The 71,943-nt window shown below is 48.6% G+C and overlaps 1 protein-coding gene across 1 annotated transcript; it reads left to right on the forward strand.

Moving 5' to 3' along the window:
- Positions 1–2,168: 2,168 nt before the first annotated feature.
- LOC119967929 (protein LEG1 homolog) lies at positions 2,169–56,951 on the forward strand. The gene is made up of 6 exons (XM_038801025.1): positions 2,169–2,496; positions 11,605–11,691; positions 40,490–40,674; positions 45,352–45,488; positions 47,534–47,772; positions 56,714–56,951. The coding sequence occupies exons 1-6, from the start codon at positions 2,169–2,171 to the stop codon at positions 56,884–56,886; spliced, it is 1,149 nt and encodes a 382-aa protein (XP_038656953.1). The 3' UTR covers positions 56,887–56,951.
- Positions 56,952–71,943: the final 14,992 nt, after the last annotated feature.

The following is a 71,943-nucleotide window of genomic DNA, read 5'->3' on the forward strand; positions in this document are numbered from 1 at the left end:
ACTCCCCGCACTCTGGGGTTTCCCTTTGTTAGGAGGCCATCCAAAATGAGGTCGGGCCCCTGCCCTCTAGAGTCTCCCTTTGTCCAGGGTACACTCAACACGGCCGCCAACTGTGTGTACGCCACGTGGGTGCACCCCTGCACTCCAGCATCTCTCTTTACCAGAGACCCTCCCGAGTGGCTGCTTGCGGCGCTATCTTGGTTCCTCGCCGTGTTCCAAGCTTGCCGAGGCCGATGTCCTTTTCACTGCCAACCCTTTCCTCTTTCTGTCCCCTTTCTGTTTTACGCGTCTCCCCCGTCCCCTTTCCCACCCCCTCCCTGCCCCCTTCTCTCTGTCTCCTTCCCCGTATTCTCCCCCCCCATATCTGCCTTGTCTCCCCCCCTCTTTGGCCAGATGCGCCCTCTCCCCTGAGAGGCGAGCCACAGCCTCCCTTACTGACTGTCTTCCCGTGCTAGCCCTCCTCGCTAGTACATTGGCTCCCCACCCTGGGCTGATCTAGCCCTGTCCCCGTTCTGCCTGCCTGTCTCCATCCCTTACCTCACCCCCTTACCTGCTTCCCTGATTCTCGCTCCCTTCTCTCTGTTTCCCAGCTTCAAACCGAAACAAGGCAGCATGCCGCAAACACATAGTCCACATTACATTCCTTCTTCTTAGTTCGTCCTCCACTTTCATTCATTTTTTCCCCTTAGATTGTTAATTTTTACGAACTCGTCGACCTTCGCGGGGGCAGTGTTCCTTCCTCTAGTATGTTACCCAGAGTCTGGCTGGGAACAGCATGCCAAATCTCACCCCGTTTTGGTAGAACGCCGATTTCGCTTTCTTGGCCCTCTTTTTCCCAGGTCTGCCCTAATGTCCTGATTGACTCTTATTCTGTGCCCTTCCCACAAGTAGAACCTAATGGCGTGGTGGAACGGCAACAATCTCTCCCTCGATGTCAGCAAAACTAAGGAGCTGGTAATTGACTTCAGGAAGTGAAGTATAATTTACACACCTGTCTGCAGCAATAGTGCTGAGGTGGAGATAGTTGACTGCTTCAAATACCTAGGTGTGCATCTCATGAACAATCTGTCCTGGTCCACGCACGTTGACAAGAAAGCAGAAAGTGCTTATACTTCCTCAGGAAATGAAGGCAATTCTGCATGTCCACATTGACTCTGACCAACTTTTGAAGATATGTCATAGAAACCATCTTATTTAGCTGCATCACAGCCTGGTCTGGCAACTGCTTGGCCCAAGACCATAAGAAGCTACAGAGAGTCGTGAACACAGCCCAGGCCATCACATGAACCCACCACCCATCCATTGACTCTGTCTTCACTGCCCACTGCCTTGGGAAAGCGGGCAGCATAATGAAAGACCCCTCGCTGCTGCATTATTCTCTCTTCCAATCTGTTCCATCGGGCAGAAGATACAAAAGTCTGAGAACAGGTTCAAAAACAGATTCATCCCCACTGTTGCCAGACTCCTAGAAGATCCACTTGTGGACTGAACTGATCTCTTCACATAGCTTCTCTGCTGAGTGGTACTACACTCCATGTGCTTCACCTGATGCCTGTGTCTATGTATTTACATTGTGTATTTATGTATGTCCTATGTTTTTCATGTCTGGAATTATCTGGACTGTGCGCAGAACAATACTTTTCACTGTACCTCGGTACACGTGACAATGAATCAAATCCAAATCCAGTTGACAAATATTAAGCCATTGTTAGTGTCACAGTGGCCCTCAGGTATGTGCATTACTTTTATTAGGTACAATTGAATGAGAAGGATCCATAATATGCCATATATGTCAAGGTTCCTAACCATGTCAAATAACTTTTCACATAAATTAATGTATCTTGTAGTGCATTGTATTCTTTATTAAAGTGTTATCAGAGCATGTCTGCTCTTTCATGTATTAGTAAAGCACATGGCTTTTTTTATCTCAGCACTCAGTATGTAATGTCTCATTAGGATCTCATAGCTGATGTTGTGTGCATTTTTCAATTGTATTGATTTGTTGTTAATTAAGTTGACATGTGAGTAAGGTTGAAGCCTATTAATGTCACTGGGAAAAGAAACACTTGTGAAATAATTTCATAATTCATGATCATTCATACAATCATACAGAGGAGACCTTGGAGCTTATATAAATAGGATGGAACATTTATGTGAATTCATTCAAAATGGCAAGGTTTCTTCTAGCTCGTAAAGCATCTGCCATTGTTCTCCTCGCAGCATTGCTGACATGTTTTTCTCATGTAAACGGACAGGAGAAAGCGGGAGAAAGTGTTACTTACCCACCATTATGGGATAATGTTCCAGACTCATTGGATGGGTTTGTTACCATCCGTAACAAAACCGTTATTAATCCTTGGAATTACCTAGATCGAATGGGGATGTATAAAATGCTGCTAAGTGTCACAGCTAAGTATATGAATAATTATGGACCCAGCAATACAGGGAATGTGTTATGGGGGCTACCTCTGCAACATGGATGGCAGTTTAAAACAGGTATGAGATTAATTGAATGTGTTCATGATCCACCTTTGGGCAAATCTCATGTCAATTTGAATAACTTTAATAGACTGTACAGTAACAAAATGTTATTTAAAAATACAATTATATAAATATCTTAAAGTTTAAATGATCAATTCATGCATAGCTTGCACAGTGTCCATGAATATAGTTTGCAATATTGGAGGACTAATTAGTTGGGTGCTTGTGTTCAACCATAGGGTGCATCACAGCTGAGTCCATTCTTGTCTTATCCAATGATTATATACACATATTTTGTCAGCAGGAAACAGTAGGTAGTAATAGTGCAATTTCTGGATGATTTTTTTTTTTCATTATCCCAATTGTTGCATCACTTCTGCTGTCTCAGTTAAGGGCAACTAACTTAGCATCCACTCACTGATACCTTTGTAGTCTGTATGGTCTAATAACATGTGAGGGAGAGCACTGATGTAGTATGCAAACAGGTGTTGGTGCATAATAATGAACCAAGATGGGTTGATTTTAAAAAGTTATTAATCAGCATTATGTTTTCTAATTAAACTACTGCACTCTGAATCATTCCTTTACAGTTTATTTGATTACTTTGAACAATATACAAATTTGCTAAACTTGTTCGGTGAGCTCCCTGTCGTGGACATTATAACAAAGACAAATTCTTCGAGGTTCGATTTAAGGAAATTTATTTACACAAATATATTTGCAGAGAGAGAGTATTCTGGCTTTTTAGCCAGTCCATAACACTCTGAGATTCGATTGAAGAAAGCATATCTTTATAGTGTGAAATAACAGCTTGAAGTAAACAGCCATGTTTATATTAAATAGACCTTGAAAAGTACGAAAGGTGAAATACGTAGTACGTATGTTCTTGCCCTTGGCTAAAAACAACTCAAGTACGCATTTTGTTATCTTTCAGAGGACAATGTATTATCATAATAAAGACGAGACCAAAATACTAAGCAGTATTTTGTTTATGTTACCTGACCTACTTATTTTCATTCAAAAGCAGTGTTAAACTATAGTCAAGCATTCCCACCATGCTTCTAAGTTGGCAACTCATTAATTTCCTTTCCACAATTCCCTTCTTGTTGATCTTTTGATCAACACCTTTTAGTAAATTATTGTGTCCTCCATAGGGAAGGATGGTTTATAGTGTAAGGGGAATGGACGTATGGCAGTTCCTGCGTGTTTTGAGCCTGGTAGCAAGGAGGCAAGGCGGCTAGGCTGTTCCCGTGTTCGTACAATAAAAATATCTTGCACAACATTAAAACAGTAACCATACGACAATCAAGATTACAATGGCGATTATAATCGAAAACACAATCCTCTGTCCTAACGATCCTACGAACCAAAGCCAAAGTCCCATCCCTCATTTTCATGGAATCTTGTTAGCTCTCTACGAATGTGATTCCACACCAGATTATCAATTTTCTTTGAGTTATCACTTATCAGGGATGTACGTGCAACAGTCACTTCCAATCAGGGCACAAGTGCCTCCCTTTTCAGCTAACAAGAAATCAAGAGCCATTCTATTCTGCAGGGCAACCACTCTCATAACAACCATCTCAGTTTCTATCTGGTTAACAGCTTCTGCAGTATCATCAGCTACCTACTCAAGGATGTCTCGTAGTTCGCGTAGTTCATGTCCATTAGTGGCTATTCCTAATGGTGGTATCATTATTCCCAGCATTTGTGCCGGTGTCATAATACTTTGTGTCACCCTGTGATGGGGGTGGTCTTGCAATTGTTGAAGGTCATGCACGTAAGGGACTATATATCCCAAAAAGCAGGAGCCTTCCCAATTTAATAATAATAATAGCTTATTGTCACAAGTAGACTTCAATGAAGTTACTGTGAAAAGCCCCTAGTCGCCACATTCCGGCGCCTGTTCGGGGAGGCCAGTACAGGAATTGAACCCGCGCTGCTGTCTTTTTCTGCATTATAAGCCAGCTGTTTAGCCCACTACACTAAACCAGTCCCTGGTATCAATTTTCTGGTAACCTTATGGCCACAGATAAAGTACGTGCAGTTATAGGCGGTCAGGTTTCCTTTACTATCAGTCATCATTAGTCTAGTCTTAATGTATATTAAGGTGTTAGTATGCAGTTTATCCTCTACATGATGTTGGATTAATATGATAATACATAAGAACAGTTGCACCGTCATTCTCTTCAGGTCAGCGTTTCACTAGTATTATCAAAGTTCCGAATGATACATCGGATTTACACCGAGTTGTGTGGATCCCATCTGGCTTTTCTTTTACTTTAACGGCTGTTCAGGTTGTTAGCGGCACTTGGTCAGATCCTTTCCATCTAGGAGCAAAGGAATCTTTGTTTAGTGCTTTCACATTTACTTTCTCTCCAGGTTTAAAGGGTCTTTGGATGCATCCCTCTTTTGGATGCATCTGAGCCTGTCGCACCTTTTCATGCTTTTTCTTTTCGCGGTTTCACACATGTCCTCGGCATGTTTTAGTGATGCCTCATCTGCCCATATTAAGGCTACTGCCGCTGGAGTCATTGGGGGTTTAGTTTCAGTTATCATGGGATGCTCCATTAATATCTCATAAGGAGTTAAACCCGTGTTACGATTTCTCTGATTTCTCAGGCATACATTACTATGGGTATGGCATCTGACCATAGCAGCCCATTTTGTTGACACACTTTTGTAACTGCAGTTTTAATTATTCCATCCGCCCTTTCCACTATTCCTAAGGATTGTGGCTGATATGGTATATGCAATTTCCAATCAAATCCCATGGCTTCTATTAGGGCTTTGGTCAATTTGATAGTGAAATTAGTTCCCATGTCACTGTTAATACCCATTGGCATCCCAAACCTAGGTATTATTTCCTTTAACAGAATATTTACCATTGTTCTAGCATCATCTCTTTTGGTTGGAAAAGCCTCTACCCACCGTGAAAACATGTCCACTATCACCGATTATTCCTTTGACAAATCATACATGTGCGGTCTACTTTTTCAATTGTTACCGTAATACCTCGAGCATACCATTGTTGACATATGGCATGTGTCATTCCTCCTTTGCCCACATGAGCTTGCCCATGGGCAAGGCGGCATGGCGGCAAAAATAAACCTCTGGGGTATACTGCACAGATATCTGAGTGGATCCAGATTTAATCATTGTCTTGATAGCAACCCGCTTTTAGCCAAGAGTGATGCTCCTGTAAGGAGGCTTGCTCCTGTGCCTGTTTTAACTTTGGTTCTGTTATGGTGGACAGAAGTGCAACTGCAGCAGCTTGTACTTGTGGCTGCTGTTTGAGAGCCCCTTCCTTTGCTATTTTATCAGCAAATCTATTGCCACATGAGACTTCAACGTCTGCGGTAGTATGCACTTCACACTTTAAAACGGCTATCTTGCTGGGCAGCTGAACAGCATCTAGTAAATTTAAAACCAATTTAGCATGTTTAATAGGTTGGTCGGAGGACGTTATGAATTCCCTGTTTTTCCACAATTGGCCAAAATCATGTACTACTCCAAAGAGGATCGGGAATCAGTATCAATATTGACTGTTTTATTTCTATCTAGAATACATGCTTTAGTAAGGGCAAACTATTCGGCCGCTTGAGCAGATGTTCCCGAAGGCAGAGCAAAAGCTTCCACTACCTTGAATGGAGTTACTATTGCATAGCCGGCCAGGAGGGTCGTATCATTTGGTCGGTTTGCTGACCCATCGGTGAAAAAGATAATGTCTGGATTTTCTAGTGGATGACTCAATAAATCAGGTTGAGAGGTTGTGGTGGCTTCAACCAATTGTAAACAGTCATGATCATACATATGTTCTGCTTCCGAGGGCGCGGGCAAGAGTCTAGCAGGGTTGAAGCCGGCGCTCGCTTGTAGGTAAAGTTGGTTTTAGAAAGGATTACTTCGTACCCAGTGCATCGAGCCGCAGTAAAATGCTGCGTTGCGGATGAATTAAGCAGCAGCAGCAAAACAGAGTGAGGAACGAATCCTGTACAAGGGTGGTCGAGCACAAGGCAAACTGACTTTTTACTACTGCTCTTAAGCAACTTGGCATACCCTTTACCACTGCATATAGGGCGACCGAGTAATAGGCAAGGGGTCGTTTCCCTCCTCCATGCTCCTGCACCAGGACCCCTTTTGCAAATCCCCCTGCTTCATTCACATAAAGAGTAAAGGGCTTGGTGAAATTAGGAAGTCCCAAGGCAAGGGTGCTAATCATGGCTTGTTTCAAGTTGTGGAATGCTTGCTCCCTCTTTGGGGTCCAGGCAACAACCGAAGGGGCGTCCTGTAGGGTAGCCTTGCGCAGTACTGCGTCCATCTCTCTATAGTCCGGTATCCACTTCCTGCAATTGCCCACCATGCCGAGGAAGGTAAGGGTTTCCTTTTTTGTGCGTGGTGTTGGAACCCTTGCTACAGCCTGTACACTTTCAGACCCAAGCCTCCGCTGTCCTTGCTGCTGCTGAAATCCCAAATACTGACATGTCTCCTGACAGAATTGCAGTTTGTCCATTGAGACCCTATGCCCTTTCTCTGCCAGATGTGATAATAACAAAAGGGTATTCTGTTGGCAAACTAGCCCTCCCTCTGAGGCTATCAATAAATCATCATCATATTGAGGGAATGTCGAGCCTGCAGGCAACTGGCACTCGTCCAAGTCTCTTTTAATACTGTTGATTCCGATATGTAAAGCAAATAGATATTGACTTTCTGGGTGCAATGGTATGGAGAAAAAGGCTGAGAAAGTATCTGTTGTTGATGGTATAGAAGACAAAATGATATTTGTGTCCGGCACCAATAGAGCAATAGTGATAACAATTTTATTGATAGCTCTGAGATCTTGCACAAACCACCATTCGTTGGGTCCTCCTACCTTTGGAATGGGGAGTACAGGGGTGTTACAGGGGCTTTGTGCTCTCTTCAGCACCCCTTGCTATAATAGTGCATTGATCACTCCCTCTACCCCTTTTTCTGCTTCTGGTGCCAACCAGTATAGTTTTAAGCAGGGCAGGGAAACGTTCTTCTGTAACTGCAGCCTATGCACTGGGGTAGAATGTACTTTTCCAACATGATTTTTATGTTGGGCCCACAGATGCTGCAGTACCTGGGCCAGGACTGAAGGAAGTAAATGATGGCTCTCTCTGGGAGGTTGTTGTCTTTCAAATGTAGCAGACCATTGTTCCTCTTTCCAGGTCACTTTGCCCTCCTGTTTGCCATAAATTTCTATCAGGCAATTTTGTCTGTCCATTTCAATATAAATCCCATGTATTACTTTTTTCCTTTGGCCTCTTTGATCACTTCTCCTATTTGCTTGTTAAATGGGGTTCTGAACTTAAACCCATCCTAAAAAGATCCCTCTGACTATGGGTCAACTGTACTAACATTCCTAATCCCACAACACCGAAAAATAAAAAGGAGTGATATGCAATGAGGTCTGCTGTCCTAAGTGACTTTGCGTTTGTAAATTGTATGCCTGCTCATTCTCACGAGCATAACAAGCCGTGCAATGGGTCACTATATTCTCTCGTCTGCACTCTATCAGGTGTTTTAATTGTTGTGCCCAAGGGTCATTAACCTTTTGTAAGACTTCCTGCAGTTTTTTTACAATTTATTTATGTTTTGAACAGTGGTACTGTAAGGGTTAACATTCAGCTGCCAGCATACAACACAGATACAGAGCGATCGGACGCAGGCTCAGAAGTTATTAAATTTTGCAGCTGGTGAGCTCGTATTTGAGACAGTTCTATAAACATTCCATTATCAATGCGATGTATTACCGCTCCTAATTTGCAGAGTGTCTGTCTGCCTAATAGGGTCAGGTGTCGCTAGGTGGGGTACATCCTTCCTGGGGGATAAGTTCTTCGTGGCCCCTTGCATGATAGCCTCTTTCCCTCTATTTGCTAACCAGTGTTCGAGAGACTCATTTCCTTCTTTCAAATGATGACCATTATTGGGAACCCAGCCCCCATTTACACCGGGTGGGACTGCAATCCCATCCTTCAAAGCTGGCCAAGATGCACCATATAAGTATTTTAGAAGCAGCAAAACATCCCCTGAGATGGGGCTATAAATACCACACATTTAACTCAATTTCCAATGATTGATTTAATAGGCATTAGCTATTTTTAGAGATGTATATTTTCCTTTGTCAATTCAGAAAAGGTCAACTGTCTGCTGAAATGGTTAATGTTTTCTGCAGAACCTTAGGGGCGGAGAACTTGGAATGATGCCATTTACGTCTTTTCACGTAATCTAAAAACTTATTCATATTCAATTACTTTTATTCGTAAGGCATTTTCTTTATTTTAAACTGACTTTAATTTCCAATGTTTCAGTGCATTAGAGAAATCTCAACACAAATCACTTAAGTTATAAGCTCGGACTCACAATGACAGACGATAAAAAATTCAACCCACTTAGCACTTCATGCTTTGACTAAAATTAATTGGTTAAACAAAACACACAGGGCGCGATTCTCCCAAAACGGGAGAAATCGTGAGGCTGGCGTCAAACCCGGGCGGGTTTGACGCCAGCGCGCCCCTTCCCGACCGGGAACCGATTCTGGTCCCCGGTCGGGGCTAGCAGCCCGACGCCGTAAGCTCCGGCATCACGGGCTTAATGAATTTCGTTAAGCCCGCTTGCCGGAGTTAGCGCCGGCTGACGCGTCATATGACGTCAGCCACGCATGCGCGGATTGGAAGACTCCAACCCGCGCATGCGCGGATGACGTCATCGCGTATTTGCGCGAAACCCGCGCATGCGCGGGCCGGGATGCCCCTCAGCCGCCCCGCGAATGGATACTGCGGGGCGGCGGAAGGAGAAATAGTGCGCGGGCATCGGGCCCGCTGCCCGCGATCGGTGCCCACCGATCGCGGGCCCATGGCACCCTTGGCACGGCCGTGGTACTGCCGTGCCAATCGGTGCCATGAGTTGTTCCCGCCGTTTTTACGAAAGGCCAGACTAGGTCTGTTTGCCGTTCGTAAAAACAGCGTAAAGGGCTGGGACTTCGGCCCATCTATCAGCGGTGAATCGCTGCCGGCCGTAAAAAAACGGCGGCAGCGATTCGTGTCGGGAGTTGGGCGGGGGGGGAGAATAGCGGGAGGGCGGGAAATATGTCGGGAAGGCCCTCCCGCTATTCTCCGACCCGTCGTGGGGGGCGGAGAATTTCGCCCACAGATTCTCACAGCTCACAAATATCACAGTTAACCCTTAGCCTTATCTCACAGCGACAGACAAATCTGAATTCCCTTTAGATAGGAACCCATCTGTTATGCTTTTCCCTTAATCTTCTATTTACTCTTACTCCCCTGTTTTTTTGTTTTGAGAGGGGGTCAGCTTCATTAGATTCCTTTGCATATAGGTTTTCCTACCTCATTCCGTTGCTTTACGATTGTTTCTTTTCATTTTCTTACTCATTTTGACTCCCCTATCTGTCTTCTTTATGGGGTTCACCTTGTTTCTCACTCCGGATGTCTTTACCGAGTCTTCGGGACGACCTGTGAGGGGCGTCAAGTTTATTGCTCATCGTTCCTTCTGAAAACTACTTTCAAGCAGACACATATAACAACAAGGACCGCAGGAAATTATGAACAAATACTACAAGGAGCGCTCACTGGTGTTAGTCCTTTTGCGAATCTCGAAGCCTGTTGATTGTTCAATTTTTTTGTTAGTCTCTATAAGGCACCTTTGTTCTTCTCATGCAGCTTTCATTAATTTAAGATAACTCTCCTAGCGTGAGTCACTGGCCAGTAATTAAGGCTGCTGAGCCGCAGACCCCCCCCCCCTTTCAGCTGGGGTCACCCTATGGCTCTCTCCCTTTCAGCTGAGAGAGTCCTGTTTAGAGATTTGTTTTGGGATTCACTTCCCGTTAAATTAGGGAGACTGCATGACTACACCAATTTGTCAAAGAAATTATAAGTCAGCACTTCGAGTTTTCGCCAAAGGCCCTTTAATTAAACACAAAGTTGGGGGGGGGGGGGTTAGAGAGACCACAGTCATTCCAATTGTCCCCACTTTACAGAGGTAAAGGCAGGCAATTCATATGATACTATAAGCAATATCTGGGACAGAAAGCATTCTTTAGATTAGCAAGAGACAGAAAAATGAACAGGCTGGAGTTTGATTTTAATAACATGCCTTGGGTCCCTTGCCTAAGCAAATTAATAATTGTATGCTGTCAGCAAAACCATGTGCAGCTGTACACTTGTTTACATTGTATGACCTTCTGACTATTTCATACAGAACTCTTGACTGAAATAAGGAAATCATGCTTTGCCAAGTGCCTATTTCCATGAAATATAGGCAAGCAGCTGGTTAAAATGAATACAGAGTATTAAGGCAACTAAAGTCCCTTTTACACTTCCGCTCTGGGATCCAGGTAACAATTGAAGGGGTGTCCTGTAGGGTAGCCTTGTGCAGTACTTTGGTTTTGGATTATACAGATATGCTTTCTTCAATCGAATCTCAGAGTGTCGTGGACTGGCTAAAAAGCCAAAACACTCTCTCTCCGCAAATATATTAGTGTAAATAAATTTCCTTAAATCGAACCTAGAAGAATTTGTCTTTGTTACAATTTCCACAACACTCCCTTCACTGCAGCGCACAACACTTCTATAATCAGTCAGCTAAACCTAACCCTAACCCATGCACAGAATCACTGCAACAAAAGTACACTGCAGTAAAAATAAAAACTTGCAAAGGCAAACCATAGCACAGTTCCGAAGTGTCAATATACCAACGGGTGGTATCGAAAACTGTGCTTACAATTCAGCACATGATGAAATCCCAATGGGATAAGGCTAACAGCGAATTAGGGCAAAAAGCCTTACTCATGGTGAGGAGGGTGGGAATTTTGGCACTGAGAGCAACCTGAGAGATTCTCATATACCTTCTAACAAATGGTGACAAATCATGGGTGACAGACCGGGTTGCACAAGGAGTGAGAACAAGTTATTTGAAAACCAAACTACAAATTGTGAATTGTTCTTCTTATCATTTTTAATGAGATAGTAAAAACATTCACTTGATTGTTGATTATTTCAAGTGCCATATTGTTAGAAGACCTGCGATAGAATTGGACATAAATTGTATATCTGTGAGCATGAACTATTTGTCTTGTTATACTAGGTAGATTAGCAGATCCGTCGGATATGTCATCTTGTGGCCAACAAACTGGTGACTCGTTGTGTATCTCTACAACAAGTTGGTGGTCCTGTAAGTAGTAAACATTATTGACTGCTTTAGTAAATATCTACAAAATAATTATTTACTTGGCGGTTGGTGTTGCTATTTTCACACTCCTCAACCATATTTGAAAATATCAATTATAATTCTGATGACTGTAAAACAGGAATCAGTCAAAGCTAATTTGTAAACTATCTATGCAATTTGCTATTTTATCCAACATGTCTAGTATTTACTGTTGCAAGATAAGACTGTTCAGCTCCCCAATCCTATTGATTCAAATTTCATCAGTCTTTTTCCTACACTGAAATATTCTACCTCCAAACTCTTTGAGTGTGTTTTAACCACCCCATTGCACCGTGCTGGTTAAATAGTGGGAAAGGCCAAAATCAAGATCCCACTGGGCGCAAATCAGTTAACCGGCCAGCTCCTGATGGCACGTTCCAGATTGCACCTAACTATAGCGAGCATATTATTAACCCCAATTTGCCCAATTTCCATCTCACTATCGAGATTGAAGTTGAATGTAACAGCCTCCTAAGAATTAACCAGCTCCACAGGTTAAAAATGTGAAGCAGTAGCTGCTGAGTGGATCTGAAGAGGTGAGTAGCCATTTCCTTTTTTGGGCACGCAACTCAAGGGCGGGGAGCTGCTGCCACAGTGCTGGGGGTGGGGGTGGGGGGGGGAGGGATTAAGGATGGTCACCACTCCGGGGGGTTGGGCTTTGTTGGGGGAACTGAAGCATTCCAGGTCAGGGGTCACCCCATGCCTGGTGTGGGGAAGGGTAGGAAGGGACAGCGGTTGATGGACTTATTATCCGTAAGGTCTTCTAGCCATCTTTAAATATTGTGGATACCCAAAACAGGGACAAGCTGCAGCCTTCTGTCCTACATAACACTTCCAGGACAGAAACCTGTTATTGGTTATATGATGATGGTTATTTTAACTCCCTTTGACTGTGAGCAGTACCAAGTGTCACAGCAGAAGGCTATTGCTAATAAGGAATTGACCTTGTTAGTTGTGACAGCACTTCACAGCTGTAGGTTGTGTTTGCTGCTTGCTCCTGCTGGTGGCTGCAAATGCCTGGAGGCTTCTGCTGTTTCCTCCCTTTTCTGTAGCTGGAAAGAAGGACATTTTTTTCTAAGATACCTGTGTCCTGGAATACTAGGCTTAGGGGATGTTCGAGTCCATAAGGCAATCCGGTTTGAAGCAAGAAGATGCTGCGGGACCTGATGCCTGACATTGTTCCAAATGGGCCACCTGACAATGCCATTGAAGAAATGCGTTCGCTGATTGATGATATTTTTGTTGCTGGTGTGGTGAATGCTGCATATAACTGGTACGTCACCTTGGGTTAAACATGCTGGAAATCAAGGATGTTCAACTGCACCTTGAGCACCTGTGGAATATGTGGATGCCAGGATTTGGCTCTGGTGAGATTGGGCCATGTGGGAGGGTCGGCACAGCTAAGGCTTCTGGACCGTGAATGGCATTGACATATGGAACAAGTAATACATTGATGGACAGATCATTTCTACAAAAAGGTTCTGGACATGATAACACATTCTTAGGCTTATCCTCATTTGCTGTATGGAACATATGAAGGGTGATACTGTGTATTTCAGTGTTCTTCAAAGTTGGGGGCGCGACCTGCGGGTGGGTCGCGGGCGGGTGTTGGGAGGGTCGCGGAGCCGTCCTTAGCGGCATCCCGATCGCGCAAATCCCTGTGCAACAGATGGCTTTTAATAACGCCGGCTGCAAGCGGCCTTTAACATGGCCGTGAACATGTAAAACAAATTCGGCCGCATTGTGCATGCGCACCGATGATCAGGCGCACATGCGCAGTGCTGCCGCAATTTTTTTAAACGATCGCAGCTTTTTGTTTCAAGTTTCGGGGGGTTTTATTCATTTTATTCATTTATTTTATTCATTTAGTTTTTATTTTTTTCATTTAATTTATTCATTTTATTGCATGTTTTTTACACGTTTGGGGGGGTTTTATTTGATAAAACTTTACAGGAAAAAAATGCAGAACTTTGGACAGAAGGAGACTCCATACTTTCCGACACAGGAAGGCTTCACCTTCATCCAACAGGTTCCATTGGAGGAGCGGGCATGAGGGCCAACGGGACCCAAAACCATTTCCTTCATTATTATCAGCAACAAACAAGGTAAGAGAAAATGGTGGGTCGCTCAGGTTCACTGGCGTGGGCCGTGAAGGTCGGCCGGCATGGGTCGTGAAGGTCGGCTGGTGTGGGTCGCGAAGGTCGGCCACGTTGGGTCCCGAAGGTTGGCCGGTTGGTAAAAATGCGTCCCCGGAAAAAAAGTTTGAAGAACACTGGTGTATTTATTTTTTGTGTGAAAATGAGCTGATACTGCTTTGTATTGGTACCAATATAGAATGGTCATTTTTCCTTGTTGTTTAATGGTTAGTGTGATATACGGAATGGTACGTATTTTATTTTCAAATCTTTGTTAATGTTGACTGTTTAATAAACAAAATATTCTCAAGTGATGCTGTGGGTGTGTTTGCTGATTGTTCCTACTGGTGGCTGCAGATGCCTGAAGGCTGTGTGTTTGTTTCCGGCTGCCTCTACTGCTTCTGTGGCTGGGAGTAAGGGGAGGGAGGATATACGATGATCTGCTACCAGTGCTGGAGAAGGGGATGTGGTGCTCTTTCTTCTTCTGGTGTGCATTGAGTTGGTGTGGCTTTCCAGTTTGATTATTCCCACCTTTGAGGGTCCACAGATGGGAGCTGTAGGAAGGAAAGAGGCGGAGTGATACGAATGCTGCTGTGGTTGCCTGGAGGCTGTGTCCTTGTTCGTTGTCACCTGTTTTACTTCTGTTGACCGGAGCGAGGGAAGGAAGGATGTAAAATGACCTGCAACAAGCACTAGAGAAGGTGAAGGGGTTTTCTTTCTCTCTTCTGGCGTATCCTGTGTTTGTGTGACTTTCCGGTGTGATTACTCCCACCCTTGAGTCTACTGCTAGGAGCTGCAGGAGGGAGAGAGAGGCAGACTGTTCCATACAAGCTGCTTGATGATGGCATTGATGGAGCACTTTTGCGGATTGAACATAGAACATACAGTGCAGAAGGAGGCCATTTGGCCCATCGAGTCCGCACCGACCCAATTAAGCCCTCACTCCCACCCATCCCCGTAACCCAATAACCCCTCCCAACCTTTTGGTTCACTAAGGGCAACTTATCATGGCCAATCTACCTAACCTGCACCGAGGTTTGGAGAGGCATATATCGAAGCACTCCTGGATGAGGTAGAGCGGAGGAGGAGCATCATCTGCCCTAGAAGAGGGCACCGCCACCCTGCCAGCGTAGTGCGACGGGCCTGGCGTGAGGTGGACAGTGCCGTGAGTGCAGTGGGGCAGACCCTTCGGTCTGGGGAGCAATGCAGGAAGAAGCTCCATGACCTCACCAGGGCTGCCAGGGTAAGTGCCAAGAGGGTGCCCCCGGGTCACAACAATCCTTCCCCCCCCCCATGTACTTAATCACCCACCTCCCGCCCCGGCACGAGGGGGAGGGGGGCAGAGTGAGTGGAGGGTGGTTTACCAAGTAGTCACAGACCCACATGAGCGCTGTGACCCCCTAGAGAGATGCAATGGTTTAGTTACAACTTGACCCCCCAACCTTCTCCAATATGTGAACGCCCTGATCATACCTGCCGAATTGATGATCTATTTATGCCCCCCCAACAGGACAAGACCGCTCACAATACCCGGGAGCGCAACAGGACCGGAGGGGGTTCGCCCATTTTCCACCCCCTGACCACGTTTGAGCAGAGGGCACTGGACCTTGCTGGGGGATCTGCCACCCAGGAGGTCGCGCAATGCGAGGTTGCAGGTGCTGAACGAAGTGAGACAACCCTGCATGTCAACCCCCCCCCCCCCCACCCCCCCATCCTCTGTCCCTTTACACTCTGCCCACTGGACACCCCCCCCCCCCCATCCTCTGTCCCTTCACACTCTGCCCACTGGACACACCCCCCCCCACCCCCATCCTCTGTCCCTTCACACTCTGCCCACTGGACAGTGCCCCCCCCCCCCACCCCCATCCTCTGTCCCTTCACACTCTGCCCACTGGACACCCCCCCCCCCCCCCATCCTCTGTCCCTTCACACTCTGCCCACTGGACCGTCCAACCGAGTGTTTCTAAATAACCCCCTTTCATTCTCTTCCCAAGGACGTGCTGCCGAACAACCAGGGCCGCCTGCGTCCAGGCAAAGACGAGCACCTGCCACCACCACCGCACCCAGGGCCGCACGCCAGAGGGTGCCGGGAGCACAGTCAGGGGTGCCATCCTCCCAAACAGATTCTGTGGAGCAGGAGGCGCAGAGGACGGTGACAGAGGGAGAGGGAGAAATGGGTCGCGAACGCCCTGCGGCCACTCATCAGTGGGCCGATGACCCCGACGACATTTGTACGGATGAGGACCTCGAGCTTGCGGCACTGCTGTCTCCCACACCATCCACCATCCCAGAGACACTCACCTCGGTTGGGCAATTCAGTGATGAGACTCCCGGGTCACGGTCTGGTTCGCACAACACAGCTGAGCAGGTACAGCAGGTGGAGGTCGGAGCAGCCAAGGGCCTGGACTGTCGGAGGGAAGGCCAGGCCCAGCATCCAGCTGGCTCCCAAATGTTTCCTGGCATTTCCTGCCGGCGCGCTGCGGGCCTTGGCCGAGTCTCACCTAGCCATGGCCCAGTCGCAGCACGCCATGGCACAGTCCCAGCAGGAAATGGCACAGTCCCAGCAGGCCATGGCACAGTCCCAGCAGGAAATGGCACAGTCCCACTAGTCAGTTGCGGAGAGCATCAACCGCCTGACGCTCGTGCTGGATGTCGTCGCGCACTCACAGGTTGAGGTCGCACAGTTCCTGGCGGGAATGTCTCACTCCCTGGACTCCATCTCTGCGAACCTTCGGACCCTGGTCGATACCGTTGCAGGCCTCCAGGACTGGCAGCGCCAGGTGTCGGTGGTGCGACGGGGAACCTCCCCGCTCGCACCTCTGTCCAAAAGTGAGGCCCGGGGGCCACCGGGCTCCCCGAGGGAGGAGGAGGTTTCGGAGCCCGTCCCATTAACTCCACCACTGGACATCCCGGGATGCTCGGCCTCCCCCCGTCCCATCCCTGGTGCATTGGGTGGGCAGCGGGCAGAGCAGGGTGGCACCACGTCATCCGAAACGCCCGCAGAGCAGCCTGGCCCATCAAGGCCGGGTCGCCCCAGGAAACGAGTTCTGACGGGGAGACATGTTGAAGGGGGCGATTCGCAGCAGTCCTCCTCCACTCCTGCTGTATCATCTGGGGAATCACTTAGACGTAGTGGTAAGGCCCGTAAGGCAACGAAGAGGAACACAAAGTAAGTTGGCATGGGTGAAGGGCACAGATTAGTTGTAGGGGCTAGGGCATCTGTAAACTATGTTAACCATTAAACTCACTGTTGCACCTAACTTGTAAGACTGTGTTATTTTTGTCGTTGCCACAGGAATCGTGATGGTGACCGCGTGTCGCTGGGGTTGACGAGCGGTGAAACTTCGGTGCCGGGTGTGCAGTCCCTCCCCCCCCTCCCCCACCTCCTCCCACAGCTACCCCATGCGGGCACGTGATGGAGTGTCCCTGACACACTCAGCGGCCACCGAGGTGGATGGTTCAGCCATTGCCATGAGTCAGACTTTGTCTAACGATTCTGAGCTCACAGCTCATCGCAGAGCGGGCTGTTATCATTCCACATGGCACTGATCACACCCGCTGACACAGCCATCAATGTCATGCCATACCGTTGTGCCGCAGTGGTAAGGGTGATGTAGAACTGGAGCAGAGTACGCAGAGCGGGGGTGCGGGGGGGGGTGGGGCGGTAGTGGTGGCGGCAGTTGAGTGTTGACTCTCTGCACGACTAGCGATGCAGGTGGTAGTGTTGGTGTTCAGCGGGGCCGTCGCGCGCGATGCGTGAATCTGGCTGCCACCAAGGCGTCGCGTGCCCGCCGTCCTCGCCGGGTCCGTCGTGCAGCCACCTGGGCATCACCAGCAGCCGGGTCCTGTCTGCGTGCTGCGCCCGCCACTCCACCAACCTCCTCCTCCTCCTCCTCCTCTGTGCTGGCACCACTGTCACTGGCTTCTCCCTCCGCCTCCTCCAGCAGGTCATCTCCCCTCTGCATCGCGATGTTGTGCAGCGCACAGCAGACCACAACAATGCGAGCGACCCTGTCGGGCTGGTACTGCAGGACCCCTCCGGAGCGGTCCAGGCACCTGAATCTCATCTTCAGGAGGCCAAGGCAGCGCTCCACCACACCCCTGGTTGCTGCATCGGCCTCGTTGTATCGTGTTTCCGCATTGGTCTGAGGCCTCCGTATCGGCGTCATCAGCCAAGACCTCAGTGGATAACCCCTGTCGCCCAGCAACCAGCCCCTCAGCCGGGGGGTCCGTCCCTTAAACATTGCAGGGATATACGACTGCGCCAGAATGTAGGCGTCATGCACACTCCCTGGGAACCTTGCGCAGACATTCATGATCCTCATGTGGGGGTCGCATACCACCTGGATATTCATGAAGTATGACCCCCTCCTGTTTGTGAAGACCTCCCTGTCCTCTGCAGGCGGGCGCATGGGGATGTGAACACAATCGATGACCCCCTGCACCATCGGTATCCCGGCCACGCTGGCAAATCCACGAGCTCGTGAATGTTGACTTGCTCGGTCCTCGGGAAAGGTGATGTAGCGATCGGCGATGGCATAGAGGGCGTCGGTCACATCCCGGATACACCTGTGCACCGATGACTGGGAGATCCCGGAGAGGTCCCCGCTCAGAGACTGGAAGGAGCCGGTTGCATAGAAGTTAAAAGCGACCGTCACCTTGACGGCAACTGGGATCACGTGTCCTCCTCCCGTTCCACGTGGCGCGAGGTGCGCCACGAGGTGACAGATATGTGTCACCATCTCTCTACTCAACCGGAGTCTCCTCCTGCAGGTGGTGTCCGGCATTGTCTGGAAAGAGATCCGGGCACGGTATACCCTTGGCCTCGGTCATCGCCTCTGGCGCCCTGGCTGCACCCTCACTCTCTCCTCCTCCTCCTCCTCCTCCCCCCATGCTGCTCAACAACTGGCAACTCCTCGGCCATTCCCTCTGCTGCTGCAGCTGGCCCTGCATCCACTCTGGGTTGTGGGTGTGGATGCTGCTCCATCTCCAACTGCAGTACAGCGGCCCCAACCACTGCGCTGAACATAGCCGTTCTGACCGGGTACATTCTGCTAACCTATAGAAGGGTGGTGGGGGGCAGAGAAACAACATGTTAGATGGAGGTTATTGGACACCTCGGCAGCCACGTGCCACGGGATACCTGTGTGTCCCGGTGGCCTGGTCGCGCTGTTGATATGCGGCCAGCCTAACCCCTGGTCACTTTCTGCATCCAACGGGCAGTTAACTACGTCCTCCTCACCGGTGCGTCAGTGGGCTGTGGCCGTAAGCCACAGGGCAACCAGCGGCCATGTCCTCGTGACCGTCATGCCATGGCAGGGCGGCTGACATTTTGTAACCGGGGGTGGACGAGTCACTCCCTCCCTCCCTCTCTCCCTTTCCCTCCCTCCTCACCCTCCCTCTCCCCCCTCCCCCCTCCTCACCCTCCCTCTCCCCCTCCTCACCCTCCCTCTCCCCCCTCCTCACCCTCCCTCTTCCCCTCCCCTCCTTCCCTCCCTCTCCCCCTCCCCCTCCTCACCCACCCTCTCCCTCCTCCCCCCTCTCCCCCTCCTCTCCCTCCCTCTCTCCCTCTCCCTCCGTCTCTCCCTCCCTCTCCCTCCATCTCCCTCTCCCTCCCTCCCTCTCTCTCTCCCCCTCCCTCTCCCCCCTCCTCTCCCTCTCCCTCCACCCCTCTCCCTCCGTCTCTCCCTCTCCCTCCCTCTCCCTCTCCCTCCCTCCCTCTCTATCTCCCCTTCCCTCTCCCCCCTCCTCTCCCTCTCCCTCCACCCCTCTCCTCCTCCTCTCCCTCCCTCTCTCTCTCTCCCTCTCCCTCCCTCTCCCCCGCCCTCCCCCCCCCACACTGTTCGCTGCCTTCTCGGGGATGCCTTCCCCGGTCTGCCCAGACTCCGGCGGTCCGCTCACCTCCTCGCTCCTCTCGTCAGCCAGCATGACTGGCTGACGACTTTAAAAAGCAGGTGTGATGGCCGGCATCATAACCTGGCATCACGACGTCGGGACTTCGGCCCATCCGGGCTGGAGAATAATGGGGGGACGGATAGTCAGCTGTTTGGCCATATCGGGGCGTTTGATAAGGTTATCCACGGGAAAACCGATGTAAAAAATGTTATAGTTTGGGAGAATAGCGGGAGTGCGTCGGACCGGCGTCGCGTGAAAAACCGGCGCGGCCCGCTATTCTCCGAACTGGCATGAGGTCGGAGAATCGCGCCCAGGGGCCGTTGTCACTCATCACTGTGAGTGGTATCCCATGTCTGGCAAAAGTTTCCTTGCATGCCTTGATCTCCGCTGCCGACGTGAGGTCAGACAGTCTGACCACTTTGGGGTAATTGGTAAAGTAGTCGGCCAGGAGGACATAGTCACGCCCCTTGGCATGGAACAGGTCAACACCGACTTTGGACCATGACGAGGTCACTATCTCATATTGCTGCAGAGTTTCTTTCGGTTGAGCCGGCTGAAATTTTTGACACGTGGGGCAATTGATGACCGTGTTGGCAACGTCCTGGCTGATTCCCGGCCAGTAGACTGCCCCCCGTGCTCTGCGTCGCCATTTCTCGACCCCCAGGTGACCCTTGTGGATTTGGCCGAGCACCATAACTCGCATGCTCAGGGGATCACGATCCTATTGAGCTTCATGAGGATGCCGTCCACCACCGTCAGATCGTCCTTGACATTATAAAACTGGGGACACTGTCCCTTCTGCCAGCCATTTGTGAAGTGCTGCAGCACCCGCTGGAGCAGAGGATTCCTGTCCATTTCCTCACGAATTTGAATGACCCTCCCATCAGAGGCTGGAAAGTTGGAAGCACAGAACTGCACCTGCGCGTCGATTTGACAGACAATGTCAGTCTGCTCACATGGTGTGGTGATAGACCTGGAAAGTGCATCTGCAACAATGAGCTCTTTGCCCGGGGTGTAAACCAGGTCAAAATCATAGCGGCGTAGCTTGAGAAGGATGCGTTGTAACCGTGGCATTATGTCATTGAGGTCTTTTTGGATGATGTGAACCAATGGCCTGTGGTCCGTCTCAACTGTGAATTTAGGGAGGCCATACACAGTCGTGGAACTTGTCGATTCCCGTCAGGAGGCCCAGGCATTCCTTCTCAATCTGAGCGTACCGTTGCTTAGTGGGCGTCATGGCTCTAGAAGCATATGCAACTGGGGTCCAGGTGGAGGAGTCTGGCACGGCCTGCTGTATCGAACGGACACTTCTTGGGATCGCTGGATGCTGGGCAATGGAGCAGATCTGCAAAGGGCTGCGTAGTGGCCAAGCTTGCCACACTGGAGACAGCGTCGTGATTTTGCCGGACATTGCCGCTATAAATGGGGGGAGCCACAATTCGGACACGTCATGACGCCAACGTCAGCGCGTTCCGTGCAGCAACGCGCATGCGCAGTGCGGTCGAATGACGTACGCACCCGCGCAGGCCGGTTGTCGGTCTCGCCGTCCCCTCGGTCTCGGCGCGCATGCGCTGGAGCCCGGGAAAAGTGCGCGAAATGGCCACTCTCATCAAGACTCAGGCCCTGCATTTGTGTGATGGCCTGCACCCGTTCTGCCTTGTGGGGGTTTAGCTTTGCCGTTTCTGCCACCCTGATGTGGGAGTACCGATTGTTAGCATGTTCGTGGAGAACGCACGTTTCGATGGCGATGGTGAGGGTGAGCTGCTTAACTTTCAGGAGCTGCTGGCGAAGGGAATCGGAGTGGACCCCGAAAACGATCTGATCCCGGATCATGGAATCAGTTGTCGAGTCATAGTGACATGACTGCGCGAGGATGCGGAGATGGGTCAAAAAGGACTGAAAAGTATCATCCTTACCCTGAAGCCTCTGTTGGAAAACGTACCGTTCAAAGCTCTCATTCACCTCAATGTCGCAGTGGCTGTCGAACTTCAGCAGGACTGTTTTAAATTTCATCTTGTCTTTGCCTTCAGCGAATGTAAGGGAGTTGTAGATGTGGATGGCGTGGTCCCCGGCTGTGGAGAGGAATAGTGCGATCTTCCTGGCATCCGATGCGGCCTCGAGGTCAGTGGCTTTGAGATAGAGTTGGAACTTTTGTTTGAAGATCTTCCAGTTTGCACCGAGGTTGCCGGCGATGCGGAGCTGTGGAGGAGGGCGGACGTTTTCCATGTCACCGGATGGTTGTTTGCTGTTCAATGCTGATTCACTCAAGGTAGGTCCATCAATTTCAGCATCACTCACTGGTACCATGATGTGTTGGGCAGGCTGGGTCGATGTGGACTGCACTTGATACTGTGTAGCGAGAGACAGTCCTTCAACACTTGACAAGATGCAACACAATTCTATTTAACGTCTTAACTACTATACATGTTTAACTGTGGGTTGATACTATGCTGACTTGACTGGAGACCTAGTACTAGCCTAACCAGACTTACTAGCTACTGCATGGTGTTTGCACTGGCTAGCTCATGGACTCTGACTGTCTCAGAGGCTTGGTCCAGAGAGAGCGGGAAACCTGGTGCTCTCTGGCTTTATAGTGGTAGTGTCCTCTCTGGTGATTGGCTGCTCTGTTCTGTGTGCTTACTGGTCATCCTGTGTGTCAATCACTGCCTGTCTACACTCCATTATATACATAGATGTATATTGTGACAAGGTTGGCTGCCATTTCTGGCAGAATTTTCCCAAGATCAATGGCGAGATGGAAAGTTGGGGGTGGGGGAGATGGGGGTGTAGAATTCAGCAGGAGGCCCAAACATGGGTTTCCCCACAGGCATGAAATTGCAACAGGATCTTTCAGGTCAATTTCACGCTGAAAAGGGGTTTGATAGAGTGGAATCGAGGTATCTGTTCGGGATCCTTTGAAGGTTTGGTTTTGGACCTAGATTTATGTCTTGGGTCCAGCTTTTATGGCGAGTCCCCATGTAAGTGTTCATATGAATACCTTGAGCTCAAAATATTTCTAGCTGGAGAGAGGTACAAGGCAGGATTCTCCATTGTCCCCGCTTTTGTTTGCCTTGGCAATTGAGCCTCTCGCTCCAGCCTGGCCATAGCATTGAGGTCATCTATGATTTGGAGGGAAAAGAGAGGGGGGGAGCATAGGGTGTTTTTGTACGCGGATGATTTGCTGTTGGTTAAAACGGATCCTCTTTCCATTGTAGAGGAGATCATGAAGCTACTGAGGATGTTTTGGCTCCTTCTCGGGATATCAATTGAATTTGGGCAAAAGCAAATACTTTCTGAATCCCCGGGTAGGGAAGCCAATCTGTGGAGGTTGCCTTTTCACCTGGCCAGGTGCAGCTTCCATTACTTGGGAATGCGGGTGGCCCATGATTGGGCTTTGCTCCATAAACCAAATTTTGCTGGCCCTGTAAATGGGGTCAAGTCTGACTTGAAGAAGTTGGAAAACCTCCCTCTGCCCCTGGTAGGCAGGGTCCAATCGGGAAAGATGAATATCTTCCCAAGGTTTCTATTTTTGTTTCAGTGTCTCTCAGTTTTCCTTCCCAAATGTTTCTTTGTGAAAGTTAATAAAATGTTATCTTCTTCTATTTGGGCAGGCAAGGCCACACAGATACGTAGAGTGTTTCTGCAGAGGGAAAGGCAATCAGAGGGCCTAGCATTGCCCAATCTGTTCTTTTATTATTGGGCGGCGAACATTGAAAGCGTATGGGTTGGTTTAAGGATATGGAGTCCATATGGGGGTGGATGGAGAGGAGTATCCGTAGAGGTACTAGTTCGAGGGCCTTGGTTATGGGTATGTTTCCTTTTGCTCCGGCAAAGTGGACTTCATGACTGGTGGAAATAGTTTAGGCAATGTTCCAAGCTGGGTGCCATGTCATTGTTAGCCCCAATCTGCGGAAACCATTGCTTTGTTCCAACGGTGCTGGACTCGTAATAATAAACTTTATTAGTGTCACAAGTAGGCTTACATTAACATTGCAATGAAGTTACTGTGAAAAGCCCCCAGTCGCCACACTCCGGCGCCTGTTCGGGTACACAGAGGGAGAATTCTGAATGTCCAATTCACCGAACAGCAAATGTGGGAGGAAACCGGAACACCATTGTCATAATATACACAATAGTATATAATGGTGCAGACACACACACTGACTGACACACTGCAAGACCAATCAACACACACAACACAGCAAGCTCACTATAAAGCCAGAGGGCACTATTTTTCCCGCTCATTCGGGATGCAGCCTCTGAGACGGACAGAGCTCGCAGCTTGTAGCACAAACCTTCACCATGTGCTAACAGTTTAGACTGGTTAGGATAGGCGTAGGTCTTCAGTTAATCTAACATAGTGTCGACCCACAGTGCAAGTATGTTCAACAGTTCTTAGCTTAATAAAATTGTGTTGTACTATTACAAGTGTTGGTAGCCTGTCTATGTTACTGCTAAGGTAAACACAGTCTCCACAGATCCAGAGTGCCCAACACATCAACCCGGAGGAAACCCACACAGACACAGGGAGAATATGCAGACTCTGCACAGTGACCTAAGCAGGAATCAAACCTAGGACCCTGGTGCTGTGAAGCAACAGTGCTACACCTCATCATTTGGGCATGGGGTGAGGAGCATTTGGAGCAGTTCAGGGACATGTTTATAAAGGAATGTTCACTGGTTTTGAGGAGTGGTTGGGTAAATTCCAGATCCCAAGAACTAATCTGTTTATCAGGTGTCTAATTTTTTGCATAAGGAGATTCCTTCCTTTCTCTTTTCATCACGCCACAAACATGATAATACTGTAGGTTGGCCGAGAGTATTGGCAATCTCCCCACCTTATTTAAATTCAATTTAGTTACTTAGGTAAGCTTGTTAATGTGTTAATTGACTAGAATAAAACATGCTGGAAGCAATAAAGCCACATGGAAATCTAGATTTTTGCACTGAATCATTGTAAGGATGGATTAAAAGTCACCAGCTGCGTCTTTAGTTTGATCTCAGCAGTTCAGGCTGCTGCAAGTGCTGTTAGCATTTGCTACTGGAAGCTGTTTTCCAGGCAACTCCTTTGCTATTTTGAGCCATCTTTTCGCCTGAAAAAAGTGAATTTAGACCCTCAACTGAACCTCAGTCTTTGATTTTAAAAATATGGGATAATGGTCTCCATGGGAGACAAATCTCCCAGCAAAGAGAAGAGGAGGAGGTGGAGGAGATTGAGAGGGAGAGAGAGAAGGCATGATGCTGCACCAATGGAGGCACAGAGCAAGGACTTGCGTTGCTGATCAAGTATATAGGTAGAGAATGAGCTGCCTTCATATGTTAGAGACATGGTGCCAGAGGAGACTCAGTGGGCCGGATTCTCTGTTCCCCGACGCCGATTTCGTAATCGGCGATCAGGAAGAGAATCCCTTTTTACGATGTAATCAGGGCCTGTTTTCGCATGCTCCGCCCCCTCCAAAACGATGTCACCGTGGCGCACTCTGCAAGCCGTTGGGATGGCTCAGGACGGCCTACCCAGATGCTCTGCCCCCGATGGGCCAAGTTCCCGACTGTACGGTTGACTCATGGTCTCAGCGGTCGGGAACCCGGCGTGGCGGCTGCGGACTGTGTGCCGTGCCACCACAGTTGGGAGAGAGCCGTACTGCTGGTCGGCAGGGTTCCAGCGAGGACTGGGGGGACTGGTGACGGGTGACGGGTGACGGGTGACCAGGAGGTGGCGAGGAAGTTTCCAGGAGTCAATATCTGGCAGGTCGGGTCCGTGCACTGCTGGCGCTATGTTGTACGGTGCAACCGCTGCAGGTCGTCACTATGCGCATGGCGACCATAGACCCGGCAATTCTCCGGCCATTTATTTCGTGGCGGTCGTGCATTTTACATGGCGCGGCTGCTAGCCCCTCACTGGTCAGAATACTGGTGCTGGGGCGGCGCCGACTTTTTTGATTGAAAACACCATGAATCATCCGGGCACAGCCTGAAAATCGGAGAATCCAGCACAGGCTCTCCAGAGCCACAGTAAACTCTCTCAGTGAGATACTGGCAGGGGAGATAACTTCCAACTGCAATGATTTGATTTGGCACTGGATTATTTCGGGTTGCCTGCAGAGACCTCAGTGGCATTATTCGGCCTGCTGCAAACCACTGCATTAAGGTATTTACAGATGAAATGACCCGAAGGACAAGTCATTACGTTGCTTTTTCAATGGGTCACCGCAGCCAATATGAATGAGCCAGAGACTTTGTGGTGCTCGCAGATTTCCCCAGGGTTCAGGGAGCAACAGACTGCACTCATATCACCATTAAGGTGCGAGCTGGCCAGCCCTGTACATTAATTAACAGAAAGCGCTATTATCCCTTAAATGTCCAGTCGTTCCCCAAAGGTTACCCTTTGAAAATGTGGCTTATGCCGCCGAAATGGTTCCTTGAACAGACAAGGAGAGGAACGATAACGTCAGCCACAGAACCACCAGGGCCATCGTTGAGCAGACACTTGGGCTCCTAAAGAGGAGGTTCCAATGCCTGAATAGTGCAGGAGGAGCACTGTAGTACGTGTCCTCCAAAGTTTCACTGATGGTCATTGTGTGCTGTGCTCTCCATAACCTCGTTACTCAGAGAAATTATGACCTGAAGGAAGACGAGATGCATGATAGCGGGCATTCCTCTGGTGATGATGTCAAAGAAGAGGAGAGAGAACACCCCGAGGGAGAAGTGCAAGAGCCTGTATGGGAGCACATGGATGGCCTTGACAATAGGGAGGTCTTGATAACACAGAATTCCAGTGGGTCGAGTATTCTTGACCTCAGAGATGCATGTACCGTTCTTTGTCTGAACATCATTACAGACTGTGAGCTCACTGAGAGAGTCCTGTCTGCACACTCAGCAGCTTAACACTCTAGGCAGTGTTGCATCTTGAACAATGTTCACGAATGACAACTCATGAATCTTTTCACCATATATTTCCCAAAGTGTTTACAGATAACAGAACCTCTGCATGAGGGACAGTAAATTGTAGATGTGTTCATTTATTGGCAATTGACAAATTGATGATAATATCTGGATAATTCACCTATGTGGCCCACTTAGTGACAAAAGTAGAGTTTTCTTAATTATTTTCCGTGTACTCCAGTGCAGTGCTCCCTCCTCACTTGCTGCTGTGTTGGGGAGAGGCTGATGATCTGCTTGTCTCTTTGCCCTGGATGACTTCGGCAGCTTCCTTTGTGCAGCTGAGTCATTGAGGGCTACACCACATTGGAAGATTCTTGTTGGGTTGCAGGAGGAGCTTCTGTCACCATGGCAATCAAAGTGGATTGTGCAAATGACAGAGGGTAGAAGAGATGCTGCACCCATCAGAAATGCGCTGAGAGGTGCTCCCAGATGGCAAGAGCAGCTGCTTTACCTCTGCCATGAGATCAATTGGTCCTCCCTGCCTTCCCATGAGGTATCAGTAGGTGGGTCAATTGCCAACGGACCTAATCCCCCCATTGCCCTGGTTCTGGGCCCCTGACCCTGGAGCCAGGGTGATAGTGTGTAGGTTGGAGCTCACACCCATGATTGTGTCTGCAATATAGTAGGTTTGCCCCTCCAGGGCAGTTGGTAGTCTATCCACAGAGGAATTTGGCACTCTGAAGAATGGATGATCACAGTGCACAGGGCCTGGATGAACACTTCCATAGTTGGGGCGAGAGAACACAACTTCTGCTGATATATCCATGAAATCTCCCAGCACCTCACGCTGGACATCCAGCATCTGCCAACTCACAGACTCTAGAGGCTCATCATCTGACTCAGACTCTCAATCACTCCCACAAGTGCTAAGGCCTGCTGCATCACACTCTCCGGTAACTGTATGTGTGAATATGAAGTGCCCTTAACAAATTGCGCTTGCCCTCATGCAGTCACGTTAATCCTTCCCAGGGTGTCAATATCTGCAGTATTAATTGGTGCAGGGAGAGGATGTGATGCTCCATCCTCTGAAGGTTCCTCTTCCTCAGGGCTGGCGAGGTTAGCAGACAATGGTTCATCTACAGTGTACATAGAACATAGAACATAGAACAGTACAGCACAGAATAGGCCCTTCGGCCCGCGATGTTGTGCCGAGCAATGATCACCCTACTCAAATCCACGTATCCACCCTATACCCTTAACCCAACAACCCCCCCTTAACCTTACTTTTTTAGGACACTACGGGCAATTTAGCATGGCCAATCCACCTAACCTGCACATCTTTGGACTGTGGGAGGAAACCGGAGCACCCGGAGGAAACCCACGCACACACGGGGAGGACGTGCAGACTCCGCACAGACAGTGACCCAAGCCGGAATCGAACCTCGGATCCTGGAGCTGTGAAGCATTTATGCTAACCACCATGCTACCGTGCTGCCCCCAAATTTGCACCCACCAACAATAATGAAATGAAATGAAAATCGCTTATTGTCACGAGTAGGCTTCAATGAAGTTACTGTGAAAAGCCCCTAGTTGCCACATTCCGGCGCCTGTCCGGGGAGGCTGGTACAGGAATCGAACCGTGCTGCTGGCCTGCTTGGTGTGCTTTAAAAGCCAGCCCCTAATCTGAGTGAGCTAAACCAGCCCCTAATCCGAGTGAGCTAAACCAGCCCCTAATGTAGATGTAGATTCTCCACAGACATACAGAAGAAAGGATGATAATTCACAGCCTTCATGTGGTGCGCAAGGTCACAATCTTCAAAATCAGTAGCAACATGTGGATCAACCGGTATAACATCTTGCAAAAAGTTGTGATGATGATCAAAACCCTGAATTATGTACAGACATATTGAATTTTTAAATAAGACATGTGATTTTAAAAATGGATATACAAGCCAAAAATGGCAACGGATGTAAATTCTGAGAATGTAAATTCAATGACTGTCTTAGAAGTTCCAGTATGGATAATACTAAGCGATGAGAGACAATGGATTATCACACCTTTTTTATTGCCAGACAAGGATTTATCAAAGGCACTGTAATCTTCTGGGGAGATAATGGAAACTGATTACAATCTCAGGAGGAATTACACCGTGTAAATTATGTCCCAGGCATTTTGTTTGTTCTCTATGTCCGGAGTTACGCAAGAGACTGGGATAAAAAGCCTGGTCAGTGTGGATTCGTGCTGGGTGTGTCAGAGTGTGTGACACAGAAGCAAAGAAAGAGGGTAGCAGTCATCCCTGCGCAGGCTGCAGGTAACAATCTTGCCCTCTCTCTTATTGCGAACACTCTTATTGCCCTCTCTCTCGTGGTGAACACGATTGTGGTGGTCAAGTAGCCAAGTTCCTCAGGACACACCGGCATGTCAAGTTACCAAAGCCCCAGCTGAAAAGAAAGCAGGACAACCCCCCCCAGCTAAACTGCAGAATCCTGGAATCTCGAAACCAACTATTCAATTGCTGACATCAATGCTACTGGAATCATGAATTTCAAACAACAGCAACGTTTCAACATCTACACCTTACAGACAAGTCAAAGACTGATTTGTATCTTTTTTTAAACTTATTTTTGGATTCACTTCTAGTCCAGATGACTGTATGTTGTGTTTTATTACTTTTTATCATTCTTTAACTTAAATAAGGTCTGGTTAAATTGACGCCTTTTAAAACATAAACATATTGGGACTGGGAGAGGGTATCCTTAGGAGAAGAAATCCTTCTTAAATGAATTCTGTTGCAACCAACCGAGGGGGTGAATAAAGAAAGGGAGCAGGTTCACCCCTCCTCATCCGAGGGCATAACAATTTGAGGGTAATCCCGTCTGGATTGACCAAATTGGAGCTGGTGCATAGACAGTTCCCACAGAGTGAATGGAGAGTGATAAATTGAGGGATAACAAATTTGGTAACCTCACCCGGGAACTGGTGGTAAAACAACAATTAAATCACACTTGCAGAAAACCTATAGGGTTTCTACCAGAAAGCTTCTCGACGTTAGAATGCTAAAAAGCTGCTCAATTTTCAAATCTTAACATTATGTGGATGATCATATTTCATGCCATCAGTGTTCAATGGGAGAAATGCAGAACTCAAAGCTTCTGCAGTGTTTGACAAGCCTTATAATCTTGCAGAAAACCAAAACCTCCTTCTATCTTTGCCCCTTAGAAAATTGCTGGGTCACCTGACACTATCCACTGCCAGGCTCCCCTTTAAATGAGTGGCACTGAGCTCCTTCTGGGTTACAGTCAATGATTATAGTCACCGGGCATCCCGACCTACAAGTCAGATCGGGCACAGGAACAATCCACTGGTTCCTCTCTTTAAATTCATTCATGGGATGTGGGCATCGCTGGCTGGACCAGCATTTATTGTCCAGCCCTAATTGCCCTTCAGAAGGTGGTGGTGAGCTGCCTTCTTGAACCGCTGCAGTCCCTGTGGTGTAGGTACACCCACTGTGCTGAGAGGGAGAATCCAGCCCTTTGCCTCCACATGGACTGTGCAATGGTTGTTCATGCCAATATTGTTATGGATAGATCATTCTGCAGCAACCAGGTTTGTGAGGATGACTAGGATTTTCCAGGAGGGCTTTCCAACCTTCGAGGCACTACAGGATGATTTGAGTTGCCGGGTGGGAATGGGTTCCGGTACCTTCAGGTGTGGGACTTTGTCCGGAGGCAGGTTCCAAGCTTTCCGCGCCTCCCCCTGAGGGGACTACACGATAAGGTGATATCAAAAACAAGGGTTGGAGAGGGGAGGGTTTCAGAGATATACAGGAGTTGATGGAGTAGGAAGGGGCTCCTATCAGAAAGGTGAAGAGGAAGTGGGTAGAGGAGCTGGGAGGAGAGCTGGAAATTGAACTGTGGAAAGATGCCTTGAAGAAAGTCAACTCATCCTCGTCATGTGCCAGATTAGCTTGATCCAGTTCAAGGTGGTCCACAGGGCCCACATGACGGCAGCCCGGATGAGCAGGTTCTTTGAGGAGGTGGAGGACAGATGTGGGCGGTGTGGGGGGAGCCCGACCAACCATGTTCATATGTTTTGGGCATGTCGAAATTGAGGGGATTCTGGCAGGGATTCGCGAACGTTATGTCAGAAGTCCTGGAAGGAAGGGTAACTCCGAGTCCAGTACTGGCAATATTTGGGGCATTGGAAGATCCGGGGGCCAAGAGGGGGAGGGAGGCCAATGTCCAGGCCTTCTCCTCCCTGGTGGCCCGGAGACAGGTTTTGCTGGGACGGAGGGACTCAGAGCCCCCAAAAGCAGGAGTGTGGGTCAGTGATATGGCAGGGCTTCTCAGTTTGGAAAATATCAATGTTCGCCTTGAGAGGTTCAACTCAGGGATTCGGGGTGGGGGGGGGGGGGTAACAGGATGCATGGCAATATTAGATAAGGACAGGGAACTTAGTATACTGGTATAAGGAATAGGGCGGGGGTAGTAGAGAACGTTGTTTTCTGTTTTTTGTTCATTTAGGTGTTTTGCATGTGTCGGCCCGCACGGTTGTTTAACTGTGTTAGACTGTTAAACTGTGAAAATTACAAATGCATCAATAAATATTTTCTCCAAAAAAAAGAGGATAGTAGGATGTTCCCTCTGGTTGGTTTCACCGCTACCTGCCACAGACGCAGTCTGGCAGCTATATTATTTTCGACTCGGCCTGCCTGGTCTGTAGTATTGCAACCAAACCATTCTTGGTGCTGTGTATTAAATTTCACCACCTAGGATACATTCTGTACTCTTTCCATCCTTCATGCTTTCTCCAAGTGGTGTTCAACATGGAGAAGTACTGATTCATCAGCTGTGCATTTCTGTTTAAGACCCGACCTTGAATACCTCTTTGGCTCTTTATCATTTAGAATGTAAGTGACAATGCAGAACCACCACCAACCCCCCCAAAATCTTTGAAATATAAAATCAATAAAGTAATACATTATTTTGGCCATTCATGCATTGTAAAATCTGCAAGGGACTGTGTTTATAGCCTTAGCAATCAGACTAAAACAAATTCAAATTGGGATATTACGATAAAACATCTAGACAAATTGATGCTACTTTTAATGCACACTATAAGAATGTATGGGTTTATGTCCCACTCAGAGGCCTAATGGTAAAATACTGGCCGAAGTGCTACATTGGCTGCTATACTGGGGGAGTGCTGCACTGGCAGTCTTTTGAAAGTGATGTTAAACTGAGGCGCCATCTGATCTCTCAAATGGATGTAAAACATCCCCTAGTGCTATTTCAAAGAAGAGCAAGCGAGTTCTCACCAGTTATCTACCCCTCAGTCAAGAATACTAATAAAACGGGACTTCCGGTTGCGGCTATGCGGAGCTAAGCCGCACGTTCGGCAGCTCCCGCTTTAAAAGGACTTGTGGGCTCTTTTAAGGGCCCCAAACGGCACTGATTCGACGATTCCCGGTGGATAAAGGGGTCTGGAGCAAAACCCCCCGGGATTTATGGTTCGGACTCGAAGTGGGGCGAGGAGAAAAACGGCAGCAGCTCCCCTGGAAAAGCGGGGGAAGGTGGACACAATGGCGGCCGGTGGAGCCCCTGAGGAGTGGAGGCAGTGGGCTGAGGAGCAGCAGGCGGCCCTTCTGCACTATTTATGGAGCTGAAAGGGGAGTTGTTGGAATCCCTGAAGGTGACAACGAGTAAGCTGCTGGAGACCCAGACAACCCAGGGTGCAGCGATACTCGAGTTGCAGCAGCAGGCCTGTGAGTGTGAGGAGGAGGTTTCGGCCCTCGTGGGGAAGGTGGAGATACACGTGGCACTTCATAAAAAGTGGCAAGATCGGTTTGAGGAGATAGAGCTTCGGTCACGGAGGAAGAACCTGCCGATCCTGGGCCTCGAGAAGGGGCTGGAGGGGTCGGACCTGCCGGCCTATATGGCCGTGATGTTGAACTCGCTGGTGGGGGCAGGATCCTTCCATCTGCCCCTGGAGCTGGAGGGGGCCCATAGAGTGCTGGCCAGGCGGCCTAAGGCGAATGAACCCCCGCGGGCGGTGCTGGTGCGGTTCCATCAGTTCAGCGGCCGGGAGTGTGTTCTCCGATGGGCCAAGAAGCTGAGGAGCAGTAAGTGAGAGAATTCGATAGTGTGTATCTACCAGGACTGGAGTGCGGAGGTGGCCAAGCGGAGAGCCGGACGAAAGCGGTGCTCCATGGAAAGCAGGTGAAGTTCGGCAGGTTGCCGCCTGCGCGCCTATGGGTCACCTACAAGGACCGGCATCACTACTTTGAGTCCCCTGAGGAAGCGTGGGCCTTTGTGCAGGCTGAAAAGCTGGACTTGAACTAAAGATTGGGGGCTGTGGGAGTTTTTCTATTCTATTCATGTATCATTGTTTATGCTGTAGCGGGTTATTCGGTTTGTTTTTGTTTTTTCTCTCGCTTTCGGACGATGTGGGTTATGGTTTCGTGTTCTAAGGGGGTTACTGAGGTTTGCGGTTGATCTGTGTCTTTGTTTGTACGGAGTTGGTGGTTGGGTTGGGACTGCGGTTTGGGAGCTGCGTTGGTGGGGTGGGGCAGTGTGAAAGGGCGGGCTTTTCTCTGGTTTCCCGCGCTGCGGGACGAGGGGGTGGAGCTGGTGGCTAGGGGCGTGGCTATTAGACTGGGTTTCCCGCGCTGAAGCGGTGCCAAGGAGCTGATGCAGGGGAGGAGGGGGGACCTCATATCGGGAGGCGTCGGAGTTAGAGCGGGAGCTGCCGGGGTCAGCAGAAGTCAGCTGGCTCACGGGAGTACAGTGGAGGGAGAGTCGCGGCCTGGAGGGGTCCTAGCCTGGGGGGGGGGGGGGGGGGGGGGGGGGGGGATACCGGGTTGCTGCTGGATTGGCCAGGGAGGAGTTCGGGGGGGTCGGGGTGAGATTCTATCGCCGTGGGAAACGGGCCGAATGGGTGATGGCCAGGGGCGAGCAGTCGATGGGTTATGGCTAGTCGACGGGGGAGGGGGGCGGGGTGCCCCCTGATCCGGCTGATTACGTGGAACGTGAGGGGGTTGAATGGGCCGGTTAAGCGGGCCCGGGTGTTTTCGCATCTGAAGGGGCTGAAGGCGGACGTGGCCATGCTCCAGGAGACCTACCTGAAAGTGGCGGACCAGGTTCGTCTGAGGAAGGGGTGGGTGGGGCAGGTCTTCCACTCAGGGCTCGACTTGAAGAACCGAGGGGTGGCGATCCTGGTGGGGAAGAGGGTGGCGTTTGAGGCGTCTGAGGTTGTGGCTGATAGTGGCGGCAGATATGTGATGGTGAGCGGTAAGCTGCAGGGGGAGAGGGTGGTGTTGGTTAATGCGTACGCCCCAAATTGGGATGATGCTGGTTTCATGAGGCGTATGTTGGGCCGCATTCCTGGCCTGGAGGTGGGGGGCTTGATCATGGGGGGGGACTTCAATATGGTGCTGGATCCCCTACTGGATCGTTCTAGTTCAAGGACAGGCAGGAGGCCAGTGGCGGCCAAGGTATTGAGGGGGTTTATGGACCAGATGGGAGGAGTGGATCCCTGGAGGTTCGGGAGGCCGAGGGCTCGGGAGTACTCCTTTTTCTCCCATGTGCACAGGGTTTATTCCCGCATTGATTTCTTTGTTCTGAGCAGGGGAATTGTCCCGAGGGTGGAGGAGGCCGAATATTCAGCTATCGCGATTTCGGACCATGCTCCGCATTGGGTGGATCTGGAGATGGGGGAGGCGCGGGACCAGCGCCAGCTTTGGCATCTGGACGTGGGGTTGTTGGCCGATGAGGAGGTGTGTAGGAGGGTTCAGGGATGTATCGAGTGGTACCTCGAGGTCAAAGATACTAGGGAGGTCCAGGTGGGGATGGTGTGGGAGGCTCTGAAGGCAGTGATTAGGGGGGAGCTGATCTCCATCTGAGCCCATAGGGAGAGGGGGGAGAGGAGGGAGAGGGAGAGACTGGTGGAGGAGCAGTTGAGTGTAGATAGGAGGTACGCGGAGGCCCCGGAGGAGGGATTGCTGGGGGAACGGCGTAGCTTGCAGGCCAAGTTTGATTTATTGACCACCAGAAAGGCGGAGACACAGTGGAGGAAGGCGCAGGGAACGGTCTATGAGTATGGAGAGAAGGCGAGCAGGATGCTGGCGCACCAGCTGCGTAAGTGGGACGCGGCTAGAGAGATTGGTGGAGTGAAGGATAGAGATGGGAATGTGGTGCGGCAGGGGGCAGAGGTCAATGAGGTCTTTAGGGACTTCTATAGGGAACTGTACCGGTCGGAGCCGCAGGCGGTGGGAGGGGGAATGGAGAATTTTTTGGACAGGCTCCGATTTCCAAGGGTGCAGGAGGAGCAGGTGGAGGGACTGGGGGCGCCGATCGAGTTGGAGGAGCTGGTCAGTGGGATTGGCTACATTCAGTCGGGGAAGGCGCCGGGACCGGATGGGTTCCCGGTTGAATTTTGTAAGAAATATGCGGACCTGCTGGGCCCTCTGTTGGTCAGGACCTTTAACGAGGCATGGGAGGGGGGTGTTCTGCTCACGACGATGTCTCGGGCACTAATCTCCCTCATCCTGAAGCGCGATAAGGACCCCTTGCAGTGCGGTTCATACAGGCCGATTTCACTGCTGAATGTAGATGCCAAATTGTTGGTGAAGATCTTGGCCACTAGAATAGAGGACTGTGTGCCGGGGGTGATACATGAAGATCAGACGGGTTTTGTGAAGGGGAGGCAGCTGAACACTAACGTGCGAAGGCTGCTAAATGTGATAATGATGCCAGCAGCAGAAGGAGAGGCGGAGATTGTGGTGGCATTGGATGCGGAGAAGGCCTTTGACAGGGTTGAGTGGGGGTACTTGTGGGAGGTGTTGGAAAGGTTCGGGTTTGGGGTAGGGTTTATTAAATGGGTGAGGTTGCTGTACGAGGCCCCGATGGCGAGTGTAGCGACAAATGGGAGGCGGTCCGAGTACTTCAGGCTCCACCGTGGGACGAGGCAGGGGTGCCCCCTGTCCCCCTTGCTTTTTGCGCTGGCAATAGAGCCTCTTGCCATGGCCTCTCAGGGAGTCGAAGAGGTGGAGGGGTTTGGTGCGAGGGGGGGAGGTGCACCGAGTGTCGCTGTATGCGGACGATTTGCTGCTGTATGTAGAAGACCCGGTGGGGGGAATGCCGGAGGTGATGGAGATTCTTGCTGAGTTTGGGAGTTTCTCGGGCTATAAATTGAACCTGGGCAAGAGTGAGCTGTTTGTTGTACACCCGGGAGATCAGGAGGAGGGGATTGGTAGGCTCCCGCTAAAGAGGGCAGTGAGGAGTTTTAGGTACCTGGGGGTTCAGGTGGCTAGGAGCTGGGGGACTCTGCACAAGCTCAATTTTACTAGGTTGGTGGAGCAGATGGAGGAGGAATTTAAAAGGTGGGACATGCTGCCGTTGACGTTGGTGGGTAGAGTACAGTCCGTTAAAATGACGGTGCTCCCGAGGTTTTTGTTTTTGTTTCTGTGCCTCCCCATTTTCGTTCCGAGGGCCTTTTTTAGGAGGGCGAACAGCAGTATTCTGGGATTTGTTTGGGCGCACGGGACTCCGAGGGTAAGGAGGGTCTTTTTGGAGCGGGGCAGGGATAGAGGGGGGCTGGTGTTGCCCAACCTCTCTGGGTACTATTGGGCGGCTAATGTCTCGATGGTACGCAAGTGGGTAATGGAGGGGGAGGGGGCAGCATGGAAAAGGATGGAGATGGCGTCCTGCGGAGGCACGAGCCTGAAGGCACTGGTAATGGCTCAGTTGCCGCTTCCTCCAATGAGGTACACCACGAATCCGGTGGTGGCGGCCACCCTCAAAATTTGGGGGCAGTGGAGGCGACACAGGGGGGAAGTGGGGGGCTCGGTGGAGGCCCCGCTGCGGGGGAACCACCGGTTTGTCCCAGGGAACATGGATGGCGGGTTCCTGAGATGGCACAGGGCGGGCATTAGGAAGTTGGGAGACCTGTTTATTGACGGGATGTTCGCGAGCCTTGGTGAACTGGAGGAGACGTTTGAGCTCCCCCCGGGGAATATGTTCAGGTACCTTCAGGTCAAGGCGTTTGCTAGACGACAGGTGGAGGGTTTCCCTTTGTTGCCCCCGCGGGGGTTAAGGGATAGGGTGCTTTCGGGGGTGTGGGTTGGGGATGGGAAGGTGTCTGACATCTATCAGGTAATGCAGGAGGTGGGGGAGGCGTCAGTATAGGAGCTGAAGGCTCAGTGGGAGGTGGAGCTGGGGGAGCAGATTGAGGAGGGGACATGGGCGGACGCCCTGGAGAGGGTGAACTCCTCCTCTTCATGTGCGAGGCTTATTCTCATCCAGTTCAAGGTGCTGCACCGGGCCCACATGTCCGGATCTAGGATGAGTAGGTTCTTTGGGGGCGAAGACAGGTGCGTCAGGTTTACGGGGAGTCCAGTGAACCATGCCCATGTGTTCTGGGCATGCCCGGCACTGGAGGAGTTCTGGAAGGGGGTGGCGGGGAGGGTGTCGAGGGTGGTGGGATTTAGGGTCAAGCCAGGTTGGGGTGGAGCCGGGAGTGCAGGAGGCGAAAGAGGCCGATGTCTTGGCCTTTGCGTCCCTAGTAGCCCGGCGGAGGATCTTGCTGCAGTGGAAAGATGCGAGACCTCTGAGTGTGGAGACCTGGATTAATGACATAACGGGATTCATTAAGTTGGAAAGGGTCAAGTTCGCCCTGAGGGGGTTGATACAAGGGTTCTTAAGGAGGTGGCAGCCTTTCCTCGACTTTCTGGCTCAACGATAAGTTACTAGGTCAGCAGCAGCAGCAACCCGGGGGGGAGGGGGGCAAAGGGGGGGGTTTAGTGGGATAGTGCTTAAGTTAATTTGCTTATTGTTAATTTATTCTGTTGTTTATTGGGGTTGGGGGAGTGGGGGGTTTGTTATATGCGTTGTTACGGGTGCCGGGGGGTGTTTATTATTATTATTGTTATTATTGTATTGTTTTGTTGATATATATTTTTCAAAAAATTTCAATAAAAATTATTTTTTAAAAAAAAGAATACTAATAAAACAAATTGTCTGGTCATTATCACATTGCCATTTGTGGGTGGGCAAATCCTGTTTTTATTGTGAAGAACCAAATGAAAATAAGGGAAAATTCTGAAAGGAGGGATACTTGGTTATGAGATGATTAGTCTTCTGAGAAGTTAAGCTCTGGCTGAGTTTGCTATTGATTGGAATTGTTAAAAAAGGACTCATGAGAGTTTTAGTTGTAAGTGGTCTGTGCAGTCATAGAGAGCAAAGACACAGACACAGATCCCCTAGCAAAGAAGTGGGGAGAATTCTCTGAGAATAGGATAAGGACTATGAAACTGTGGGTATAAAGTCAATAAGGTGGAAAGACATGGCACAGCTAGCAAAGGAGACCAGAAGATCAGGTTCAGAGAATCAAGCAGTGAAGTTTGGAAGGAAATGCCTTTTGATGGCTTATGGAAATTGGGGTTGCGATTTTGGCAGCTGCATGCCATTTCTGATGTCATAAGCTGAACTGTGCGCCAGTTCTGCTTTCTCTCTTTTTGACATTTCCCATGCAATTATAATTAAAGTTATAAGTGGCAGCAGTGTACAGGGAAAACACGTGCAATTTAGTGGCAGCAGAACTTTTGATTGGTGAAAGCCCTGTCAGCTGATAATGCTGCATATAGTGGCAGACTAAAGAGCCCCCTGTTCAAACAGAGAGATTGTACATCACTGCTAGAAAACTCTCACTCTCAAAGATAATTTGAAGGCTGTAGCATAGAAATTGGGCATCAATTTAGGTGCTTGGAAGGCAGATATTATTGCAGAATTGGCTCACCCTTTGAAGCATAAGGAAGAAAAAATGTCATTGATTTTTTTTCTATTTATTGGATGTGGGCTAGCATTTCTTTCCCATCCCTGATTGCCATTGAACTGTGTGGCTTGTTAGGCCAATTCAGAGGGCATTTAAGAGTCAACCACATTGTTGTCGGTCTGGAGTTACATGTCGGTCAGACGAGGTAAGGTGGGAGAGTTGCTTCCCCAAAGGACATCAGGGAACAAGGAGCTGTGTTCTCCATTCTGGAGACTAAGTGCTGAGACCAGCGTAAAATGTGTCGACTTTCACAACAGGAAATTCGCCGCCGGCCCCTCACCGATTCCGGTACCGATGAGGGGGCTAGCACTGGCACCTACTGAAAAAACCGGTACCCAAGCTGAAAACAGTCGAAGAATGGCAGGGTCCCGGGCCATGCATGCGCAAGGCTGACAACCAGCACCGGTGGTGCCGTACACAATGGCGCCGGCTGTGCGCTAAACCTAACCTGCCGACCTCGACCCCGTTGCCCATCCCCTGGCCACTCCCCGGCCACCCCCCACTAGTTCCCCCAGCCCTGACAGACAGCCAACCCCGCCCTGGGGCACAGATCCTGATCGAGTGTGGCAGTGCTGGACACAGTCTGCAGCCAGCATGCCGGGTTCACGAATGCTAGGAAGACCCGTGTCCCAGGCCGTCGGGAACTTGGCCCTTTGGGGGCAGAGCTTTGGGAATCAGCAGGCCGATGAGGCACCAACGGCATTGTGACTGAACGTGGCACACGTCACGATGATGCCAGTTTGGAAGGGGGAAAATTGCAAATCGGTGCCAGCCCCGATTCTGGCGTTGGAATCGATTCTCCGCCCGATCGCCGATTACAATTTCGAAAATGAGACTTGTACAGTTGCACAGTCCCCTTCCAGAGAATACTGTCCGAGCAGGTAAAGCTTATGACAAGCCAATGGGGTCTCCTGTGTTTAGTGCTGGAGTAAATCATGTTGCAGGAAATTGTAAAATTTATAATGGTGAAACATCTCCATTTACGTCCAGTGAGGTCGGCAAGTCAGTTGCTATCCTTAGAGATACAGGAGCAGCACAGTCACTGATAGTGGTAAGTGACATGCTGTGGTGAATGTGATTCACACCAGATTGTAATCTGTATATACATGTGTCTGTGTTGTAAGTGCAGTTGCACTACCTGTCCTCCAGAGGGAGTAGCTCTGGGAATGCTCGAATTGTATGGGGCTTCTCCCTTGGCTCTGCCCAGGACTCCTCCCCCGGAAGCTGCTGTATAAAAGCTCAGTGCCACATGGTCAGCCGGCCAGTTGACCGAAAGTTCAATGGCTAATAGGCTGGCTCTGTTGTGAGTATATTAAAACCGCTATTCTAATCCTACAACCACGTGTCCGTAGAATTGTTGGTTCCAACACATGCATCCCTCTCCAAAAGGTTCACACAATAAAAAGGTATAGATTCAGGGCATCAATGGAAATTGTTTGCGTATTCCTTAAATGTGACTTAGTTACGGATTCTGTTACTACGGGTGTCAAATTCTTGCGAGGAAATGACTTGGCTGGGGTTAAGGTATTACCATATTCCCTGGGAAAGGCTGCTGAAATTTAAATTGTGCAGGTAAATCCCTGTGACTTGAAAGAATCAACAACTTTCTGTAAACCTGCTATTAAAATTGATGTCCTGACGAAAGATGTGTTAAAAGCGTCAGAAACTCAGCGTCAAAAATGAGTCCCTGCACTATTGTGCTCAACCCACAGCCGCTCTCGGACATATATATCTGACACACATACACAGGCACACCTGCAATTACATCATCTGACCCAAAGGTAACTACACTCCTCCAGGAAGACTCTCACTGTATTATGCTATCTTCTGGAACCTACGGAACGTACAATTTACAAAGGATTCCATTCCATTAATATCCAGTTATTCAGCAAACCACCATGTTCAACATGGGAGATTGGGAGGATTTAGATGCTGCCAATTGCCCTGACTGTTTATGAAGCTCTATTAATCAAAATGATCTCATAGCCTCCACATATTTTGGTATTCATTTTTGTATTAGGCATGAATTACTATCTGGCTACAATACCATTTCTGGGAGCAGTTGAAGCAGGCTTCTTTGATGAATGGCCTTTTGAAATAGAAATCTTGCCTCCTGAAGACCACAAGGATGATTTTTGTTACAACACTGCAGACTGCCATATACTCATCCCTGACACAATGGCTAAATGGACAACATTTTTTCAGGTATGCTGATTATTCGAGTTTTTGGAATTTTGCATATATTCAAATACTTACCGTGCACCTACAAAGCGTGCAGACCATAGAATTCCTACAATGTAAAAGGAGGCCATTCTGCCCATTGAGTCTGAAACCGACCCTCTGAAATAGCACCCAACCTAGGCCCACTCACCCTATCCCCGTAACATCTAAAAATTCTAATGGTGAAGTATCTCCATTTACGCCCAGTGAGGTCGGCAAGTCAGTTGTTATCCTTAGAGATACAGGAGCAGCACAGTCACTGATAGTGGTAGGTGACGTGCATCCCTCTCCAAAAGATTCACACAATAAAAAGGTATCGATTCAGGGCATCAATGGAAATTGTTTGCCTATTCCTTAAATGTGACTTAGTTACGGATTCTGTTACTATGGGTGTCAAATACTTGCTGGGAAATAACTCGGTCTACCTTGGCCAACGTCCCCAGCCTACCCCGTTACCATACCTAACCAGCACATCTTTGGGCTGTGGGAGGAAACCGGAGCTCTCGGAGGAAACCCAGGCAGACACGGGGAGAATGTGAAAATTCCACTCAGATAGTGACACAAAGCTGGAATTGAAACCCGAGTCCCTGGTGCTGTCAGGCAGCGTTGGTAACCATTGTACCACTGTGCCAACCCCAAGACAGGCAATAACTTGTTCAGTGCCACACTGAGTTAAAAGATCATGGTATACAAATCAAATCATACCGTTTCAGGTAGTAAATTGGTGCCAAAGTGAGAGATACAGTCATGTCTATCTCAAGCCAAATGAGTGTGTTTCATGAGGTGCCCTTGGATAATGTGTTCACGGATATCAGGATGCACACTGAAGTATTTCAAAACCTCAACATAAAACATATAGAATGGTAGTGATGGTAAAATAGAGCCATGTGCGCAAGTGAAAATAAATGTTGGGCTGGATTCTCTGATTTGCAGACTACGTGCTGACGCTGCCATGGGAACTGTGGCGTTTATGCCAGTAAAAACGGTGCAAAAGCTGCCTCGATCCTCCGTACGGTAGGGAATTGGCAGCCGGAGAATGTGCGCGGACCCGGCCTGTCATAAACTGCCCCCCTGTAAGGAGCCTCACCACCCCGGACCACCCACCACCAGTGTCTCCAGCCCACGCCAAAGCCCCCCCTGCCCGCGGAATCGCCGAATGTGATTTCAGAGTCAGCGACCGGAGAAGCCCGCCCATTGTGTTTTTGAATGACGCTGCTGAGAGGCAGCACATAGATGAGAAATAGGAGGGAAGCACTATAGATCCTCGATGGATTCCAGACACAGAAGGAACACCAAATCAAAATTTTCAAATCCCACTAAAAATCAGTAAGACCAGATTTTCATTTCAGGTATTTTACTGTTTTTTTCCTTTTGGGGATATAAGAATACATGATCACAGAGAAGTCATTGCAGGTGATTATCTGGCTACAACTGATAGGTAAGAATGGAACTAAGCAAGAGCAGTCCCAACCAGCTGGATGATGAGAAAAGGCATTGGAGGAGGATGGTGTGTTCATCCAAAGAAACATAAATAATAGGAGCAGGATAAGGCCATTCGGCCCTTCGAATCTGCTCCATCATTCAATAAGATCATGGCTGATTCTCTATCTCTCCCCCTACCCCTTGATACCTTTAGAGTCTAGAAATCTATTTTTTTCTTAAATATATTCAGTGATTTAGCCATTACAGCTTTCTGTGGTCGAGAATTCCACAGGTTCACTACCCTGTGACTGAAGGAAAGTGAAGGATAGTTTAGCTGCAGTCAAACAGTAAGGCATGTGTGACTTTTATAAGAGGTGCTTAAGTGCTCTGGCAGAGGGCGGCACGGTGGTGCAGTAGTTAGCAATGCTGCCCCATGGCACTGAGGATTTAAACAAAAATGTTCTGACATGAGTCAAAAGCTGTGGATTCAAACAGGGTGTTCAATTGAAAATGAACACAGAATTGGAAGGTGACAGCACACTCAGACTTTGGAAAGGAAAGGGAGGTTGAGATGGGGGAATACTTTGCGGGGTCAGAGGGCTCTTTCCTGTGGAGAGAGATGATATTTGCAGATCTGAAGGGAGGGGCAAAGACCTGCTTAAAAGGAACTGCTTACAATATCATCTAACGTAGGGACCACTGATATGGCCAGCAGTTTAGAGGAGGGTCTTGTAGATAAGAGGGACTCAGAGAGGGCATGAGGCAAAAGAGGAGACAAACTGAAGGAAGCTGTGAGATCAGTTCTTGGAGGAGATGGGGAGAGGGATTTAAGAAGATTGTTTTTAACAAAGAGAAACGGATGGTTGGCTATGAGTCATACGGACTCAAAATATTAACTCTGTTTCTCGCTCCACAGCTGCTGCCAGACCTGTTGGGTTTTCCAGCATTTCTATTTTTCTTTCAGGTGGTTGGTTATCTTTGCATTTCAGGATACTCACGGAATAGTGAGCTGTTTTAGCAGATGAGAGCAGAACCCAATAGTACTTTATGTGGATCAGCCAAATATGCTAATCAATGGCCAATCCGATTGTTTCCCATAAGCATTCAAGTCTATGCCCCTTAAGGGAGCAGAGATGATGGTCAGACTGAGGAAATGGTTGCAGTAAGAGAGAAGGGTGGTTTTCATCTGGACTAGGGCAACAACGGAGGAAGTGAGAATATGATTGCGCAGATGGTAGCTGCAGAAATCATGGCAAATTAAGGGACAAAAACTAGATGATTTGGAAAGAGTGATTGGATGTGAGCTGGGCCATTTGTTTTTCCAGGAATGGACAAAGAAAGGATTGGGCTTTGGTGAGGGAGTAGAAGAATCAAGAGGGATGCAAAGAAGTGTTCAAAGATGGTCCTATATGTAATTGGCACAAAGGGAATAAAGAGGTCATATGAAATGATAACCCTGATGGGGTAGCTGTCATTATGGATTGGGAGAGATTGAGAAGTTAGAAGATCAGTGAACTCAGAGGAAAGCAGGCATGATGAGTTGAGATGGTGGGTGATGAAGTAAATAACTCACCACTATTCTTAGAATTCCCCCTATACCAAAAAGGGTCAATAAGACATTCTAAATAGTGAACAGGGATTCTCACTCCCTGACTCCTATGCAGACTTAGGTGGGTGCTATTCTGGTCAATCTATATTTTCACGTTATCCCCCGGTATAACCAATATCTTCATAGAAGATTTTATCTACTTACCACTTAGTAGCATCGATCCTGGGTCCCGCATTGCTAAGTAAGTAAAGTAGACTTTGTAATAACCACTGTTTCGGGTTAAAACTTTTAAGTTATTTTACTATAATATTCTTTCTTTTTAAAGATGCAATCATTGTCTTTACAGAAAAATAAAAAGATCTTGCTTCTGGATTCTCCTGGTTGGTTGAAAAGACCTTTAGGTCTACCTTGACAATCTCTCTTCTTTAGCTTTTGGTCTTCCACAGATGGATTCGCTGTTCTGCTCAGTTTCTGTATTCTATCCTTCCCATGACTGAGGGCAGCTATGAGATCTGACTCTGCTGGCTTTCCCCAAGTGTTTATATTCTCCTTCTAGCAGTTATTAAGTTTATATGACATTATCGTAAAGTAACTTTATTTTACTCTTGATTGTTCAAGGTACCTTTAATCTGTTCTCTGTTGAGAACACACGTTAACCCCAAATCGGAGTCAGTGTTCTCGTGGACACGTTGTCTCCAGCTTCTCATATTCACCTGGTGTCAGCAGGATTTGACACCTAAACATTTGTCACCCAATTCAACTGAAGATCCTAGCAATTCTTTTTTAGCTGCTTACTAAAATAATTAACTTCAAAGAAGGTGCAAACTATTGCTTTTTTCCGTAACTAAAAGTTCAATAAGAAGAGGAGCAGCTTGAATAGTCACAAGCTGTTTTCTTATCGCCTGTTTAATAAAGGCTACCTGCATTTCAAAACCTTCTTTTGCAGCTGCTATTAACCCTTCATGGTATTTTTCCCTACATTTTCCCATGTATCCTTAGGTCAGGTTTTGCCAGACTTCCATGTTTCAAATGACATATTTTCCCATTTTTACTTTACAGTGAGCAGTAACTCGGTGCAGCGGATAAGTAGGAAAGCTACCTTGGTTAGAAACTTGGCATGGCACTTGGGTTAGGAGTAGAGGATGTCCATCAGTTGAGAAAGCATGTCTGATTGGACTCTTGCCTTTCCACCTTCTTATGTTGTGTACAACCTAGTTTGTACGAAAGAAAGGACTGGGTTAGTGTTAACCTTATGACTATTATGGGCAAATAGTTCATATGTTGTGTGTAAGGTGTGAGTAAGATCACTATGGTTCTGAGAAGTGAAGTGAAGATCACTATGGTTCTGAGAATAAGAGGCACAGGTTTGGGTGAGGAGGAGAAGGAGGTAGTGTAAAGCATGGTACAGTGATTGTAGGAGAGTGAAGGGAGGTGAGAGAGGAGAGGGAAGTGAGCTGCAGGTGGTAGAGGTATGAGAGAGGATTCATACCACAGCAAGATATTTCCAATCAGTACCAATGCTGAATTGAGGATGTTTCACAATATTTGAGATAGAGTTGATTATATTACAGCTTTGCCAAGTGCACTCCATCAACTTTGTGTAGTTTCTATAATCACCTTAACTTAATAAAAAAAAAAGAAATTGCTTAAATAGACTGGCCTCGGCATTTATTTACCATTTGTTTTCACAGTTTCTGAAAAAAACAAAGGAGTTTTCCCAAAACAAGCTGTCACCTACCATCCCAGCAGAAGAGGATAATGTTTGGCAATATATGTGGACAGCACATGTATCATCGATCAAAGCTGCACTTCCAAAATTTTCTGAAAGGTTTTTTTTTGCGTGTCTGTTTTTATTTCTTTCAATTTATCATATTTTTTTGCTCATTAATCTACAGTGGATCCGTAAGCAATGCCTCAATACAAAAATTCTCATCTTTGTTTTCAAATCTATCTAGGGCCTCTCCCTGCCCTATCCCTGTACCCTGCTCCAGCCTTTAAAATCTCCAAGATCGCTGCTCAACCCCCATTGTAATGGGCCCACGATTGGTGCTGTGCCTTCAGCTATCTGTGCCCTAAGCTGCCTTCTTAAACCTCTCTTCCCCTCTTTCCTCCTTTAAGATGCTTCATAAAACCTACTTCTTTGTGTTTGATCCTAAAGACAAATGAATAGAGAAATAGGACCAGGAGGGAAGGACATTTCCCTTTGAACCTGCACCACCATTCAATTAAATCATGGTTCAGGAGTATTGTGTCCAATTCTGGGTAGCACATGTTAGGAAGTTTGTGAAGGCTTCAGAGAAGGGGTGGAAAAGATCTGTGAGAACGGTTCCAGGGATGAGGGATTTCAGTTAATTCGATGCACCAGAGAAGCTGGGGCTGTATTCCTGAGATGAGAAGGTTGAGAGGAAATTTGATAGAGGTGTTTGAAACCATGAAGGATCTAGACAGAGTGGGCGCAATCAAATGGCCTCATCGTACCCAACTCGGTGACGACATGAGAGACCTCTTGTGAGATTTGAGATGCTCGGAATGCGCCCCGAGATCTAACTAGATCTTTCAAGACGTCAGGATCTGGATCTCACCCTCACTGGGTGAGATCCAGATTAACATATTTAAGTAAGCTATTAGGTCTGGGATCCAATGCCCATGCCTGGGAGGCTGAGTAGATGGAAAGAGACTGTTCCGATAGGTGGAGTGTCAAGAAATAGAGGATGCTGATTTGCGGTGAATACAGTGAATAGCAAACAAACCAATCTTCAGGAAAACATTTTTTATGCAGTGAGTGCTTAGGATCTGGTATGCACTTCCAGAGAGTGCGATGGAGGCAGGTTCAATTACAAATTTCAGAAGAGAATTGAATAAGCATACTGAAGGGAACAGACAATTCAGGCTAGGGGAAAGGACAGGGGAGAGCAACTAGCTGAGTTGCTCTTGCAGAGAGCCAGCAAGGACTCGATGGGCTGAATAATTTTATGCACTGTGAACATTCTATAATTCCATGGTGATCCTTCAATCGAAGTAGGCAGTTCTCATGAAGAGTGCAGGATCATGGGACGGAATACTCCACTGGCGGGATTCTCCATTCTGCCAGTATTGTACCCAACTCCCGTGCGGTTCCTGGCCGCATGGGGTGGCCACAATGGGAAATCCCTTGGCAGGTGGCGGGAACGGAGAATCCCGCTGTCAGTGAGGGCGGGTCACTGAGGAACACACAGCTGGTGGACTGGAGAATCCCGCCCATGATGGTTTAGTGCTCTCTGGCTATCCCTATGTCCCTGTGAACATAGCTCCTTGCTTGCTGCGGATCCACCCCTGAGTAGCAGTCTCAGTATTTAGAATCATAGAATCATAGAATTTGCAGTGCAGAAGGAGGCCATTTGGCCCATTGAGTCTGCACTGGCCCTTGGAAAGAGCGCCTTACCCAAGCCCACACGTCCACCTTATCCCGATAACCCAGTAACCCCACCCAACCTTTCTGGACACAAAGGGCAATTGATCATGTCCAATCCACCTAACCTGCACATCTTTAGACTGTGGGAGGAAACCGGAGCAACCTGAGGAAACCCACGCAGACACGGGGAGAACATGCAGACTCGGCGCAGATAGTGATCCAGTAGGGAATCGAACCTGGGAACCTGGAGCTGTGAAGCAACTGTGCTAACACTGTGCTACTGTGCTGCCCTTACTCATACCTGTGTGCTCCTCCTCTTCTTGAACGTTGACAATTCCCAGTGGTTTTTCAATTTCAATATTTCTAACTTACTCTGTCACTTTACACTTTCTAAAAGTACTCAACTGCATGAAACAATAAGCAATTGTGGTTTAAATTTTGTAAATTTGAAATTATTTTATTGAAGTTCTTTTCTTTGACAGATTAACATACATTTCAACTCCTGAAGCGCAGTTTGGCATCAGCTGGGGCAATGCAGTCGATTTTATTGCTGCCACTCATTTTCCCACAAACTTTAATCAAACCAATATCTTCCAAGTTTATCTTCCTCAGCGAATGTTATTAGCCACTGACAAGGCACCATCTATTCTTGATCTGAGTAAAGAGGAGAATTGGGCCCTTGTTGCACTTGATATTTTATATGAAGGAAACAAAATGACAGGTGGGCAGCTAATATGTCTTTTAACTGTATTCAAGGCAACATTACATTTTAATGAATACATTTCACACAATCTCAAGTAATATAAACTGGCATATGTTGTGACAAATTGCGGTAAAACGCATTGTTCACTACATTTCAGAAAAACATTGGGCGGGATTCTCGTGGGATGGGCCGAGCGGCCATTCTAAAAAGGTAGAGTCCCACCAATGTCATCCACACATGGGGCGGGATTCTCCGACCCCCCGCCAGGTGTGAGAATCACCGGGGGTCAGCGTAAATCCCGCCCCTGCCGTCCTCCAAATTCTCCAGTCCCCCAAAAATCGGCTCGGCGTAAATCGCGCCACCCGCCTCAGAGAATGGCGGAGACCGGCGCGACTCAATGGGCCCCGGGGCTGCACGAATTCTCCGGCCTGCGATGGGCCGAAGACCCGCCCGTTTTTTGCCAGTCCCGCCGGTGTAAATTAGATAGGTCCCTTACCGGCGGGACCTAGCGGCGCGGGCGACCTCCGGAGTTCTTGGGGGGGGATGGGGGATCTGGCCCTGGGAGGTGCCCCCACGGTGGCCTGGCCCGTGATCGGGGCCCACCGATCCGCCGGCGAGCCTGTGCCGTGGGGGCACACTATTGTTCCGCACCAGCGGCTGTAGCAGTCCGCTATTGCCAGTGCGGAAACAAAGACATCTGCGCATGCACGGGGATGACGCCAGCACATGCTGGCACTCCCGCGTATGTGTCAACTCGCGCCAGCTGCCGGAGGCCCTTCGGCACCGGTTGGCGTGGCGCCAAGCCCCTTTCCCGCCGGGGCGCAAACCACTCTGGAGCGGGCCTAGCCCCTAAAGGTGCATAGGATTCTGCACATTTGGGCCGGCCCGACGCCAGAGTGGTTCACGCTAAACCGTCCCGACAGAGTTGCCCGCCCCACTGATTACGGCAGAATCCCGCCCATGGTCGCAGACGGCGGGAAATCTGCGCGCAGGGTTGGGCGGCAGCCTGTGGTGGGGGGAAGGGTGGCTCCGACCGCAGAGGGTACCTCCGATGCGGCCTGGCCCACGATTGGGGCCCACCAATCGGTGGGCTGGCCTCTTGCTCCCTGGGCCTATTTCCTTTCGCACCGGCCCCTGAACTCCCGTGCCATGTTACGTCGGAGCCGGCACGTTGAGGGAGGCCACCCGCCGCGCCACTGCGCATGCTCGGATCCGGCGGTGCACAGTTCGCGCTGGAATGGAAGGCTGGAGTAGCGTGAATCACTCCAGCCCCATGCTGGCCCCCTGTAGGGTCCAGAATCGGTACTCCCAACAGCATGTTCATGCCATCGTGAAACGCGACGGCGTTTCCGACGGCGTGGACACTCTGCCGTCGAATGGGAGAATCCCACCATTGTTCTTTGTTCTTTCAAATACATGGATAGGATGGGTATAGAGGGATACGGCATAAGGAAGTGCTGAGGGTTTTAGCCAAGGTTTTGTCTCACAAAGTGTCTGTTCCTGTGTTGTATTGTTCTTTGTTGTTTGTTATAATCAGAGTGAAGTTATTTGGTCATTTTCATTAGTTAATTGACTTTTGCAAACAACCCAAGAATGCCATAAAGCGCCATTCCTAATCTTTGTAAATGAAACAAAATGTCAGGAAATCCCTGCTGCAGGCTATGTGAAACACAATGGGCACAATTCAGTGACCCCATTGCTCCCGATGCAGATTCAAGCCCAATGGGGGAATCGTGCAAGAAACCCCAGTCAAGAGCCGGGCGCCGGGCTGATCACGTGTCACCCGGCTTACTCTGCCAGATTTGCATATTTAAATGAGCCAAATGGCTCATTAAATACCCAGATGGCAGGTTGGCCTAGCGCCCAGTACTCAAAGGCCGTGCCTGGTAAACCTCACCAGGGTGCTGTTTAGTACTGGCCCACACAAACATAGACCAGGCATAACGGCACCTTGTGGAATCTCACAGACCATTGGAGAAACCCGGGTGGTTGGGGAGAGGGCAGAGTGGTACCTGGCACTCCCACTGGCACCTGGTCACATTGGCACTGCCAGCATAACACCCCCACAATGCCACACTTCCACTGCCATGTTGCCATGGGCACTGCAGGGTGCCAGATTGGCATTTCCAGAGGTTGGGCCCGGGGGGGAGCTTGCCAATTGGTGGGGGAGTGAGGTAGAATAGGCGGGATTCTCCCAACGGGCGGCTAAGTGCCGACACCGGAGTAGAAACGGGAGTGTTTTACTCCGGCATCGGCGCCCATTCTGGCACCCCATTTGTGGCCCACAGGAGGCTGGAGCGGCCTTTGACACTCCAGCTGCCGATCCCGGCCTGAACCTGGCGCCGCGGGGTCCGCGCATGTGCAGTTGGGCCGGCGGCAACTAGTGCACGTGCAGAGCCTTCTTCCCCGCGGTGGCCCCGACGCCAAATGGTGCAGGGCTACAGGAGCCCGCGCAGAGGAAAGGAGGCCGGGGGGGCAGAGAGGCAGGCCCGCCGATAGGTGGGCCCTGGTCACGGGCCACGGCACTACAGAGGCCCCCCCCCCCCCCCCCCCCCCGGGGTCAGACCCCCCCCGGAGAGTCAGCGCATACCCCGACTGGCACCGCGACAACCATGCCGGCGCCGATTCGCCGCACTGTGGAGAATAGCGTCCCGCCGTCGGGGCAGCGTGGTGCAATTTGGCAATGCGCCGTCAATTCTCCGACCTGGCGGGGGTCAGATAATTCCGCCTGATGTTTCCGGGGACCTCAAGAAGGTTGGGGGTTAATAAAGCGGGGGGGGGGGGGGGGGGGGGGGGGGGAGCTGAACTGGAACGGGAGGAGATAAGGGCTACCAATCAAATTGGCGCTCGAATCTGCAAACAGCCTTTCCTTTAAATGCAGCCTCGATGGGGAGAAACTTCCCCAGGCCAAAAGAAACACCAAAGTGCCATTGAATAACGGGGCATTTCTCGGTGCTGCAGAGGTGGACTTTAACATTTGTCCGCTGAATCGTGCCCAATTTAATTCATCTAATGAATACACACAACTGTAAGTTGCTTGAGACAAATTCCAAAAAGGAAGTAAACGAGCAAGGTGTAAATAAAATATTTTGTTTCTTAGACAATTTGGACTCTCAAAGTTGCTGTGGAATTTCTGCAACTGGTACATTAAATAGCAAAGGTTAATGGTAACATTAAACTGCTTCTTCCAGTGCTGCAGTGCCCCTCGGTGGTTATTTAAAGAGGAGCAAAGAAATGAAATAGCCACTAAATAAATTTGCAGCTTTTCAGTACTGAATAATTTCCCTTCTATAAACGCACAAAATCCGAAAAACTATTCATTCAACCTTTGATACAAATATTTTCAACTTCGACTTCCGGTGGCGCCGATGATCGAGTGAGCCGCACATTCAGCGGGCTCTCACTCCAGCGGGGCTTTTGGGACTGATTCCCCGTGATAGCGGGACTGCGGAGCGGTGAAAAGGCGGCCGCGGAAGTGCAGGGGAGCGGGCTGCAGTGCATGGAACCACGGGAGTCCAGGAGGCAGAGGAAGAGAGAGGGAAAGGGACAGAGGCAAGGAACAGGGGAAGCTGACCTGAAATCTAAGATGGCGGACACACGGACCTCGGACTCAGCAATCCAGCAGCCGCTGGAAAACATGCTACAGGTGATGAAAAGCAGTTTTGAGTCACTGAAACGGGACAACTTGGACCCACTTCAGAAGGCAGTGGATCAGCTGATCAGAGGCTGGATGCCCAGGATGTAAAAGTTAAGGAGCTGGGAGAGGCGGTAGAGGAGCAGGCGGATGCACAGACGATTGCGGCGTTAGAAGCCGACGGGCTGAAGGAGCGGCAAAGAAGACTGCTGGACAGAGTGGAGGAGTTGGAGAATAGAGCACGCAGGAATAATCTGAGGATCATCGGCCTCCCGGAGGGGGCTGAGGGAGCTGATGCTGCAGCGTTTGTAGCAGACCTGTTGAAGCAGCTGATGGGGGCTGAAGGCTTTCCGCGACCGCCGGAGCTGGAGGGGGCATAGAGAGTGCAAGCGAGGCAGGGGCGGCCAGGGAGACCCCCCCCTCCCCCCCGTCCGATGGTGATCCGGTTCCGCAGGTTCGTGGACAAGGAGCGGGTGCTGCGGTGGGCGAAGAGCACCAGGAGCAGCACGTGGAACAACAGTGTTCTCCGTATATACCAGGACCTAAGCCAGGAGGTGGCTCGGCGGCAAGCAGCCTTTAAACAAGTCAAGGAGGTGCTGTTCAAGAAGCACGTGAAGTTTGGTCTGCTGTTACCGGCCCGTCTTTGGGTCACGCATCAGGGTCAACACCACTACTTCTCCGAGCCTGAAGAAGCAATGGACTTTGCGAGGGATTAGGGGCTGGTCCCGAAAAGAGGTCCCATGGGCGCGGATTAGGACCCGAGAACTATCGAATGAGGGGACGCCGAATGTGCCTGGACCGCTGTTCAATGGTTTGCTGGGCTAAAGGTGCCATGCGGGACATTTGGGACTCTTCCCTTTGTTTTTGGCTGCTGGTTTCTTTTCCCTCTTTTTTCAGTTTTTTCCTTTTCGTGTGGATTTTTATTTTTTGTGGGACTCGCTGAGTGCACTGGAGACTGTATGGTACTAAGGGTGGCAGGTCAGCAAGGGGGGTTAATGACGTGGGTTGGGGGTTTTTGTTTCATTGATGTTCATGCCTTCCTGTGCCAGTGAGTTTGCTCCAGCGGGTTGGAGAGGGGGATGGAGCGCCGGGGAGTGGGGATGAGGACGGGGAAATAATGGGAATGAGACAGGGGTCGCCGGTGAGATGAGTCACCGGGCTAGCAGATTGGCTAGTCAAGGGAGTCAGGTGGGGTGGGGGGGGGGGAAATACAGCCAATGGGTGGCGGGGGTGGGGTTACCTGGGGATGTTGCTGGGGGGGAGGGGGGGGTTGTTCTGCTGACGTGGGAGGGATCTGAAGTAGGCAGTGGAAAGGAGGTCGAGGGTGGAGGCAGCCAAGAGGCAGGCCAAGAATGGCGGGACGCACGGGCCGGGGGCCGGCCCGAGAAAGGCTATGGCTGACCGGCGGGGGGGGGGGGGGGGGGGGGGGGGGGGGGTTGTGCCCCCCAACCAGGCTGATCACCTGGAATGTCAGGGGACTGAATGGGCCGGTTAAGAGGGCATGGGTGTTCGCGCACTTGCGGGCTCTGAAGGCGGATTTAATTATGTTGCAGGAGACACATCTGAAAGTGTTGACCAGACTAGGCTAAGGAAGGGCTGGATTAGCCAGGTCTTCCACTCGGACCTGGACTCGAAGTCCAGGGGGGTGGCAATCATGATCAACAAGCGGGTGCAATATGAGGCGGAGGGCATAGCTGCAGACAGGGGGTAAGGGGCAGACTGGAGGGGAGAAGAGTGGTGCTGGTGAATATATATGCCCTGAACTGGGACGACTGTGGACTTTATTAAAAGAGTGCTAGAGAAGATCCCGGACCTGGACTCTCGTAGGCTAATAATGAGGGGGGACTTTAACATGGTCCTTGATCTGGAGCTGGATCAGTCGTGTCCCAGACGGGTAGACTCCCAGCAATGGCAAGGGAGCTGAAAGGGTTTATGGAGCAAATGGGGGCAGTGGACCCCTGGAGAGAGGGACAGCCAACAGGAAGGGGCTACTCGTTTTACTCGCACGTCCATAAAGTATATTCCAGGATAGATTTCTTTGTCCTAAGCAGGGACTGCACAGGGGAGGTAAAGAACACGGAATATTCGGCAATCACTATCTCGGACCTGTGAGCGGTCTTCCGGGACTTCTATGGCAAGCTGTACACCTCGGAGCCCCCGGAAGAGCCGGAGGAGATGAAAAGGTTTCTGGATGGGTTAACATTCCCAACAGTAGGTGGGGGGTGGGTGGATGGGCTGGGGGCCCCGATTAGAGTGGAGGAGGTATTGGGGGGCCTAAAGGCCATGCAGTCGGGGAAAGCCCCGGGGCTGAATAGATACCCAGTAGAGTTTTATAAGAAGTTCTCTGAGTTAGTGGGACCGGTTTTGGCGAGTGTTTTTATTGAGGCAAGGGACAGAGGGACCTTGCCGCCGACGATATCGCAGGCCACCATATCACTGATATTGAAGCGGGGTAAGGACCCCGAAGCGTGCGGGTCATACAGGCCAATCTCCCTGATCAATGTAGATGCCAAGCTCCTGGCGATTAGAATTGAGGACTGCGTACCGGAGGTGATTGGGGAGGACCAAACTGGGTTCCTGAAAGGCAGGCAGCTGTCGGCCAACTTGAGAAGAGTACTCAATGTGATAATGATGCCCCCGACAGGCAAGGAGGTGGAGGTAGTGGTGGCGATGGATGCCGAGAAGGCCTTCGACCGGGTGGAATGGGGCTATCTATGGGAGGTGCTCGGACGGTTTGGGTTCGGGGAGGGACTGGTGAATTGGATCAGACTATTGTATCAGGCCCCAAAGACCAGCGTCAGGACAAACAGAGAAGTGTCCGAGTATTTTAGACTATACTGCGGGACCAGACAGGGCTGTCCGCTCTTCCCGCTGCTGTTTGCGCTGACCATAGAGCCGCTGGCGATTGCGCTGAGAGCCGCAAAGGGATGGAAGGGGATGGTTAGGGGCGGGTTGGAACATAGGGTCTCTCTCTATGCGGACGACCTGCTCCTGTACGTGTCGGACCCATTGGCCGGGATGGAAAGTATACTGGAAACACTGAGGAAGTTCGGCCAGTTCTCAGGGTACAAAATAAATATGGCCAAGAGTGAAATGTTTGTGGTGCAGGCAAGGGGCCAGGAGAAAAGATTGAGAGGACTACCATTTAGGCTAGGAGGAAAATTTCCAGTACTTGGTGATCCAGGTGGCGCGAGACTGGGGCAGGCTGCACAAGTTAAATTTGGCCAGGGTGGTGGAACAAATGAAGGGAGAGTTTCAGAGATGGGATGCATTCCTGCTGTTGCTGGCAGGGAGGGTGCAGACTGTAAAGATGACAATCCTCCCTAAATTCCTGTTCATTTTTCAGTGCCTCCCGATCTTTATCCCACAGTCCTTCTTCAAAAGGGTTAACAAGATGATCATGAGCTTTGTCTGGGCGGGAAAATCCCCACGGGGGAAGAAGGCGATGCTTGAGAGGAGCCGCAGTGAGGGAGGGCTGGCATTGCCGAGTCTGATTAGCTATTACTGGGCAGCTAACATCGCTATGATAAGGAAGTGGATGGTGGGTACGGGGTCTATCTGGGAGCGGGTGGAGGCGGCTTCGTGCAGGGGCTCCAGCTTGGCAGCCCTGGTCACGGCTCCTCTACCGCTGCCGCCGGCCAGGTACTCCACCAGTCCAGTAGTGGTGGCGACCCTGCAGATATGGGACCAGTGGAGGAGGCATGTAGGGGAGGTGGGGGCGCCTGTCTGGGCGCCAATCGGCGACAACCATCGGTTTGACCCCGGGAGTATGGATGGGGGGTTTCGAGCATGGCGGCGAGCGGGGGTGGGGAGGGTGGGTGATATGTTCCTGGAGGGGAGCTTTGCGAGTCTGAGGAGCTTGGAAGAGAAATTTGATCTGGTAAGGGGAAATTATTTCAGGTACCTGCAGTTGAGGGACTTTGTCCGTAGACAGGTCCCATCCTTCCCACGCCTCCCGCCAATGGGGATCCAAGACAGAATAGTCTCTAGGGGGGAAGGAGGGGAGGGTAGAGTCTCTGATATTTATAAGGTGCTTATGAAGGGGGAAGGGTCTCAGACGGAGGAACTGAAACTCAAATGGGAGGAGGAGCTCGGCGGGGAAATGAAGGAAGGGCTGTGGGCAGAAGCCCTGAGTAGGGTAAATTCGACTGCAACATGTGCCAGGCTCGGCCTGATACAGTTTAAGGTCGTTCACCGGGCCCACATGACGGTGGCTCGGATGAGCAAATTCTTTGGGGTAGAGGACAAATGCACTAGGTGCTCAGGAGGACCAGCGAACCACGTACACATGTTTTGGGCATGTCCGATGCTTAGGGGGTACTGGGAGGGATTTGCGGGGATCATGTCCAGGGTGCTAAAAACAAGGGTGGCGATGGGTCCAGGGGTGCCAATTTTGGGAGTTTCGGAGGACCCGGGAGTCCAGGGTGAGAAAGAGGCCGATGTTTTGGCTTTTGCTTCCCTGATAGCCCGGCGATGAATATTATTGGCATGGAGGGACTCAAAGCCCCTGACAACTGAGTTGTGGCTTTCGGACATGTCGAGTTTTCTGGGGATGGAAAAAATTAAGTTCGCCTTGAGGGGACCTGTACAGTGGGTTTGCCCAAAGGTGGCAACCATTCATTGACTTCTTTGCAGGAGAGTGAGCGTCAGCGGGGCGGGGGGGGGGGGGGGGGGGGGGGTGGGGGGGGGGGGGGGGGGAGGTTAGAGTAGAGTACAGTAGGAGGGATAAATTGGCGTGTAGTGCCGATGGGAGAGGAGCGGGCTTGTGCAGTATGGTACGATTGAAGTATTGATTGTACGTGGATGTTTGCACATTTTTGCCTTTTTTGCTTTCTTTTTGTTGATGTCTAACTGTTTACAATGCCGAAAAACTACCTCAAAAAATTGTTTGTTAAAAAAAATATATATTTTCAACTTCAGATGAGCATCCACTGTTACATCAGCCCCATTCTTCACAATTCCTTCAGCAGCCACCTTTGTAACTTCTCTGCGACTGCTGGATTAGGTTAAACGGTGGAATGTTTTGTAATATATTCACACTCGGAGCTGAGGTGAAAATGAATTTACAGAGAATGCCGATATTTAGCAGTTGAAAAAGTCCTAGAAATTAGGGTAGTGTTTTAATGTCTTGAAACACAAAGCAGTATGTTGTTTTCTTCCTTGCTATTAAAAACAAATCAATATTTTAAGATGTCATAGTACTAATTTCTAGGCAATTCTCATATGCGTTAAACTAATATTTTTGTCTTTTATTACGGTTGCATTTAATGCTTCCTTTATAGAAAATCATGTTTTGTACAGTCAACATGTTTGTTTTTAATCCAGGTGGCCGCTTATTGAATTTTTGGAAGAGGTCTATGTGCTCAGAGAAAGGGAGAGAGGAAGGTCGACACTTGTTGGAAAATGCTGTTTCAAATCCTGACCTCATTTTACCTGGGATACAGAAAATAATTCTGGAGTTCATTAAAAATCATAACTGTGTTACAACTGATGCTTGATCTTTATGTTTGAGTCTTTGTGGAGGTCCAACTTGCAATGAAGAATAAATATGTTCGAACAAAAATTTTTCAATGAGCATCTCAGAATATTTAACAGACAAGTAAACTGCACACTTTTTATTCTTTCTCTAAAATTGTTGCAAAACCTCTTGGGCTGATTCATCACCTAGAAATGCAGATCTCAGTGCCTGAATTAGGTCTAATTGCAATACGGGAGGTTTCACATTGCACTCTTTGAGGCACAGTATTGAAGAAAGGAAGTGGTCTGGACAATTCCTGTGCTTCAAAAGCAGCAGCACCATTATAGGGACAGGGGCAGTTAAAGACCTGTGGAAGATTCAGGAAGATTTTGTTATTATTAAAATTACTAGATTTTTATCTGGAAACAGTGGGCAGGATTCTCCGAGCTGAAATCACGATCAGCACGGGGGCGGATAATGGGTGTTGACAGCAAAATCTGGCGCGATGCCGCTCCCGCGATTCTCCGGTACCCAGAGAATTGGCGCGAATCTGCGCGGCGCAGGTAGGGGCGATTGATAGAGGCCCCCGCACCGATTCTGCGAGGATAACTGTCCGAGTTCCCGACAGCGTGGTTCCAACCATGTTTTGCCTGTCGGGAATGGCCGGTGGCGCTACGGACTCAGTCCACGGCCGCACTGGTGGGCGGCGGGGGGGATCCTTCATCTGAGGGGTGGGGGGTATCACAGACGGCCAGGCAAGCAATTGGGCAGCACCGATCTGCAGGCGTGCACGATCTCGGGGGGTGGGGACCTACATTACTGGACAACCGCCACAGACCGCCACCGTGCGCATGCTCGTACTCTCGATTGGAAGTGCAGGACCCCGTATCCGCAGCCAGAGCTACGAGGAGCACTCCGGGGCCCTGCTAGCACCCTGCAAGTTAGAGAATCACTCTGAGCTTTCTTAAGGACAAACACTTAAGCGGTGTGTGTCATACGACCCAATATCATTGCTGAATGTAGACACCAAGCTGTTGGCGATTTTAGGTGCTGCGCCCCGGGGGTGATAAGTGAGGATCAAAAAGGTTTTGTGCAGGAGAAGCAGTTGGAAATGTGAGGAGGCTGCTTAATGTAATCATGATGCCTTTGGAGGGGCAGGAGGTGGAGAGACTTGTGGCGAATGGACGCGTAGAAGGCATTTGATCGGGTGGAGTAGGAGTACCTGCTGGATGTGTTGGGAAGGTTCGGATTCGGACAGGGGTTTGTTTGTGGATTGGGTCCGGTTGCTATTTAAGGTGGCGGTCATGAGTGTGCAGACGCACTGAGTGAGTTTGGGGTATTGTGGGCAGCATCAAGGGACGATGCAGTGGTGCCCACTGACCCTGTTGCTCCCCTTGGCGATAGAGCCGCTGGCAATGGCGCTTTGGTGTCAACGGACCAGTGAGGGATTGAGCGGAGGCCGGGGGGGGTTGTATGCCGATGACATGTTGCTGTTTTCAGAACCGTTGGGCAGTATCGGAGGCATCATGGGGATTTTACAGGAATTTGGCCGGTTTTCTGGGTGCAAGTTGAATATGGGAAAGAGTGAGGTGCTCCCTATTGAGACTAGAGGGCAGGAGAGGAGGCTAGGGGAATTGCCATTCATGGTGGTGGGAGCAAGCTTTAGACATCTGGGTATCCAGGTGACACGCGGCTGGGCACAGCTGCACAGCTGGCTAAGCTGGTGAAGTAGCTGAAAGTGGATTTCAAGAGGTGGGACGTGCAGCCGCTGTCACTGGCAGGGTGGGTACAGACAGTAAAAATGACGATTCTGCCAAGGTTTCTGTTTATGTTTCAGAACCTCCAAATCTTCATCCCTAACTTGTTTTTTTAAAATTTTTAAATAATTTTTATTCAAGTTTTCAACAACAAATTTTATCACAACAGAGAAAAACAGTAACCCCTCCCCTCCAATACAAAAACAATAAATTAACAATTAACAAATCGACAGCGGCAGCTCTGTACATTTGGCAAAATTACCCACACCACGTAAGTAGGCGACTGCCTGCGGGAGGGTGGGGTGACGGGGACTGGGGGGGCACACACACATTTGGGTGCCGGGGAGAAAATCACAGTGTGCGATATTTGGCTGTGCTGTGTGTTGTTGTCGTCCGCCCCTCCCGGACGGGTCTCGCTGCCGTCCCACGCTCGCCCCCGCTTCTGCTGCTCCTCCCGTCCTCCATCTCCATTTTCCTCGTTCCCTAACTTGTTTTTTAAGGTCAATGCACTTATCTCTGGCTTGTATGGGTGGGAAAGACCCCAGGGGGGCAGCACTGCTGAACATGATGACTTACTACTAGGCGGTGAATATTGCTATGGTTAGGAAATCGGTCGTGGGGGAGGGGTTGGCATGGGGTTGGATGGAGGCAGCATCGTGTAGGGGAACACTGTTTCAAGGCTTTGTTGTTGCCGCCTCTGCTGTTCTCGCTGGACAGGTACTCCCTGAGCCCAGTAGTGGTGTCGGCCCTAAGGGTGTGGGGGCAGTGGAGCTGGAGGGTGCCTCGGTGTGGGCGAAAATTTGCGACAACCATAGGTTTCCGCTGGTAGTGTTGGATGCTAGGTTTTGGGCATGGCAGCAGGCTGGGATTTAGCAATTTGATGATCTGTTCATAGTGGGGGGGGGGGGGGGGGGGGGGGCAAATTTGTGAAGTTGGAGAACCTGGAGGGGGAATGGTTTTATGCAGGTCCTGGACTTTGTAAGGAGAGAGGTGCTGTCTTTTCCTGGGCTGCCACCCTTGGGGTTGCCGAATAAGATACTGTCATAGGATAAGATAGTGGAGGGGAAGGTGTCCGATGTCTGCAAGCAGTTGATGGATTGGGAGGTGTCCTGGTGGGGGACATGAAGCATAAGTAGGAGGAGGAGCTGGGAGGGGAGGTGGGGTCTGAGACGTGGGCAGAGGCCTTGCGGAGGGTGAATGTGCCTCATTGTGTGCGAGGTTAAGCCTCATCCAGTTGAAAGGGCGCATATGACGGTAGCAAGGATGAATGGGTTCTTTGAGGAGGTAGGGGATAAATGCGGGCGGTGTGTGGGGAGTCTGTGAATCACATCCACATGTTTTGGAAGTGTCCAAAGCAGCATGGCAGCACAGTGGTTAGCACTACTGCCTCACAGCTCCAGGGTCCCAGATTCAATTCCGGCCTGGTGGCTGTATGTGTGGAGTTTATACTTTCTCCCAGTGTCTGCGTGGGTTTCCTCCGGGTGCTCTGGTTTCCTCACACAGTCCAAAGATGTGCAGGTTAGGTGGACTGGCCATGATAAGTTGCCCCTTAATGTCCAAAAGGTTAGGTTGCGTTATGGAGATAGGGTGAAGATTGTTAAGTAATGGGTTAAAGAGACATTCCAATTAGTTGTCTCATTTATGTTAAGTATCCAATAATTGACAGTGATATGAAATGAAAATCGCTTATTGTCACAAGTAGGCTTCAATGAAGTTACTGTGAAAAGCCCCTAGTCGCCACATTCCGGCGCCTGTCCGGGGAGGCTGGTACGGGAATCGAACCGTGCTGCTGGCCTGCTTGGTCTGCTTTAAAAGCCAGCGATTTAGCCTGGTGAGCTAAACCAGCCCCTGTAAAGTGTAAAGTGGCTTCAGGTGGCCCTTGTGTCAGGTGATGTGATGTTAGCATTTTGTGCCGTGTCTGTTAAAGTGAAAGAAAGGTGTTGGTGAAAAGGAGAAGAACCTTTGACTCTTTATACAACAGCAACTAAACGTCTAACAAATGGTAACAGAGGTAGCTGTGCAAATGTGAAGGGTTGAAAGATACAACTTTTCCAAACCAAACCCTGGAGTGTGAGAAGGAAAAAAAAACAAAGATATATGGCTGAACCTAGGATAAAGATGGCCGGATATGACTACCCCCCTTATTTTCTGAAAGAGGATCATACGACCAATGGGGAAGTGCAGTAGTTATGTGGACTAAGGTAACTGCCTTGGAGAGAGAAAACAAGGTGTGGCATTGGCTCTTTCTCTACCTTATGACACTAAAATCCAGAGCAAAGTGTTTTCTGAGCTGGAATTGGAAGAGTTAGACTCAGAAGAAGGTCTGCAGACTCTATTATGTTATATGGATAAGATTTATAAGAAGGACGACTTGTTAAGTGCATATGAAGCATGGTCGGATTTTGATAGGTTCCGGAAAATAGAGGATTTCTTCATTGAAGACTATAAAATGGAATTTGGCAGACTATATAAAAGGCTGCAGAAACACAACCTGGAATTTCCAGTCTGCGTTGACCTTTAAATTACTTGACTATGCTAGAGTGAGCAACATGGATAGCTCCTCGTTTTGACAGGTGTTCAGTTTGTGGATAAGGATACCTTATTCAATCAGATGACAGAAGCTTTAAAAAAGTTTCTGGGGAATCATTCAATTCCGATGGCTCCGATGACCTAAATAGGTCAGTCTGCAATAAAGCAGAATATGTAAGATACACTGCTAACAGGACGGCAAAATCGTACGGCTACGAACAGGTTCCAAGACTATAGAAGGAGATTGAGACCCGGAAACTATGAAGCTAGAAACCCAGTTAGAACCTACATTAGGAAGATGAACCCCAGAAATGTTTGGGGCATGATAAATCGATGTTTTCGATGTGACTCTCAATACCATTATGCTTTCAACTGTCCAACACGTTATAATAGTGTTTGAAGCAACACATGCACGGAAGAGTAAGAAGAGGAAAAAGATAGTGACCAGAAAGAAGGCATTGTCCTATTAACAAGCAGTTTTATGCCAGAAATTAGGGTGTTGGTTGCAGAATCCTTCAATTGTGCTGTATTGGACAATGGCTGCACATCTACTGTGTGTGGAATTGACTGGTTAAATTGTTACCTGGACTCCTTGAATGCTGAAAATCATAACAAGGTTAAGGAATTTGGAAGTTCCACAAGTATCAGGTTTGGGGAAAATACTCTGAAGTCGCTTAAAAGAGTGGTGATCCCTTGCAATATTGCCGGAGTGAATCATTTTCATTAGCACGGATGTTGTATCAAGTGAGATACCTTTGCTTCTGAGCAGACCGTTGATGAAGAAAGCACACATGAAACTGGATATGGAACAGGATAAGGCAACAGTTTTTGGAAATACGGTGGACTTACAATTTACAGTCAGGACATTATTGTATTCCATTACTGACAAAAATATTTCAAGTAGAGTTGTTAAGGATGTGTTAATGGCAGTTGAAAATGGGACTTTAGCTGATAAAAAGCTTGTTGTATTAAAACTGCACAGGCAATTTGCGCATCCATCTCCTCGGGGGCTGAAATTTTTATTAAATGATGCAGGGGTAAGGGATGAAGACAATATTAAACTAATAGAACAGGTGAGTGATTGCTGTGAAGTTTGTAGGAAGCACAGAAGGACACCAGCACGACCGATAGTAACCCTACCTTTGGCCAGAGATTTTAATGACATTGTGGACATGGACCTTAAGATCTGGGATAAGGCCAATAATATATTTATTTTGCATTTTGTAGATTTAGCAACCAGATTTAGTCGAGCAACGATTGCACAAAGTAAAGAAGAGAGTAATTCTAGATCAAATCGTGTAAAAATGGATAGGGACAGGAATGGGTCCACCGGCAAAATTCCTTACAGACAATGGGGGAGAATTTGCTAATGATGAGTTTAGAGATATGTGTGAAAATGTGAATATCACAGTTATGAATACGGCTGTGGAAAGCTCATTTAGTAATGGTGTCTGTGAAAGAAACCATGCTGTAATCGATGACGTGCTCCAGAAAATTTGGCAGATAGACCGAATTTCAGGCTAAATTCAGCTTTAGCATGTGCGGTACACACAAAGAATTCATTGCAGATGGTTGGGGGCTATAGTCCCTATCAATTAGTGTTTGGTAGAAATCCTAAAATTCCATCCATTTTGGATGACCAGCCTCCAGCTTTGGAAGGGACTACAATTAGCTCTGCCTTTTCTGAGCATTTAAATGCATTTCATAGCAGTAGAAAAGCAAGAAGTCTCTGAAAGAATTTGCAGAGCTTTAAGACATAATGTATGGCCATCAAATATCGTTTTTCAGCAAGGAGGCATAGTATACTATAAGAGAGACAATTTTAATGAATGGAAAGGCCCAGGGAAGATCATAGGCATAGATGGCAAAACAATTATTTTGCAACATGGCAATCAAACTGTTAGGGTACATTCATCAAGGATAATGGGTACGGATTACAAATTTAGACAGAGCAGACAGACATAACGAGGAACCAGGGTCATCTGGTATGCAAGTGTTACAGAATATGAGGACCAGTTAACTGATATAGACAGGGTTTCTGTAGAGGAACTCAACACTTCTGATGAATTAGAACAGGCCATTTTTCCAAAAGGACAACTGCCAAAAGATTGTACAAAAATGACATACTTGCCTGAAGGGTCTAGTCAATGGAAGGATGCAACTGTTATTAGTAGAGCAGGGAAGCCAACTGGAAAGTACAAACTGATTGAATGTACAGCATTCAGGGGAAGGAATCAAGACAATGGATTGGGAACATGAAGTTCAAAAAGGGAGGGCACAGAAATGCAGTGCCAATTCAGATAGTACATCGGACAGTGAACAGGTCTGCAGGAAAAGGTCAAGAACTATTGAAAGGACGTCCCACAGCAGAAGGGAAAGATCAAGTAGTAGCAGTACAGAACAAAATACCAGGCGGGAGAGGGGACATAGTTCATCAAGGTTTGGAACATGAGTAAGACTATGAATACTAATAGGAGTAGAAGCCCACATTCACGTAAGATTTTGGTGGCTTCCAATAAACTAGATGAAAAAGTTATCAAAGATGCCAAACAGCAAGAACTGCATAGTTGGAGTGAGTTTAGGGTATGCATGGAAGTACCGGACAGGAGACAAAGAGCTCTAGCCCACAGATGGATTTGCACGGAAAAGGTTCTTCTGGATGGAACTTATAAGGCAAAGGCCAGGCTTGTGGCAAGGGGATTTGAAGAAAACTTAGATCAGGAATTATGAGTAGATTCACCTACGGCAGGAAAGGTTATTTTAAAGATCGTCTTGGTTCTATTAGCCACAAAGGCATGGGAATGCAAATTTATGGATATAAAAGCTGCCTTTTGCAGGGGCATCAGCTCCAGAGAGACATTTTTCTCCATCCTCCTTAAGAGGCAGCTAACACAGAAGGGGTACTCTGGAAGTTGAACAAATGTGTATATGGATTAAATGATGCGTCTAGATGCTTGTATTTTTCGGTAAGGTCAGTTTTGTTAAAGTTAGGCTGTTGCCAGTTGAAAGCAGATCCAGCAATGTTTTACTGGCACGATAAAGGAAATCTTTCTGGCATCTTTATGATGCATGTCAATGATTTTTTGTGGGGTGGGACTAGTGATTTTGAAGCCATTGTAATCTCTGGTTTGTGGAAAGAATTCCGGGTTGGAAGTCAGGCTTTCGGTGCATTTAAATATATTGGACTGGAAATCGGACAGACTAAGTTAGGGGTAACTTTATGTCAGCAATCTTATTTGGAAAGCATCAGCCCAATAGCTATTAGCCATGGCCAGGTTTCACAAAAAGATGCAATGGTTTCAAAGATGGAAAAAGAGCAACTGTGAAGTTTAATTGGGCAACTGAATTGGTAAGTAGATAGACTAGACCAGATGAGAGTTTTGATGTCTTAGAGTTGAGTACAAAAATGAATGATCCCAAAGTGGAAGACATAATAAGAGCAAATAAAGCGTTGGTCAAACTAAAAATGCAGGAGTGTGTTTTGAGGTTCCCGGTTTTAGGTGACCTTAGGCACTTGAAACTCATAGTTTATAGTGATGCATCCTATGCAAATGTATGTGATGGGGTTTCAAGCGCAGGAGGTTTTATAATTTTTCTTTTGGGGAACAATGGTAAATGTTGCCCTCTTGTGTGGGAAGCAAAGAAAATAAGGAGTGTGGTCAAAAACACTTTGGCTGCTGAGACGTTAAGCCTTGTAGAGGTGGTGGATATGGCCTTTCATATATCTTAGATATTGACAGAAATTTTGGGATTAGGGGATTTGGGTAATATACCTATTGAATGTCACAGTGACAATAAATCCCTGTGGGAAAATGTGCACTCTACAAAAAGTGTCAATGAAAAAAAGTTAAGGATAGACATCGCAAGTTTGGGCAGATGTTGGACAGAGGGGAAATAGCAAAAATTACATAGGTTGACAGTAGGTACGAATTGTCAGACTGTTTTACAAAAAGAAGGGCTAGCTCACGGAAACGTTTGGATATTGTTAATGAAGGGTGCCTGTCTCTGTGACTGTTTCTTCCTTCCAAAAATGAAAAAAAAGGGGGGAAATTTGCGTGTGTGGTTTTGAGTTTCTTGTCATTTTGTTTTCACCTATTTTTTTTTCTCCAAGGAAGGGGAGACTGTTAAGTAATGGGTTAAGAGACATTCCAATTAGTTGTCTCATTTATGTTAAGTATCCGATAATTTACAAAAAGGGGCTTCAGGTGGCCTTTGTGTCAGGTGATGTGATGTTAGAGTTTTGTGCAGAGTCTGTTAAATAAAGGTGTTGGTGAAAAGGAGCAGAACTTTTGACTCTTTATACAACAGCAGCTGAACGTCTAACAAAGGCGTGGACTTAAGCAAGTTGCTCTTTCCAAGAGGTGGTGGAGACTCGATGGGCCGAATGGCCTCCTTCTGTCTTGTAAATTCTATGATTCTATGAAAGCTGAAGGATTCTCGGCAGGGGTTCACGGATGTAATGTCCAAGAGTCTGGATGTGCAAGTGGCCCTGACTCCTGTGGTGGCGATATTTGGTGTGCCGGAAGATCCAGGAGTCCAGGGGGTAAGAGAGGTCGATGCCCTGGCCTCAGCCTTTCTGGTAGCCCGGAGACAGATTTTGCTCGGGTGGCAGGACTCGGAGCCGCCGAATACGGGGGTGTGGGTGAGTGACCAGGCGGAATTCCTGAGGCTGGAGAAGGTCAAGTTCATCTTGAGCATGTCGGTGGGTGGGTTCACTCGGTGGTGGAAGCCGTTTATTGATTTCTTTAAGAGGTTTGAGGGGTCAGCAGGGAGGAATGGAGGGGTTAAAATGGGGAAAGCAGAAGATGAGGAGGGGGTGGTATTGGGTGCAGGGGAGAGTGGATGTGGGTCATTTCTAATGTTTGATTGTTCTTCTGCTTTTGTTTATGTATATGAAAATGCTTTGAATAAAATATTTTTTGAAACAACAAAAAATAAAGAAATTTCTACATTCATCAAAGTCCTTCATGGCATAGTGCAAAGTGCCGAGTTGGTGACATGTCAAGTGATACCAAACCCGCTTGTCTGCATGCATCCCGACCGCACGTACAAGCCTGTCATTCAAGCATTGTATTCAAACACACACAAATGCAAAATCTCCATATGTTTTGGCCTTAATTGCCATGCGATACTAAGGCTGATCATGTATTCACTCTTCTAGAATATCTGCCCGTTCATACTTTTACATTATTGATAAACACACAAGAAGATGCAACACTGGCACTTACCGTAGTGGATTGGAGCAGGTTGTTTACCAGTTTCTTGCACTAGATCCATCACCCACAGTTTCTGAACTCCTCTGACCTCCAACCAGGAACCCTTGGTCAGGCAGAGGGCCTTCTGATGCCGTTGGCAAGAAAGAGCACCTCTCTCCTTTCCCTGATTGCCTGCAGGAGAACCTACTGGAGGCATTGCTGGGTTCTTTGTTGATACTTTGGCAATATTTGATGGGGAAATTTGTGTTCAGAAATCTGTGTTCAGTACAGCACTGTACTGTGGCTCTTCAACAGCCTGCTCACATCGACAGCTTTATCAGCCCTCGATGGTTCAGGAGCCGAATCCTGCTGGATTTGAGGGAGACAGGTGTGAGGATATGCCAGTATGAGAGAAGAGGGCGTATTAGTGCAGAGGCACTCACTAAAGGTGAAATGCATGTGTGGAGGTCCCAGAGGAGTGGAGGGCTGAGAGTCAGGACTCTGCCAGGAATCCCCACTGCTCACTTTGGTGTTCTTTTCAGTGCATGATTCTGGAGAATCATGAAAATGAAAAAATGAAAATCGCTTATTGTCACGCGTAGGTTTCAATGAAGTTACTGTCAAAAACCCCTAGTCACCACATTCCGGCGCCTGTTCGGGGAGGCTGTTACGGGAATCATGAAGCGTATTGAGTTGCCTTTTCTACTAATATTGATTTTCACTGTACCTCAGGTACACGTAACAATAAACCCAAATCCAATCCAAAAGCAGCAGACAAAGTGATGTGTCACAGTATTCAGCCAGGACCAGCGCCCTGTAAAGGAGAGGAAGTCTGGGCCCATACCTGTACCAGGAGCAGCACAACAGAGAGTGGAGCTCTGTCGGAGACACCCTGCAAAACGTCTTCCGACGTCAGACATTCTACCAACAGGAGCAGACTGTGCCTCTCCTGGGGGATGGTGGACCATCTTGTCCATGTCCTGCAAGAGGTGGTATCACATGGAATGGGAGGATTGCCACTGCCCGTGGCCCTTAAAGTAACTGCCGCTCTGAACATCTAGGTGAGCAGCATGTTTCAGGGCAGCACCAGTGATCTGTGTGGAATTTCCCAGTCAGCCGCATTAGGGAGGTAATAGATGCCCTTTATGCAGGGGCCCAGATGTATATCAACTTGAACTGGGAGCAGGAGAGCCAGGACACCAGGGCCATGGCTTCACCCAATAGCAGGCATGCCTCAGGTGCAGGGTGTGATAGATTGTACCCACATGGCTCTGTGGTCTCCATGGCACCATGCAGTAACATTCATGAACCGCAAGGGTTTCCACTCCATCAAGTGTTTGCCAAATAACGGGGTTGGTGGGACGGAGAATCCCGCCCTGCAGTGAATTGGCCTGTAACAAAAGGGAGCCATTAACCTGTTTTGAGATTAGTGCATTCACTCTATTGCATGTGATGAAATTGCAAGTGATATCTTGAAGAATTATTTAAAATGCAAAAGCATTCTCCTCTTTTTCTTTAAATCTACTCATGAAACATTTTATTTTGCATTTTTGGATGGTTATGTCACTGGAGACTGAATTATACATCTCTTATAAATGATGAGATGGAATACAATACAGTTCTGGTTTTCAGATCCATCAGCAAAATTTGATGCACTTCTGTGACACTTTAAGCACTGACCTCAAGCTATTCGCACTTTAAAATTATATTGTGCTGCACATTTACTACTTGCTCAAGGACAAAGAGGGCAGTGAAACCTGAGTGTCTAGACTCCCGAAAGGACAGTCTGCACCTGGATATCTTTGGTTAGCAGTAGATGAAGAATTCTTTCTAATTAATTGGACAAGAATTTTACTTTCTCACTTTAGAATAAACTTTCACATCTCAGGGACTCCAAAACAAAAATACAAAGAAAAAATCTCATTTCCATGTAGTACATTAAATCAAATTATAGTTCTCTGTACCAGTATCTCACTGGTATGGCAGCATTGCAATTTTCATTTTGTCTAGTAAAATTACTGTATTTTATTTTGTCACCCCTCACCTCTCCCACAGACAACTATTTTCCCTGCCACTAGGTGTCTGTTAATGGTGATTTTGAATCAGTGGATAAGGAACTTCAACAGCAGCAATGCAAGAGGTAAAATCGCCATAGTCCCAGATGACCATAGGTTGCTTTCCCCTTTGAGGGGCGGAGCTGACTGGTGGTGATTTAACCTGAGGATCACCACACCTCAGGCAAGGGCCAAGGTTGAGAAGGCAGGGCCTTCATTAATATCCCCAGCTGGTACAGGGATTGAACCCACACTGCTCTGCTCTGCATCACAAACCAGCTGTCTAGACAAGTGAGCTAAACTGGTCCTGCTATGATTACTCTATCGACCAAAGAAACTAGTGATGCAATGGAATTATGGGTATGCTTATCTAACTACGATTCCATGCTACTTACCCTATCACTCTGGTTAGAACATTAGGTTTCATAAATGTGCAATTAAGCTGTAGTAATGCAACACACAGGACCTTTCTCTATACAAAAGAGAGGCCATAATACCATTGAGTGATCACAATGGGCGATAGGTTAGCCAACCTGTTCACCATGAGCAACTTTGATCAATGCCCCAGAGCTCGAATGTGAGCATGTACCAAGGTCACAACATGTGTTTAGAGGCAGCAGTGGGCAGATCTGCCTGCCCACACCATACCAACTCCACCACCACCACCAACTAATTTCTTTCGAAAGACCACAACATATCATATCTAATCCTAGTAGAGATCAATTGCCTCCTTTCTTGAGACAAAAAATACATTTTATAGCTGAAGACTGCCCCGTCTGTCTTTTATTTGGGCACACCTCAGGTGTAAAAGTTGTGGGCCACTTAACCCTACAATTGGGCTGGTGCTAGTAGCCTGTTCTGATCATTTTAGTAATCCTGTCTACAACTTATTGCCCATCCCTAAATGCCCTGTAATGAGTGGCTTGCTGGGCCATTTCAGAGGCCATTTGAGATTCAACCACATTACTGTGGATCTGGAGTCACATGTAGGCCAGACCAGGTAAGGACAACAGATTCTTTCCGAAAGAACACCTGATTGACAACTCCAGAGCCTCATCGTCTGCCTCCGACTTAACTTTGCCCCGGTCTCCAGAAATCTGCCCACTAACAGCTAGTGCCTGCCTCCACCAGCTCCTCATGTGAGTGTGTGTGCCCTCCCCCTGAATCCCCTCCCCCATATTAGAGCTAGTGCCTAGTAGCTAGAGAGGGTATGATGCAGGTGGATCTGTCGTTTACTGCTCCTCCTGTGTCAATGGAGGGTCCTCAGGCCCGGGGTGCCTCTGGAGGATGGCTTTTCTGAGCAACGAAGACAATAAGTCAGTGGTATAAATCATCATATATTGTATATGCATGCTAGGCAGCCTGGTGAGACCATGGGCAACAGCCTCACGATGGTATCATCATTGCTGGATTGGACAACAGGGTGGCGCAGTAGTTAGCACAACTGCCTCACGGCACCGAGGCCTCAGGTTCGATCCCAGCTCTGGGTCACTGTATGTGTGGAGTTTGCATATTCTCCCCGTGTTTGCGTGTGTCTCACCCCCACAACCCAGTGGATTGGTCACGCTAAATGTCCCTTAATTGGAAAAAATGAAATGGGTACTCTAAAATTTATTTTAAAATAAAGAAGATCATTGCTGGATCACTGAGGATTCTTGCTTAGAATTTATCTTTTGAGATGAGGGGACCCTACATTGTTGGAAATCACAGCCTGTCCCGCATTTGTCTACTGGACTCTTCCTTTCCTCCAAAACTTCTGTATCTCCACGACCTGATGACGTTGGTGTGCACTCGCACTCAAACTCTGGGATTTAGGATGAACCAGATTGGCCAAACCGCCACTTGTTCATGTGGACTCAATGGTATGCTATTTTCCAGTATGAAGAAAGGCTAGTTCGCTAGTCCACCCTCTACCTGCTACCAACTCCCCCTCCCCTAGTTTGAAATACCCATCTTATTTGCACACACAACCCTTGTATGCACTCATTAGACAACCCACCCAACCCAACAACTAATAATTCCTGGTATTAGTTTAATAAACCTTTTCTAAACTGCTTCTAATGCATTTACACCTTTCCTTAAATAAAGAGACCAGTACGGAAAACAATACTTCAAATGCGATCGAAACAATGCCCTCTAAAACTGAAACCTAACCTCCGTACATGTGTAATCGATCCTCCTTGTAAAGAACAATAACATTCTATTAGCATTCCTATTTACTTGCTGTACCTGTATACCAACCTTTTTTGATTTATACACTCGGACACCCAGATCCCTCTGCATCCCAGATCTCTGCAATCTCTCACCATTTCGATAATATGCTTCTGTTTTATACTTCCTGTTAAAGTTGACAATTTTACATTTACCCACATTACACTCTATTTTCCAGGTTTTTGCCCATTCACTTAACCTATCTATGTCCCTTTGTAGCCTCTTTACGTCCTCTTCACAAATTACTTATAATAATAATGTTTATCAGTGTCACAAGTAGGCTTACATTAACACTGCAATGAAGTTACTGTGAAAAGCCCCTAGTCACCACACTCCGGCGCCTGTTAGGGTACACTGAGGGGGAATTCAGAATGTCCAATTCACCTAACAGCACGTCTTTCATACCTTTCCTACCTATCTGTGTTGTCAGCAAATTTAGCAACCACATCTTCAATCCCGTCGTCCAATTCATTGATATAAATTGTAAAATGCTGAAGCCCCAATACTGATCCCTGTGGCACACTACTCGTCACATTCTGCCAACCGAAAAATACTTGTATACCAACATCCTCTTTCCTGTTAGCCAGCCAATCATCTCAATATGTTACCCACTACACCACAAGCCTTTATTCTGCACAATAATGGAGATGTGGCACTGTATCAAATGCCTTCTAGAAACCTAAGCACAATGTTGTGTTATGCTGCTTCATGTTGCATAAGCTGCTTCCTTGATGTATGCTTTGACAAAGGAAGTTCCAGACTATGAAATGAATTCAACTTGTTTATTGAACTATTAACACAGTTCTTAAATTAGTTTGATTCTCGGCTAATCTCAGAGTAACTCAGTCTATCTTTACCAGCCTGCTCTAAGCCACATGCTGGGTGTGATGCTGTTGATCAACCCTGATGTACTCTCTAGATGTCTGTCTGTGAAAAAAGGCAGAGCATGTGTGCCCTGTCCTTTTATATGGGTTGTGAAGTGCCCCCTTGTGGTAATGCCATCCCTGGGTATCCTGATTACCCATTGGTTGTGTGCTGTTGTAATGATCCATCAGTTGCGTGTCTGCATGTCATGACATCTCTGGTGCTCCCTCTAGTGGTTACTTAGTTGAAGTGTATTTACATTAACCCCTTGTGTATATACAGTGATGCATTTGAGCGTTTCATCTTTGATTCCTCGGTGCTCCCCGTCTGGAGTCATGTCCAGTTCACTTGAATCATCTTTGGCTTGTTGATGCTCCCCGTCTGGCGTCCATTCTGGTTCACCTGAATCATCTTCGTTTTCTTGATGGTCCTCTGTCGGAGTCATTTCAGGTTTATTTTCTTGTGGATTGGCTCAAATGGATGAGGT

This window comes from Scyliorhinus canicula, chromosome 6 (assembly GCF_902713615.1).
Source record: "Scyliorhinus canicula chromosome 6, sScyCan1.1, whole genome shotgun sequence".
NCBI lineage: Eukaryota > Metazoa > Chordata > Chondrichthyes > Carcharhiniformes > Scyliorhinidae > Scyliorhinus > Scyliorhinus canicula.

Bases quoted from the DNA above. Each gene is read 5' to 3' on its own strand.
- LOC119967929 (XM_038801025.1), top strand. From the start codon at position 2,169: ATGGCAAGGTTTCTTCTAGCTCGTAAAGCATCTGCCATTGTTCTCCTC. The intron at 2,497-11,604 runs GTATGAGATTAA...TTGTTATACTAG, and splicing joins TGGATGGCAGTTTAAAACAG to GTAGATTAGCAGATCCGTCG. The intron at 45,489-47,533 runs GTTTTTTTTTGC...TTTCTTTGACAG, and splicing joins CTTCCAAAATTTTCTGAAAG to ATTAACATACATTTCAACTC.